Source organism: Eleutherodactylus coqui, chromosome 2 (genome assembly GCF_035609145.1).
Source record: "Eleutherodactylus coqui strain aEleCoq1 chromosome 2, aEleCoq1.hap1, whole genome shotgun sequence".
NCBI classification, from domain to species: domain Eukaryota; kingdom Metazoa; phylum Chordata; class Amphibia; order Anura; family Eleutherodactylidae; genus Eleutherodactylus; species Eleutherodactylus coqui.
In genome coordinates this window covers 201,291,017-201,353,779 of record NC_089838.1, presented here as the reverse complement: position 1 = coordinate 201,353,779, position 62,763 = coordinate 201,291,017, and the positions used below count along the sequence as shown (strand labels likewise).

Here is a 62,763-nt window from a genome sequence, read left to right as displayed (position 1 = left end):
GTTATCCCCTATCCTCTAGATAAGGTATAACTTGTTTTTATGCAAATAAGGGAGATGGAACAATACCTCTACAGCGCCACCTAGTGGAAGGCAGCATTCCTGCAAGTCAGTGTTAGACTCTTTATACAAGCCTTGTAACAATGACTGGGAATTAAAAGCCAAGCCAGAATCCATACACAGACAGCTGTTTCGGGGTGTTTGCCCCTCATCACTGTGTAGTAGGTTTCTGGCTTGGCTTTAATGTGGGTCAGGAAAGCTATCTTTTGTCCTTGGGGAGAGCACCTAGAAGGTGAGTGAGTGAGGAGACTTTTATAAGACCATTCATGCTCCTCTGAGTAATATGCAAATAAGGGAAATGGAACAATACCTCTGCAGTGTCACCTATTGGAAGGCAGAATTCCTGCAAGTCAATGTTGGACTCTTTATACAAGCCTTGTTTTTATGGCCAAAACCCCTTTCCATATTAGGGCTTATGGACTTTATAAATGGGAGGAGTTCCCATTAAATTTCAATTAGCCAAAGCAGAGAGCATGCTTTGTAATGTGCATTGCATCTGACTGTAGCCATGAATTGTCTTGACATCTGCCACGTTACCTGCCTGATAAAAGCTGATTACTGAGAGTTTCTGTGGTGCTCAGCTGATTACTGGGAGCTGTCCTTTAAAGGAGGCCATTTAGTGCGGATTCACGCATCATAGATTACCATGTTGCTCTGAGTTTGGGTCCTAGGACCCATAATCAGTCCGGGATTGCAGCAGGCTTACGGTGTGTCAGAGCTGCCTGTAAACGGACAGCGGAGACCGGAACTGTCAGCTGAGAATGAGTGGGGAGAGGTGAGTAACTGCTTATTTATTTTATTTTTTTAAATATTGCATGGGGGACCCAGTGACGGGGAGTTTCGTTAACTATTGGAGATCAATAACTACTCACTGTATTATGAAACCTTTATTAGTGTGTTGCAGTAGTAAAAGGTGTCCAGAAGGTTGTGTTCACACTGCAGATTTGTTGCATACATTTTTGAGCTGAAAATTCAGTTTCATTCATCTGAATGCAGTCGCTTTGACTTCATGCACATAGACTTATGTAAACCATATTGCGACACAGACATTGTAAGCCAAAGCCAGAAACCATACACAGACATCTGTTTCAGGGTGCTTGCCTCCACGTCTATAGGCCTCTCACTAGCCAAGCCGGAAGCCTACTGCACACTGATGAGGGGCAAAAACGCTGAAACCGCTGTCTGGGTATGGATTCTGGTTTGGGCTTAGAATTTCCAGTTATTGTTACAAGACTCACTTAAAAAGTCTAATATTGACTTGCAGGATTGCTGCCTTCCCATTGGTGTCACTGCAGAGGTATTGTTTCATCTTCCTATTTGCATACTTCCCAGAGGAGCATGGATGGCCTGGCACACCACCTAGGTGCTCTCCTTAAGGAAGAACGATACCCTTCGTCACCCTTATTTTTTTTTTATTTCCATCTTCCGATGCTGTGAGGCATTCTGTAGATGTTTAAAACATCTGGGTTTTCTACCGGTAATATTACGTATCAGCATTTACTTAAGGCTAGTGGTACACAGACCCATGAAAACTTCTGGCATGTTCTATTCCTGTCCATTGAGAAATTGCACATTCGGTGCCAGTGAGTGTGTACTGTTCATGTATATCACGCAGCACATGCACTGCTGTCCAGGTGCTGTCTGATGCAAGTTGTGTCCAAGTCTCTTAGGCGGAACTCACTGCCACAGCTATGTGCCGGATATCTGATGTGTTGTATGTGGCGGAAATCCACAGCTATTAGGTTCTTTTGAACCTAATAGCTCAATGTTCACGCTGAGGAATTCCACCGTGTGAAATAAACCGCAGCATGTTCTAAATGCCGCGGTAATACACGCGGCCGGCTTCAATTGTAGTCAATGGAAGCTGGCTGTCACACTATACTTCCACTGTAGCACCGCGAAAGTAACGCATGAATACGCGGCTCCGCCGGGTGCGTCATCTGACACTGTCAGCACGTCATGCATTGTACTGCGCATGCTCGTCGGCCCTCCATGCAGGATGCGTACGCAGGATCCGGAGTGGTAAGTATGGGGGTTTTGAAGGAGCACCGTGGCGGGGTCCGTCACGGCCATGGGCATGAGCCCTAAATCTGGAAAGCTCTAAGCTGTTGTATGGTCTTGCAGCAATGTTGTTGTATTCCTTCCGACCTATGACGTATGACCCAATGTTTGTTTGCAGTCTATTATACTTGAGTACAAAAAGTTTACACACAGATTTTTTTTCTTCTTTTAATCAAGACTGCACAGTACCTTTTTTTTTTTTTTTTTTTTTTTTTTTGCAGTGTAGCAGTTAAAGACATTGGGTATGATAGTCATGTGATCTAATATCTGACTAACTCAGATTTAGGGCTTATTCACACGGGCGTATTTTTCCTCAGTATTTTGTGAGCCAAAACCAGGAGCCGGTCCAAAATACGGAAGACGTGCAAATCTTCCCATTATACTTTTTCTCTGTACGTTCTACTCCTGGTTTTGGCTCACAAAATACTGAGGAAAAATACATCCGTATGAAAGAGCCCTTACTTGGGGATTAAGGATTTTTTTTCTTTTAATTTCTCAGTCTGTGTATTGCTTTTACATGGATCTACCACACAAGTTTCTGATCACACAGCTCCTGTCACACAGTTATAATAGAGGAGATCACACCTCCTCCTGCACACTATATACTTGTGGTTTGTAGCTGATTTAGGTGAATATAGAAGCTAATGATACTTAAACTGTTCCTACTGCATGCAAAAATGGTATAACCTCAGCTAATGTAGAGTTCATACATCAGGGGATTGATTAAAAGTGAAAATAAAGCAATCTCAGCCTCAGGATAGTACCAAATACGAGGCTGCACTGCAGGGAATTGGCTGGAATACACAGAAGAGACCTCTATAATGTAACAGGAAATTGGGTGAGGGGAAAAGGGATGGAAAAATATTTTCTTTTGTTTTGCCCTTTAAAGGGAAACTGTCATCAATTTTTATAAACTGAGCACAGCGCTAGAATTTTTACCTATGCCCATTTACAAAATGTATTTTGCCATGGCTCATAATAAATCCATACCTGAGGAATTGTTTAAGCAGTTCGTGTGCTGCATGTAAATTGGCCAGCCCAGACAGCCTATGTCCTCTGCCGGCTTTCCCTGTAATCCTGCCCCTCTCTTCTCCCATGATGCTACGTCATGAAAAGACATGCTGCAACACATCGAGCCACCGCTGGCTAGCAAATGGGTGTATGAGTTTGCCCACAAACGAGAGCTACTCTGTGCATGTGCTGGTCAGCAACGACTCGAGATTTTGTATCACAGGCGCAAAGAGGGGTGGACTTACAGGGAAAACCTGCAGATGACGGAGAGATGGTCCAGCCCCCCCCCCCCCCCCCCCCCCCCACACACACACACACCCCTCCCGGAGCAGTCTGCATGATTTACAAGCAGCGTGGAAACCTTTCAAACAATTCGTTGGGTACAGATTGCTTCTAAAATGAAAATGGAAGGGTGCCCTACAGATTAACAAATAGAGAAATATATTTTTCTCTCATTCATTTTTGCATTTAGTGAACCTCTAAACTAATGTTTCCCAAACTCCAGTCCTCGTGATCCTTTTAACAGGTCAGAATTTCCATAGTATTGCACAGGTGATGTAATTATTGTCAGTACTGCACAGATGTTCTCCCTATAGGATATCCTGAAATCATGACCTGTTAAGGAAGTCGTGACGACTGGAGTTTGGGGAAACCCTGCTCTAAACCCATGGACAGTGCTTGGAAATGTTGGCGCGTTCTTATGGTATATTACCACTTTTAGCCTCTAGGGTGCAGCATTTACACACGATTTTTCCAGAGTCTGCATTACTTGTGTGATGCAGTGTTTAAGTTTACTGATTAAGAGATGGATTTGCACAATATGTTCTGTTCCAGACATCAAATCCTTGCAAGAAACACCATTACCTTTCCATATGTAAGAAACAAAAACAAAAAATTTCATATGCAGAAAAGAAATATCAGGCAAAGAGACAAATTATGGTGCAAGATGATGGGATGTGTAGGCAGCAAAAGATGTCTTCTGGCCATGTGACTATAAATGATTACCAGCATAATATCCTAGGGCAATACTTGTCTATTAAACCCTGGTAATATGGCCGGAGGTTCTCCACATCGGGCAAATCTTCAGTTTTCGTGTAGAGATCAAATTTACTATGGAAAAACACAAAGAAAAGAATTATGCAATGATGACAGACTGATTCAACAGAAAAAGATTCATAGTAACTAGTTACATTGAAGGGGTGCTCCCCATAATAACATGTTATGGCATATCTCTACCTAGGTAATATGATGAATGCTAACTGCATGTAGCCATAGTCTCTCAAAATGGAACACTTCTTACAGACGCCGATACTTTAGTGAATGCAGCAAATCTATTTAATGGACTCCCTTTAATTTCCTTTTCTGCTCCCTGGTCCCTATCGCTGCAGATGTTTGCTTTAATCAGATGGATTTACTGTGAGATAATAGTTTACTGTATATAGCAATGATGAACACTCTATTCACTGCTTGCCAAGATGGTTTAAAGTGAGTTACCAGAGCTAAGTGGCAAACAACATTCGATATACAGCCATGTGCCCGAAACCATGCTTTTTGGGGTTTTTTTGTTTGTTTTTATACCTTGGCTGGTGTTTTCTTGCAAAAATGGTGGCAACCCTAGTGGGGAGAAGTCCCAGTGTACTAGGACCAAGGTCTTTATGAAGCAAAGGGGCCCAATTTATCAGTAGTGATGGGTTCTGGGGGGGTCAGTTGAAGAGGTGCCAATGGCCCATAATTTGTACATGATTAGACCAATGGTGTTGCTGGTACCTTTTCTTACTAGACGCGCGGCAGTACTCTTCTCCTCCTTACTTCTGTGTTGTGCTGTTAGCATCTGGCTCTGATGTGTCCCTTCTGTATTCTCATCCTCAAATCTCCTCCCTTCCTCACCACACTGAGGCAGGAGGGTGCAGCTTAGCTCTGTAGGACTCAACTAAGTAGTTTCATTATTAATTGGAGCCCATGTAGTTTCAGTTAGGTAGACCTAAAAGGGCCCCAGTCAGCACCACAAAATAAATGCGGGCAAGGAATGCCCCTTTATGACTGCTGTACCAGCCATACTGCTCTGATGGTGCCCTGGCATATCCTAATGATATTGCATCTCGTATTATTGTGAGAAAATGACTTTAATGCATTTCACCTCCTTGAAATCTGTTTAACTAACTGAGATATAAAAGTTTGTGTGTGGGTGTCTAGCTTATATAGCGCGGCAAATCCATGGCCCAAACCAAAAACCATCCAATGAAATACTTCTGCCTGCCAGCAACTGGCACTAGAGGGCGCTCATCATTATCTATAAATCATCTAAAAATGTAATGCTTACTTGAATTCTCGCACCCAAGGTAGCATCTTTAGGTCTTTCTCATTGCAAAGGTGTCTGTAATCACCTCCTGTGTGCCATGGGTAAAATGAATGGAATCTAATCATGTACATACCCTAAAATAAAAGTATTGCATCAGTAAATAACCATTTGCAGAGCTTAACATTTACCAGTTATATTGGACTTATTACGTTTTCAAATCCTGTGTATAACCTGTGTTTTAAAAGATGTGTTCAGATGGTCAGGTTGACGGACATATAGGCTCCTATGTTTAAAAAAAATAAAAAGTATACCAGCAGACGCAGGATACCTATGTGCATAAAAGTGTAATCAGCAGTGCTTTTCTGTACAATAAAAAAAGAGTATTCTGACCTTAGGGCTTAAACAGATCACATGTTTTAGTCCCGTTATGCGGCTGTGAAAATCAGAGCCGCAGAATAGGATGAAATGAAACCATTTCAATGGTTTCATTTTCACTATTAGGATTTTCATGCATTAATACTACGCGCAAGAAAAGATAGGACTTGCCTACCCAGGACCCCAGCCAATCCACAGATCAGCACCCTGTGTCATAGCCACAGCACACAGGGGTACAGAGCAGAAGAAGTTACCACCCACTCCTATGAAGTGGCTAACGGTCATAATTGTAGGTGCAGCTCACATTAACATTAGTGACAGCTGCACCTGCAATTAATAGCGCCGGCCACTATACAAAGGCCATAACTAACTGCTTCCTCTCTCTACCCCTGTGTATTGTAACTCTAATTGCAGAGGCCAATCAGCTGGAATCCTGAGCAGTGATCAACTATTGGTGACCTATCCTGAGGATGGGTTATCAATAATATTTTCCCTGGAAAACCCCTTTAAATTATTCACAGCTTTTACAGAAAAAGTAACATCATGTGGGTAGAACCTCTACTCTAATGAGGGCTAGCACATGTGATCCATGTGATCTTGGTGAGATCCATGACATATGAATTTGACTCCTCTTACACGGCACAATTCTCATCATCGCCAGCTTGTCCGCGCTCGTGCAGCCTGTATAGACAGGCAGATTCATTGTTGACTCATTCAACGGCAATTATTCACTTCTCGTTCAGTGTTCACATTCCTATGTAACACACTGAATGAATGAATGCTGTTTAAACACAACGAGAAGTGAACGAGCCAACGATGATTTTTAGTCCTGCAGAAACTGAACAACAAAGAAGGAGCGCATGATTCTCGTTCATCATTGAGTCATTGGCTCACATTAAGGGTGCATTCAGACGACCGTATATCGGCTGGGTATTCACGCCAGCAGATATACGGCGTCTCTCTCTGCAGGGGAGGAGGCTAGAAGAGCCGGGAGCAGTGCTCTGAGCTCCCGTTTCCTCTCCACACCCCTGCACTATTTGCAATGAGAGGAGGTGGGACGGGGTGGGGCAAAGTTCCTGGAATTAGCTCCGCCCCGTCCCGCCTCTCCTCTGTGAGCACATTGGAAGTATCGCGTGATTACGTGTTACCGCCCACTGCTGGCGCGTCATGTGCTGCACTGCACATGCGCGCCGGCTTGCCAAACAGGACTCGCGTGGCGGCTCCAGAGAGGTGAGTATGGGGTCTTGGGGGGCGCTGTGTCGGCCTCCCGCTGCAATATTCTGCTGGCACAATCCAACACGGCTGTGGGCATGAGGCGAAAAGCTTATTATATACAGTTTATACATTGAACTCAGTAATAAAATTGTATGCAACAAGCTTCTAAGCTCCCTCTAGTGGTGGCTGCATTCAGCCAGGATATTATGTTATAAATTTATGGCCTTGCCGGAGCTTTGGAACTAATATTAAATAAAGAAGCTCTGTCTGCTATAAAGTTACATTAAGAACTTGATTAGCACAGAATTTTGGGGCTAAAAATGTTTAACGTTGACTTCTGTGGAATATTATAGGTAAAACTGATGTTCCCAGTGTATGTGGTTTGCCAGTTTCTAGCCTTAAAAGGCTGTACTGCAGATTTTTATTCTAAACAAGACTTACCTCTTCTGGTATTGAACACTGGTTAAACTTTAGCACTTGGTACAGGTATTCTGCAAGAAAGTAGAACAGAACAAAATGAGGAGGAGCTGCCAAGAATAAACAACACTGCATGTTTATATTACAGGTAAATTAATCTGAAATTCTGATAATTCATCATCCAAACATGTTTTCTCCTACATATTATACTGGAATGCTTTCACAATTTGGAATCTTATTTCTGTAATGCAGGTGAACTTTCTGTGTCTGACTGTTGCCTTAGCTATTGGGCTGTTCTATTCTATCACCATCAGTTTTAAGCCCACGTGAGATTCTAGTGTTTATACACTTAAAACTGTAGTTAAAGCGTGTTTTTAAAAAACTTCTGACATAAAGTAGTGACATGTCAAATATTTTGATCTGTTTGGGTGTTAAGGGGCAGAAGCACTCACCTGAGGGTTGTGCCCCTTCGGCTGTCATCGTTCCACCTTAGGTCTTTTCAGAAGCTGAGGATGGATGCATGGACTTCTGTATGTCCATCTTCAGCTGTTAAGAAGAGCCAATAAGGAATGGTTGCTGCCAAAGGAGCACATGATTGGGGTGAGTGCTTCTGGTCCTTTATTTCAGTGATCAGTGGGGGTTGCAGCACCTGGACCCCCACTGATCAAAGGTTTTGACATGGCGCTATGATGTCAAATGACTTTTAAAAAGTGCCATTATTTTTTTAAATCAGTGGTTCCTAACTTGTGGCTCTCCAGTTATTGTAAAACTAGAACTACTAGCATACTCTGACAACCACAGGCTGCCATGGCATGCTATGAGTTGTAGTTTTACAATAGCTGGAAAGATACAGGTTGGTAACTACTGCTTTAAATCAATGGAAGAAAGTTATAGCAACACTTGGATCCCTTCACTGCTCTAGACCACTGTTATATCTGACTGGGACGTACCAAAACCGGTCCCTACACAGTTCCTGGGCTATGTTCACGCAGTGGGACAAAGAACATAAGCCACCACAAGTAACGTGGAGAATAACAGATGGAGAGGAGAAATTTCCCCCATATGACTTAGAATATGAGACCATACCTGTCTATAGCACCTTCCTCAGCTACTCACTGTCCCTAGTTGGGACAGAAGTAAACTACTACGTAAGAATCCAACTACTACCAGTAACTACAAGACTTAGCTTGAGATGAGCAGGGAAAGGCAGGAAACCAAGAACCAGCTCTGATTCCAACAACCATGAGATGAAGACTGAGAATAATCAGCATAGGTCCACAGCCAAGACAGGAATAAAAGCTCTTCCCTAAACACTCCCACCAGTGCTAGAGAAAGCTGAGAGGAAAATCCAAAACAGCACCAGCATACACCAGACCTCTCTGAACGAGAAACAAAACCTGCCACAGCAACCACCAGGTTATTCCTATTAAACCCTTTACTGCACTAGACCTGCACAGATAATATCACTCTTCTACTTGTTTATAGAAGGCAATGATTTGGCGCTGTCTATAGGAGTCGCTCTGTTTACACTATTGTTTATGGTGGCTGGCTATGATGCTGTACTTTAAACATGGACTCTAGTTGTCAATGTATGAGCATGTGAAGGATTCCACTAGGGATTATAAACAGCCCTATGCAGACACTCACTATGTACAAGCATATAACACGTTTACATATTTAGGGTTTGTTCAAATTTTGTTTACTCTGTCCCATTATTGAACATAACAACAAAATAATTAATGTCATGACAGAAACTGAAGATGCATAACAGAATCCATTTAAATTTTTTACATTTCTTTAGTGAACTCAGTCAGGGGGTGTCGTCATGGGTTGCTTAAAGGGGTTTTCTAAGTATTTAACCCTTTTCAGTAGTGAGCTATCCTCAGGGTAGGTCATCAGTAGATTCTGACACTGGAGATCCTGCTGATCAACCGATCTTGAAATAAGGGGGAGCTAAACCTTCTATTACATTTCTGGCTTTGACCTTGATGTTGACACCCAGTCCCGCTGCACTCACAGCACGCCAGAGGATCAGCTGATCAGCGGGAATTCCGAGCGATGGGCCCACTCTGATCAACTACTAAGGAGGACCTATCCTGAGGATAGGCTATTAGTAGTGATAGGGGTTAAATGGCCAGAGAACCCCTTTAACATGTACAATGCCTGTTTAATGGATAAAAACCACCCTGGCTTTTCACCCAATCGCAGGTCTCCTGATGTTTTTCTTGGTGATAGTCTGGTATGAGGGCATGTGGGTTTTTGTTGGTAAGGGGTTCACTCCTGCAATATAAGAATCAAGCACAGGAGTCATGGCCAGGATCAAACTAGGCTTCCTTTCATCCTTGGCTGATGTATGCTTCTTTACCTCTACTTTGGACCGACTTGTTTTTGTACAAGAAACCAGCCCTTCTACTTAAGATGGTCATACACATTAGATGAATGTTGTTCAAACCTGCCAAATTTGGTGGGATTGGCTGATCATCTAATGTGTATCAGAGTGTCCCAACTCTCCCCATGCGGGGAAGAGAAGGATTGAACATGCTGCATAGTTCATTCCCACAGGAGAAAAACCAACGATTGAGGTTCCTGGCAACCGCTTATTCCCGTCTCCACATTAAGAAAACATCTATGCTCTGTTGAGCCATGCATGTACAGTATGTGTATGGATGGAGTCAGGAGTAATAAGTAGTCAACTTTCCAAGCGTTCAGCCAACGGATGTATGAGCACTTTGAGGCTACATTTACACATAGGGGAATTCTTGCATATTTTCCACAAAAAAATCTATACCAAAATCCATCTTAAAAGGGTATGAATTTTGATCCAAATCCATGGCAAATTTCACTCCTTCAGCTGAAAGGGCGAAATCTGCTGCTGATCTGCATCTAAATCTGCACCATGTTATACTGTGGATTTTGGTGCAGATCTGCACCAAAATCCACTACATTTGAATGCACCCTTAGGGAGGCCCTTTTGGAAACAGAAAGATTGTTAATCTGTGCCTAGACATCTCATTTGTCTACTTTTTCTACTGTATAGTGGCATTGTTTTATTTTTACAGTATGGCCCATTTAATCATTTTATAATGAAGGTATTACTACTTGTGCTGCATATGCATAATACCATATGTACGCAATCGCTATAGACAGCTGTTGGCCAAACATTTGTTCATCTGATAGCTATCTGTCTCAATCTCCCACCCCCCATACACACTGAACTCAGGTGAGTTTACATGTGTTCTGTTTGGGAAGAGGGGAGTATGTCACTGCCAAACATCTCACAAAGACCAAAGGATCTGGCAAGTTGAAACACCAATGTGGATCCTTATCGTTTATAAAATCTGCTGTCTGGTGAGAGTTGGGATATCCCATACACATTAGATACCTTGTCAGTCCTGTTGCACTCAGCAGATTTGGCCGATGTACATTTGAACCCTTTCCAATCCACTGTCTGACGTTTTCCTACAATCTGATAGAAGCTTGTACAGCTCCAATGTTAGAAGATATCCGACAGGGTATTTTTACCGTCTATTGCCAGCCACTCCACTGTTGGAGCCTCTCTGGCGCACGCACTAGCTTTAGCCAGCAGATGGCACCATTGTGTAACAGCAAAAAGAGAAAGCCTTTTAGGAAACCCTGAATCCCAAATTGGATTGGGAAGGGTTAATGTGTATCTCCAGCTGTAGACATAAGCCTGCATATGCCTTGTGTTGAGCTGTGCATTTTTGCACCTGTAACCTAGAGTTTTAGGGCTTTATCTTATAGCCCATTTTAGGCTAAAGTTAATGTTTGTTTGTTCCTGTATTTTGTTACCATAATATTTTTTTTGTTATGCTTACCTAAAATTTACAATAAACTATTAAATCCACTAATATGGGATCACTTATCTCTATATGTACAAAATTCATATAATCTGTTGTGGACAATAGTCAGTAAAACATCATAACTTTACAACAAAATATTGCATTTCAAGACAGACTACAAAGTAGGTTTTCATTACCATCATGACCCCAGGACATGAGTACGTTTTCTAGACCACAATTGGGCTCATAGATTCCATATTCAGTGCTGAACAAAGAAAATATCGTGTATAAGTTTAGCTTATAACAATTTTTTATACCTAGATTGGACAAAGAAGAACATTCTGTTACTTTTAACCCTTTCCAATCCACTGTCTGACGTCTAAAGACATAATTTAGGGCTGCACAATTCCGATGTTGGAGGACATTCGTCAGGGTTCTCTTACTGTATATTGTCAGCCTCTCTGCTGTCGGAGCCTTTCCAGCATATAGCGCCGTTGTATAATGGCAGAAAAAGAGTAAGCACCCTAAGAAAACCAGGATACAAATTGGATTGGAAAGGGTTAAATTGATCAAATATTTTACAATGTTGGAAAATTAAATGCATTATATTTATACAAATAGTTTCCTATCAATCCAAAAAAGACAGAGAACATAAAACGCAAACAATACAGTGAGATATACTCACCTGTATACTGGGTGCTTTGCATCTGGATTGTTTTCAAATGTTGTGTCACTATACACGATAGATTTTTGGAATTTGCAGCCAACTGGGAAAGTGTCACCAACAACGGCCCACTGTAAGAGGATTATCAATTTTACTGCCTGAATGTAAAACAAATACTTGCCTCTATGCCCATGTCTACGTGAGGCACATACTTATATTAAATGAAACCTAAACTGAAATAGCCATTTATTAGACAGCCAGGTAGTGGTGACAGGTTCCCTCTAAAATTGCACTATTTTTTGTGTTACATGAGAACTATGACTAATAGTTATTTGTCTGAACCATAGCAACGTATGGTTTTGAATCTGCCATAGCAATAAATATATACAGTACATATTACTGCTAGCATGTTTATGAATTGACTGTGTATTATAAATGCCCTACTATACTGTTTATACTTTGCTAAAGCCTCACAAAATTACTCTGTACTTTTCCTCCTCGACTTGTCCTCTGCCTACTTGCAACACAGTTGAATACTCCTTCCTATTACAATATCTCTCATTTTAGCATAACAGACTTGGCTCTCTTTTGAATCTCCTCATAGATTGCCAGCCAAACACTTAAGGCCCATTTACACTGGACGAGTGTCGGACAAACGATGCCAAACACTCGTACCTGTGTCTCTGCGCTCCCGTTCTCCTGCATGGGAGCTAGCACAGCTAGCTGGGTCATGGAGCGGCCAGCAGGGGGGTACGGGTAGTGCAGGAGATTTCTCTCCTCTCGCTCTCCCGCCACTCTCAATTGAAATACACAGTGGCCATTCGCTATTGAACGGCGGCTGTTTAAACTGAACGATGAGCTGATCGTTTATGCTGCATAAAGGATCAGCGATGAAGCTCATCGCTCATCGTTAAGTTTAAACAGCCGCCGTTCCATAGCGACTGGCCACTGTGTATCTCAATGGAGAGGGGCGGGGGAGCGAGAGGAGAGAAATCTCCTGCACTGTCTCGCCCCCCTGCTGGCCGCTCCTTGTGCGAGTCAGCTGTGCTAGCTCCCATGCAGAAGCGCGGAGATACAGGGACGAGTGTCAGGCATTGTTTGCCAGACACTCGTTCAGTGTAAATGGGCTTTTAGTATCTCCCATTTGCCACCAAAGTGTCTTTCAAACCGCCTATACCAATCCTTACAATCTACTGCAGCCTCCAGCTGTATAATATCCCTCAAATCCGCTGTTTCCCCAAGTTGAAGTCGACAAGTTACTGCTGGATTCACTCATCATCTCCGTCCTAGACTACTTCAACAGTCTTCTCTGCGCCTTCCCATCTAATACTCTTGCAGCCCTCCAATTTACACTCAACTCTGCTGCTCGACTGATCCAACTCTCCCCTTGTTACTCCTGTACCTCACCCCTCTGACAATTCCTTCACTGGTACCCACTACCCAGCAAAATCAGTTCAAAATATTAACAATGACATATACGGCTGTCCACAATCTGTCCCTTCCATACATCTCTGACCTAATCTTCCTATACCTCCCACACCTAATCTCCAGTTCTTACCATACCGCTTCGTTTGCGCTCCTCTTATCTGCTCCTCACACAACTGTCTCCAATATCTCTCCTGTGCATCTCCCATACTCCGGAACTAATTACTGCAAATGATCAGACTCTCCTCCACCCAGGAAACCTTCAAAACCAACCTGAAAACCCACCTCTTCAGTAGGGCCTCCAACCTACAGTAACCTAGCTGTCATTACATTAGCATATGAGAAGCTTCTAGCTTCACCCATTGTCTTCTTCCTCCTTCCCCTGTACTGTAAATTATAAACCCCAGTGCTCAGGGTTTTATCTCCCTCTGTACAAGTTTGTCAGCTATTTAGTCATGTTTATGGTTCTTGTTATTTTTCAAATGTACGGAAAGCCCTTTTTAACTTACAGCACCTTAGAATTAATGGTGCTTTAAGATAAATAATAATAATCACTACAGGACCAAAGTGTGAAGTAAATGTCTGTATAGTAAATGTCCTTAGTGTGAGGCACTTTGCAGATTATACGGGGTACCTGAGGCTCATTCTCCAAGGCCAGAATTTTTCCAATATCATGCAACAAACCAACCAATTGGAACCAATCTAAAGGAAAAGAATGCGGTAATCACTGAGTGCAGGCAGGAGATAATGTGAACAGGCATACTTTTAGGTTATTTAACAGGCAAAACAGTGTAATATTCAGAAAGACACATTTCCCAAAGACAAAGAAGGAAGGATTTCTGCAAATTAAAGACTATGACTTAAACAGGCTGTCCAATTGTGAACTATTGTTGGCCTATCCACAGGATAAGCCATCAAGACTAGATCGGCGGGGGTCTGCCAACTGGGAGCCCCACCAATCAGCTGTTCTGTGCACCAGTTTGCTCATGCACCAAGCTGATTTTGACAGGAAGCTGACAGCTCTATTCCCAAGCTTGGCATTGCAGGCAAAGTTGTTATTGAAGTGAATGGGAATTATGTCTGTAGTACTAAGCCTGGCCACTATAGTGAGTACAGAGCTGTCTGCTTACTACAAAATTCAGTTCGGCACACAAGCACACTGTTCCAGATAACACCTGATCAGAAGGGGTCCCAGACAGCAAACCTTCACTTTTTAACTATTGGTGGCCAATTCTAAGCACAGGCCATCAATAGTTTACAACTGGACAACCCCTTTAAAAGCTACTATATGTTCACTTTCTGCAGCCATTGTATTGCTCTAATGTGTCCAAAATAATAGATAAAAAAGCAGCTATACAAATAATTTTGATTATTGTTACAGAGTACAAACAAATCATGGGTAGTCTGATCCTGGGGTCATGTATTACTCCACTCCCTCTGCCCCCTCTTTTGTCTAACATACAGACATTGGATGAGGGGGCAAATGGAGAAAAGTAAACCCTGACTATAGGATCAGAGCTCACAAATGTAAGGCTTGAAGGACAATTACGAGGGAAAGCCTCATGGAATCGGGAAGCAGGACAAGATGCATGTCTGTACATTAAGTAATATGGAGGTGGTTTGTTTATGCTGTGTAGGGGTCACTGCTGGGTGAGGGCAGTTAGAGAGAGAGAGAGAGAGATATTCTGCCCAGTGATGGAAGGATGGATGCCAGCGGTGGATTGGCTGGTTAAAAACGGTGGGAGAATTTACCCGGTGGCCACGCAGGTGCAGGTGGCCTGGCAGCAGCTGTGGGAGTGGAGCAGGCGTGGGCTGAGCAGAGGTGATATAAAGAACTGGGATTTTTTCCTCCTATCACTTCCCCTATTTGAAAAATTCTCGGATGCCTCTATACTTCCCATTGTAATCTTGGACCAAGCTCCGATTCTATTATCCCTCTGTGGTATGGCACCACATAGGAGAACAAAAATCTGGCCCTTCCCCTCATACTTGAATAACTCAGAAGGCTTTAGGAATTACTTAAAAACACACTGGGCCAATTATCTGGATTATAATATTGGTCACATAGAAGACACCACTTTATTTTGAGCCGCATCTAAATCAGTAATGTGAGGACACATAATAAGCTACACTTCCCATGAATGCAAAAAGATACAACTTCAGTTCTCTAAATTACAACTCTGCCTACTTTCTGCCCAGAAGCAATATGCTCATTCCCCCACTCAGCACAACAAGACAACCTACGACCAAAGAAAACAAACACTGGAATATTTTGTCCAAAGACAAGCACTATGGTTCACAAACTCAGATCGGAATAAATTTTACCGACAAGCCAACAAATCTTATTAAAATGGCGTCAGATCCTACTGTCTTACATAGGCATGTGCCATTTGATTAAAATGGTGGAATTTCCCTGTCTCCTATATATACTCCATGCTCTCCCAATATACCTCCCAAAGATAAAACAAAGATATATCCATTGATTCATAAATTTATTTGGATACCCTTAAACATTGTAAGCCAAACGAAAGGGTGGGATAAACCTTCCCAATGTAAGGATATACAACATAGCAGCGCTAACTGATTGGGCACAACAAACATCTATATTTGTAGATACACATATCGAACAAAAATTAATACCAGGTATCAGTCTCCCCAATTTCTTGCATCTTCCATACCCGATGATCCTGGAGGAGTGTAAGGACAATGCCTTACTAATGTCAACGTGGAAGGCGTGGCAAAAACTGCGAAAAATTACATCCTTACATCCTAATTTCTCAATATACTTAACGCTGCTGAAGTGCAACACATCCTGCAGAAAATTCCATCAATGGAAGAAGGGAGGAATAATTAATATAAAATGTTTACTAAATGAAAACACTCATGAGATGCTGTCCCTACAGATCTACAAAATAAATACCTGAAAGCCCTTATAATATTTTTTTCCCCGGCGTCATCCTGACGGCAGACATGGAGGTTGCACCTTGACCTTGTAGGGACAGGAAGCAAGAGACTTCAAAAGGCTCCTCCCGCCTCCCATTCACCAGTGCTTCCTGTCCCTACAGGGACATGCAAGAGGAGCTCCCTCCAGGGAGCCGCAGGATAACAGCTAGGGGACGGTCCACAGGGCTGCTTCCCCCCTCACCTTCCTTCCAAGCAGGCTGACTGGAGGGATTGACGGTCCACAGGGCTGCTTCCCTTCCCATCTCCCTTCGGGGTGTCAGCGCGGTCCGGGAGTACGGCAGACCACAGGTCTGACCGCCCGTGGTTCACCACCGCAGCGGTCGGAGCCGCGGGCCAGAGGTCCTTGAGTCCCCTCCTTCCTCCTTCCAGAGCTCTATGCAGCGTTTCTCTGCCGGGGAGAGGGGCGGGCCACAGGCTCAGATGCCTCTCTCCTCCAGGCATGCCGTTGCGGCCGCGTGCGGCGTCGGGGGGCGGAGCCAATGACGCAGCGACGTCAGACGCCATCAGCTGACCCAGAACAGCGGGATATTTAAAAATGGAGACCCCCCGGCAAGCTTCCACTGACAGCACACCTTCAGAGAAGGATTTATCTGTCTACCTGGTTCTGTCTACGCTATCTGGCATTATGACTACAAAGGAATCAGAGATGGAAGCCCTGCAAACTGTAAGTGTTACTTGTTGCAGGAATGTTATGCTCAGGGATTTAGCATTGTGTGGGGGTTTTCCCTTATGTGCATGCATGTATATTTTGCAGGACAGGGAATCCACCTGGTCTAAACAGGACCTAAAGAAAAAACACAGGAAATGTGCCCTGTGTCTTAAAAAACTGGACGAGGCGTATAAAAAGCCGCTATGCCCCAAATGTACCTACAAAATCCTTACGGATGAACAGGCCGCATTCAGGGAAGATATTAGATCCCTGGTTAGAGAGGAGGTCCGGGCATCGATTTCCAGTCTCCCCCCAGCTCAGCGGGAAAGAAGGGCCGCTAAAAGGGCTAGCCACATACCGCTAACGAGCTCAGAGTCTGAACAATCCCTGGGCGACCTGTCACATGGCAAACTCTTTGACCGTCCCCCTGACGCCAAGGATGAGAATAAAAAGTACTATTTCTCATCTGAGGACCTGGATGACCTGATTAAAGCAGTCAGGGATACGATGAAGGTCGAGGATGTGGTCAAGCCGAGGTCCGTACAGGACGAAATGTTCGGCGGGCTCAGGCCAAGGAACCGCATCGTCTTTCCGGTTAATGATACCCTGAAGAAAGTAGTCATGGAGGAATGGGCTTGCGCGGACAAACATCTCTATTTGTCCCGCGAGTATAAAGAGAGACTCCGCTTTGCGGAGGAAGACGTGAGCATCTACGAGGAGGTCCCCAAGGTGGACGCACAGGTGGCCAGAATGGCCAAAAAGACAGCCCTACCAATCGAGGACTCCTCTCACCTTAAAGACACGATGGACAACAGGGTTGATGCCTTGATGAAACGGGCCTGGCAAACAATGGCCTATACGCTGGAGTCCAATATTGCAGCGACTTCTGTGGCGAGGTCGATGTTCCTCTGGTTAGGGGAACTCGACGACCAGATTAAACAGAAGGCCCCTAGAGATGCATTACTGGAATGCATGCCTCTACTAAGATCAGCAACAGGCTTCCTGGCAGACGCATCTGCCGAATCTATGAGGCTGTTGGCCAGAAGCGCCGCATTGTCTAATATGGCCAGGCGGGCAGTCTGGCTGAAAACGTGGAAAGCAGATACGGCCTCCAAAGGAAGGCTGTGTAACATCCCCTTTCATGGCCAGCACATCTTTGGCGCGGACTTGGAGGAGATCCTAAAAAGAGCTACTGACAAAACCAGTTTCCCGGACCAAGCAAGAACAGGATTCCCCCACAAACGTCAGCCATCCTTCAAGCCATACCGGGGCAAAGGAAAGACGGGGCGCTGGTCCTACCCCAAAGGAGGCAGGGGTAAGACAAAAACAACCCCTTCCCCCATAGAAGAGTACCAGGTGGGGGGCAGACTATTGAACTTTTCCCGGGAATGGCAGGAGATTACAGATAACCCGTGGGTCCTGCAGCTCATAGCCCAAGGGTACAGAATAGAATTCTTCACCCGGCCCCCCAATAATTTCAAAGTCACCCCCATGCAATTCCCCACCCTGCAGGATATCTTTAAAAACGAAATTTTCTAAACTGCTACAAATGGGGGCGGTAGTCCGGGTCCCCGCAGCAGAGCAGGGCTTGGGTTTCTACTCACCCCTATTCCTGATCAAAAAACCGAACGGCAGTTTTCGGATGATCCTTAATCTGAAGGGCCTGAACAGATTTATTACCTACAAAAGGTTTAAGATGGAAACCGTCAGGTCTGCAGTAACTTTGATCGAAAGAGGGGACTTTATGAGTACCGTCGATCTAAAGGACGCATACTACCACGTCCCAGTCCTGCCGGAACACCACAAGTACCTGCGGTTTTCCATCAGGATAGGCAGCCGTGTACGCCATTTTCAATTCCAGTGCCTACCCTTTGGAATTTCAACGGCACCCAGGATATTCTCTAAAATAGTGGCAGAGATGGTGGCGCATTTCCATGTGGCAGGCATAAACATCATCCCATACCTGGACGATTTCCTGGTAATTGCATCCTCGCCGAAGATCCTCAAAGAGGATACCAGCCGAGTCATCTCCCTATTTCAGAGTCTGGGGTGGATAGTTAACTTCCCTAAATCTAGTCTTCTCCCCGAGACGCGAAAGACCTTCCTGGGGGTACAGATAGACTCAGTGTCGCAGACCTTGTCTTTGCCTCCACCCAGGCAGGAAAATCTTAGGCTGGCAGCACAGAAATGCGGCCAGAAGAAACAAACAACGATTAGGGACGCAATGAGGCTGCTGGGCCTCATGATCTCCTGTATCGGCATTATTCCTTGGACCCAGGCTCACTCAAGAACGCTACAGAGAGCCCTCCTGTGCAACTGGGACGGGGCAACAACCTCTCTGGACGGCAGAATGCCCGTGACATTATCGGTCACAAGGTCCCTCCGCTGGTGGCGGTCAACTGACAATCTAAAAGCAGAGTCCCCATGGGTGGCAGAGCCCTTCATCTCCGTAGTCACCGACGCAAGCCAGTCTGGCTGGGGAGCGCAAGTGGGGCAGCGTTTGCTCCAGGGCAAATGGGGTCCGACGTTGCGTGCCCAGACCTCAAATTTCAGAGAGCTTAGGGCCATCTGGGAGGCGCTTTACAGAGCTCAGGATATTCTAAAGATTAGACATGTTAAGATCTTCTCTGATAATGTGACTGCTGTTTCACTTATTCGCCACCAGGGAGGCACCAGAAATTTTCACCTGCTGAAATTAACAGCCCGGATCTTCCGATGGGCCGAGTCCACGGTACAGTCCCTGACGGCGGTCCATCTCAAAGGATCCCAGAACCTGACAGCCGACTTTCTTAGTCGAAGACGCCTAGACCCTGGGGAATGGTCTCTGAATCAAGAGAAATTTTGTCTCATTACAGAAACCTGGGGCAGTCCACAGGTGGACCTGTTTGCGAGCAGCAAAAATTCAAAATGCCCCGCCTACTTTTCCCTAGATCCGAGGGACAAGGCCGAGGGGCTAGACGCTTTTTCCCAGAGTTGGGATTTCAGTCTGGCGTACGCCTTCCCCCCCATACCCCTGATCCCGAGAATTCTTCAGAAGGTCCAGCAGAGCAACATCACGCTGATCCTGATCGCCCCACACTGGGAAAAAAGGGCATGGTTTCCGGTGCTGCTAAAGCTCGCCATCTCGGAGCCATTCCGCCTTCCATCCAGAAAGGACCTTCTAGCACAGGGCCCAGTTCTTTGCCCCAACTTAGAGAGACTGAACCTCGCAGTGTGGATATTGAGGAACAGACGCTACTAAGACAAGGTCTGTCCTCCAGAGTTATCGCGACTCTACGCCAGTCCCGAAAACCTGTGAACTCAGCTATTTATAATAAGATCTGGAAAAAATTCTCCGCCTGGAGGGGGCTGGAAGTCTCCAATCTTGACACTTCGGTGGCAGAGATTTTGGACTTCCTCCAGGAGGGTCTAGATAAAAACCTGAGACCAGGAACCCTGAAAGTACAGGTATCAGCGCTCTCGGCCATTCTAGACCAACCTCTGGCGGATCATAGACTGATCCGCAGGTTCATGAAAGCGGCAGAAAGAATGAGGCCAGTTAGCCGTAGTACGGTCCCCCCATGGGACCTGAACCTAGTTCTCCAAAGCCTCTGCAAAGACCCCTTCGAACCTATCGATCAGATTCCAATTAGGTTCCTCACGTTTAAAACTGTGTTCCTGGTAGCTATCACAACAGCGAGGCATGTAAGCGAGCTCCAGGCCCTATCTTATAAAACGCCTTACCTATTAGTCCAGGACGATAAGGTCATACTAAAAACAGACCCCTTTTTTCTTCCAAAGGTAGCCTCAAGATTCCACAGACAGCAAGAAATTATTCTCCCATCCTTCTGTCAAAATCCCCAAAACGATAGGGAAAGAGACTACCATAGCCTGGATGTAAGGAGGGCCATTCTATGCTACTTAGAGCAGACATCATCCTTTAGGAAGGCTGACTGTCTTTTTGTTCAATACCAGGGGCCGGGCAGAGGAAGAGCGGCTTCTAGGAGATCCATTAGCCGCTGGATAAAATCCACCATCCAGCAGGCCTACTCGTCCTGCAACAGAACTATCCCGGAAGGACTCAAGGCCCATTCAACCAGGGCAGTATCCTGCTCCTGGGCAGATAGGGCTATGGCGACGCCGGACCAAATTTGTAAGGCAGCCACATGGTCCAACCTGCACACATTCGCAAAACATTACAGGCTGAATGCGGACCTCTCCTCCGATCTCTCATTCGGGAGAAAGGTCTTGTAAGCAGTGGTCCCTCCCTAAAGAGTTAATCTGGTATACTCCATGTCTGCCGTCAGGATGACGCCGGGGAAAAGGAGTGAATTTCTTACCGAAAATTCCTTTTTTCCGAGTCATCCTGACGGCACGCATTTCCCTCCCAAAAATTCACACGTTTATGCGGGCACTAATCTGTAGCCCAGAGGCTCCTATGTTGGACATTTCCTTTTATGCGGTAAATTTGTGCATATTATCTTGTATTTAAGTCCGGGTAAGCTACTCTCTTCTTGTTTATGTTCAAATGAAACTAACCATGTTATTTTTTTCGGGGCAAATAAATATCTTCCTTGGTTAACCATGACATGTCCATGTAAGTAATTTAGAAGACACTGGTGAATGGGAGGCGGGAGGAGCCTTTTGAAGTCTCTTGCTTCCTGTCCCTACAATGTCAAGGTGCAACCTCCATGTCTGCCGTCAGGATGACTCGGAAAAGAGGAATTTTCGGTAAGAAATTCCCTCCTTTCCCTACTGGCAAGCAAAAAGTTACATAGACAGAATCTTGGTCAACATGCGCACACATGTGGGCAATTTTTGGCTACATAGATCAAGATGAACAAAGATGTTCACCAGGAAGTTGAAAACTTCTGCATATGGAAGCAATGGCAGGGGTCAAAACAATCCTGCAGACATGGATTGACCCGAACCCACCTCCCTTTAAACTTTATTTAGATAAACTCACATTTCTCATGCAGATGGACTGGGTGGGGGCTTCATCAGCAAAGGAAATCCGGTTACAGAGATTTTTTGAAAGCTGGTAAAGCTTTATTAGTGTGTTTACCCGACGGGTGAAGGAGGCTATTAATGAATCCTTTAGACTAACACCTTGATACATAGAGAGAATTATGGGAGAAGACCCCTCCCCTCCCCCGATAAACTTGTAGTTGGGGTGTCCCTAGGAGTGTATGGGGACCCTGCGTGCATTGCCACTACACAAAACGTCCAGACGCTAAGCAGGACCTGATGGGGCTGTACAGAAGGAGAGAGATTCTGGAAAACTAACTTTAAATCATTTATGCTTATGAAGCCAACAAAATTTGCTGTTTAGTTTATAATGGTTATAGAGGTCTAGTTACAAGACCTCAAACCTTTCCTTCCCCCCTCCTAAAAACTATCTATCTATCTATATTCCGCCTCCGGACTTCTCAGCAAATACATCCCATAGTATTAAATGGCAAAACACCATTTGATCTCCACGAGTGAAAATCGATTGCGATTTTCTGCTCATGGAGAATAAATCGCAGCATGCTGCGATTTTGTGGGGGTTACGCACGGCTGGCTTCCACAGCATGTGGAGAAGCCGCCGGACAGGTAAGCTGGGGTCAGCGGCTGGGCACCGGGTCGAACTCCACTGCGGAAATCCCGCACGCGGGGTCCGACCTGCAAGTGTGCAGGAGGCCAAAACCCCCCTTCCCTCATTAGGATGCGACAAGATATGTCGTAAACGTCTGTTGTAAACTGGGATTGCATGCTCAGAACCAGGAGTATATACTGCAATGTTTGAAAGTGATCACTAAGAATTTAACACTCTATCGTACTTATTTTACTGTGTAACATGCATCTATACTCTACCCCATTTATGGAAAAGTTAATAAAAACATGTTGAATTAAAAGTAGTCATTACGATAGTAGTTAAAAATGAAGCAATTTTGTTTTTTCTATAAATAATGCTCAGTGATATACAATTTATTCTAATATTTCAAGGATAACACTCACTTTTTATTTTTAAAAGTACAGATTAGACAATTCTAAGCATTTTCACAACAGGTTTTATTAGCCTATTCTGTACCTTTTTCCTTCAAAACTCCTCTTCTGCTATGGAGACATACAGTACTGTACACCCGAATTACTGAGATGCTGACAGTACATTGGGTCCAGTGTGGAGCAGGTGCTGTGAAGGGGAGAAGCCGTCTGCAGTATAGAACAGCTTCTTTGCACACACGGCACTACTGGGAGAAGAGTAGCAAAAGCAGGGAAAAAAAGAAAAGCGCTGAAGATAGATTGTGGGACACAGAAGGAAGTATGTTTGTAAGACTCAATGGAAAACACAAAGCAGGCTATAACGCTGCTATCTCCCTCATTACATCACGACTGTCAGCTATTTATTACAGCTGACACCCGTGGGCAACATCCCAGACATGCCGCACGACTGATTAGGGCTGTTAACCCATTAAATACCGCTGTCCATTCCGATAGTGGCATTTAAATCTCCCAAACGATGTTCAGTGCGATCGGGGGAGCCATGCAGGTGTCATGGCAATCGGGGACCTTCTGAAAGGCCCCGGGGCTGTCTTGGCAGTATGCCTATCAAGCCATCCCCATGGGGTGGCTTGGTAGACTGTCTGTCAGAATGCAGTATGATGTAATGCTATAGCATTACATCATACTGTAGGAGTGATCAAAGTATTGCTAGTTGTGGTCTCCCCTGGGGACTAAAAGAAAATGTAAAAATGAAAAGAATAAAGTTTTACTAATTATTAAAAAAAAAAAACATAAAAAAAGGTTAAAAAAAAACTTTGCCGTAATTAAAAATAGAAGAGTCTAAATAATAAAGCAAAAGTATGTATTTGATATTGCTGCGTACGTAAAAGTCTGATCTATCAAAGTAATGCATTATTTACCCTGCATAGGGAATGTCGTCCGAAAAAAAATAAAGAACGTCAGAAATACACTTTTTTGGTCACCCTGTCTCCAAGAAAAAAATATAATAAAAAGCGATCAAAATGTCGTATGTATTCAAAAATGGTACCAACATAAACTTTGTTTTTCATTTCTCTCTACTTAAAGTTTTTGTAAAGTTTTTCAGTATATTACATGGTACATTAAATAGTGCTATTGAAAAATACAACTCGTCCCGCAAAAAACAAGCCCTCATACAGCTAGATCGATGAATAAATAAAAGAGATACATTTTTTACAAGGGAGGAGGAAAAAGCGAAAATGGAAAATAAACAAAAAGCTAAGGGGTTAATAAGTGTTATATGGGAGCAACTATCTGCAGCTGCACTAGAGAATACAGTGCAGGCACAGCTGGAGTGCACTTCTTGTAATTAAGTGAACACAAATTTCCCTGGCAATGACTTCTAGCTGCAAAGTAGAAGAGGGCTTTTGAAAGAAAAATGTACAGGATAGGCTAATAAAACCTATTGTAAAAATGGGTAGAATTTGACTGTTCTATACATTTAAAAAACATTTAAGTGACAGTTACAATATAATTCCAGGGTCTGTCCCACTGCTCAGTTTCTATGAGGAGATAAGTTCTAGACTGGACCAGGGAGAGTTGTTGGATGTCATATATGTTAATTTGCTGCATAAACGTTTGGTATATAAAAAAAAATGGTTGAACTAAGGGAAATGTGTGTAAATGCTTAACTGGCTCAGTGATAGAAAGCAGGGGTGGTTATTAATGGCACATACTCAGAATGAGTCACCATTGCCAGCGGGGTACCACAGTGGTCAGTATTACATCCTGTTCTCTTTAATATTCAGGGTTATTCAAAAAGAAGCAGCAGATATGGGGATGTAATTACAAAGTACAAAAGACAGTTACACAATCCACACATAAACTGAAAAGAGGAAGGTTCAAAGTTTTTTATGACCTACCATTAAGTTCAACTTTCTGCTACACCGCAGCACTGGTTCTTGTTTTGTTGTTTACAGTTTATAGGAAAATGGCGACATCACAGGACACATTTTTTTGTGTGCTTGAGTTTGCTAAGAATGAATCCATTGTTCAAGTGTAACGGCATAGATTCCAAAAAACAGACGCTTTATCACAGGCAAATTTGCCATGCAACATCTGGTGCCCATGTTAAATGCATACCATCCCACACAATCCAGTATGCTGGCTCATCTCTACCAACTACCCAATGTCTCGTTCCCCTACAGTCATTGGTCTGAGGCCATAACTGCCCAGTGCCCTATTGAAACAGGCACGCCTATATAATTTAACTGGGAAAAACACCATAAACCTGTATTCTGTATAGTATGTTTGTAGCACAGGTGTGTACCTTTGTCTGGGTGAGCCTTGCGGATACCCTCTGCTGTTTGGTAAGCATGGAAGGAGTTTGGGAAGTCGACATCTGGATCAGATTCATCCACCAGATTATCCAGCAAACTTATAGCCTCCATAGCGCTCATCTTTTTATGTGTACAAGAACTCCAGCGAGCATGCTGAATAGAAAATTAATGTGACATTCTATAATAGTAAAGTACAAAAATCATGACTCTTGAAGGTTTGATTTGTAAAAGAAATTCATACTCATTTATTATCATAAAGACATTATTTTAATTATTGGGATGTACCGCTATATTTCTGTAGGGAAAATGTGTCACCAGGTGATGGCTTCCATTTAAAGAAAACAGTTCCTTTAATTTACAAAATGCCAATGAGATAAAATAGTCACATTATAGACATTTGCAGCATTTAACTGTGAACAGTGACCTATATTGTGATAATTTGGGACATAGGTGAAAATAGAACGTGGTGCAGATCTCATCTTGAAAATAAAGGTGTATTTACATGGAACAATAATCGCTCAAAATTCGCTCAAACGGCAGTTTGCGTGACAGTTTTGAGCGATCACTTTGCATAACCTCTTAAGTAGCTAATTAGCTACTAAAGAGGTTATTACCGTGTAAATGAAGGCGAAGCGGGATACTGCTGATAGCTCCGAGAACAGCAAGAGCGCTGACAGCTGCTTTGTTCTCGGAGCTATCAGCTGGTATCCCCGCTGAGAGCTCTGAGAAGGGTACCAGCTGAAAGAATACTATAAGCAGTATCCTGCTGAGAACTCAGCGTGCGGCGCTGATAATAGTCATTGCTGATTTAAGATTGCTAAAAGTTTGCAATGAACAAATAGTGCATGAAAAATGCACTATAGCTGCGAGTTTAGACACAGCCATTATCGCTCAAAAGATGGCTTTAGACCGATAATCGTTGTGCCTAAATGGGCCTTAAGAAATATCCTGTCAGGCAATCAATACTGTTATCAACGATTCTCTATTAACCAGTAGTTATAAATCATGCAGCACCTTTGAGCCTAGGACATGAGATTACAAGTAAAATCATTCTACTTGGTACACAATGCACGTGCTACATGGATTCTTTTATCAGATAGGTTAGATTGACATTTACAAGTGAGGGCTACCATGGAGTCTACAAAGCATATAAAGACTACAGTTGAAAAGTTGTTAGATTTAGACAGTTTTTCATGTGTTTGTGTGGCCAAAACAAAGAGGGCATTGAACAAAAATAAGACATTTCTTTATTTTTTTTTAATTAAAGGGGTTGTCCCGCGCCGAAACGGGTTTTTTTTTTTTTCAATAGCCCCCCCGTTCGGCGTGAGACAAACCCGATGCAGGGGTTTAAAAAATAAACCGCATAGTACTTACCCGAATCCCCGCGCTCCGGTGACTTCTTACCTTGCGAAGATGGCCGCCGGGATCTTCACCCACGGTGGACCGCAGGTCTTCTCCCATGGTGCACCGTGGGCTCTGTGCGTTCCATTGCCGATTCCAGCCTCCTGATTGGCTGGAATCGGCACACGTGACGGGGCGGAGCTACGAGGAGCAGCTCTCCAGCACGAGCGGCCCCATTCAGAAAGGAGAAGACCGGACTGCGCAAGCGCGTCTAATCGGGAGATTAGACGCTGAAATTAGACGGCACCATGGAGACGAGGACGCTAGCAACGGAACAGGTAAGTGAATAACTTCTGTATGGCTCATATTTAATGCACGATGTATATTACAAAGTGCATTAATATGGCCATACAGAAGTGTATACCCCCACTTGCTTTCGCGGGACAACCCCTTTAAGGGCTTGAACACACACAGTTGTATTACTATTGGCTCATACTGTACTTACACATTGTTCCAACTACATATGGAGTCTATACATTCAGAAAGACATGGCAGCCTTGGGGATCTTAACAAAGTCGCAGGCTTCCATGATCCCCAAACTGCACCATACATTCTGATTGCGGGGGGCCATTTGGGAGACAGAAAGAGCTCTTTCCAATGTTAGGCCATTTATATGCCACTGTCTCAATTAACATCAGCATACAAAGGGTTAATGAATGTAGTCAGCGTTATCTCTGATCGCGGCTGTTATGGCCCAGTGTCAACTGCCAAAGACAGCCATCACCCACCGGCTGCTGAGCTCGCTCCCTACAAACCCCGCATACATCTGCTGTACAGGTATATCGGATGCCGCTAAGGGATTAAAAGAGTTTTCCAAGTTAAGTTTTATTTTAACCCTTTGCAATCCAATTTTGGATTCAGGGTTTCCTAGTGGGCTTTCTCTTTCTGCCATTATACAATGGTGCCATCTGTTAGCTAGAGCCAGTACTGCGGTATTGGACATGCTGGAGAGGCCCCCGACAACAGAGCAGCCAGTAATATACAGTAAGAATACCCTGCCAGACGTCTTCCGACATCGCAGCTGTACAGCCTTCAATCAGAATGTCTTTACACGTCAGAGAGTGGATTGCAAAGTGTTAAACCAGTTGGCCTTGCTGAAAAATAACAAACTAGCCTATAGTCACCTTTCTCAGATCTCCAGCTCTACACTGCACCGCTGAGGACATTGGCTGCAGTCAGTCTGTGACATTCCATAGAAAAACCAACTGCAGCTTGTAAATAGTGTCACCATGGAGAACAGCAGATGCAACTGTGGGGATCCGGGATGAGTGAATATACGCTATTTTGGTATTTTTCAGGTTGGCCAGCTGATGTAAAAGAAATTAATTTAGAAAACCACTTCAAGTGGGAAAATTATAAATCAACATTCTGACTACTCAGTGCAAATTTGGATTTTTATGTTCTTAATAACAAATATATTGACAGTAATGCTTTAAAGCAAGTACAGTATCATATTGCAGCACATGTTTGCTCAACATCATCAGTTTCCTAATGGTTATGTAATTTCCTACAGAACTAGCACTGGTTGTAACCTTGAAAACAATGTGATGTCCTTAGATTACGGCTCATTCAAGGGTATTGAAAAATATTTCTTACACTGTTGTGGAAAAACTACAATATATAGTTGGGTTATTGATCAGAGCATTGCAAATTATACTGTAATAGAGTTTCTACTGATATGTATGCCCCATTTAATATACTTAAAGTTACCAATTTACTACACCAATGGTGGCTCAAACTCTTTGTAACTACCAAGAAGGCCGGTTGAACTTCAAAAACTCACCCCTTCCCAAGTAATGCTATGCTGTCCAAGTGTTTACATGAATAGGAAATTTTATATGTATCATCTATATAACAACTATGTCTGTATATTATTTACGTAATTAACTATTAGAGATGAGCGAGCACCAAAATGCTCGGGTGCTCGTTACTCGGGACGAAAATTTCGCGATGCTCGAGGGTTCGTTTCGAATAACAAACCCCATTGAAGTCAATGGGCGACCCGAGCATTTTTGTATATCGCCGATGCTCGCTAAGGTCTCCATTTGTGAAAATCTGGGCAATTCAAGAAAGTGATGGGAACGACACATCAACGGATAGGGCAGGCGAGGGGCTACATGTTGGGCTGCATCTCAAGTTCCCAGGTCCCACTATTAAGCCACAATAGCGGCAAGAGTGGGCCCCCCCTCCCAACAATTTTTACTTCTGAAAAGCCCTCATTAGCAATGCATACCTTAGCTAAGCACCACACTACCTCCAACAAAGCACAATCACTGCCTGCATGACACTCCGCTGCCACTTCTCCTGGGTTACATGCTGCCCAACCCCCCCCCCGCACGACGCAGTGTCCGCAGCGCACACCAAAGTGTCCCTGCGCAGCCTTCAGCTGCACTCATGCCACACCACCCTCATGTCTATTTATAAGTGCGTCTGCCAGAGGAACCGCAGGCACACACTGCAGAGGGTTGGCACGGCTAGGCAGCGACCCTCTTTAAAAGGGGCGGGGCGATAGCCCACAATGCTGTACAGAAGCAATGAGAAATATAATCCTGTGCCACCGCCATCAGGAGCTGCACACATGGGCATAGCAATGGGGAACCTATGTGCCACACACTATTCATTTTGTGAAGGTGTCTGCATGCCCCAGTCAGACCGCGTTTTTTTATAAATAGTCACAGGCAGGTACAACTGGGAATCCCCAACTCCGCAATGGGAATTCCGTGTGCACCCACAGCATGGGTGGCTCCCTGGAATCCACCAGCTGTACATAAATGTATCCCATTGCAGTGCCCTGGACAGCAGAGCTAACGTTAGATTAAATGCAGGTGGGCTTCGGCCCACACTGCATGCCCCAACCTGACTGGGCTTTTTAATTCATAGACACAGGCAGGTACAACTCCCTATTGTGAAGTCCCTGTGGACCCATAGCATGGGTGGCTCCCTGGAACCCACCGGCGGTACATAAATATATCCCATTGCAGTGCCCAGCACAGCTGAGGTAATGTCATGTTTAATGCAGGTGGGCTTCGGCCCACAGTGCATGCCCCAGTCAGACTGGGGTTCTTTAGAAGTGGACACATGCAGTTACAACTCCGTGTGGACCGACAGCATGGGTGGGTGCCAGGAAGCCACTGGCGGTACATAAATATATCCCATTGCAGTGCCCAACACAGCTGATGTAACGTCAGCTTTAATGCAGGTGGGCAAAAAATTAATTGGATTACACTGTAGGCGAGGGCCCCAAAAAATTGGTGTACCAACAGTACTAATGTACGTCAGAAAAATTGCCCATGCCCAACCAAGAGGGCAGGTGAAACCCATTAATCGCTTTGGTTAATGTGGCTTAATTGGTAACTAGGCCTGGAGGCAGCCCAGTTAAAATAAAAACTGGTTCAGGTGCAAGTTTCAACGCTTTAATGAGCATTGAAACGTATAAAAATTGTTTAGAAAAATTATATGACTGAGCCTTGTGGGCCTAAGAAAAATTGCCCGTTCAGCGTGATTACGTGAGGTTTCAGGAGGAGGAGCAGGAGGAGGAGGAATATTATACACAGATTGATGAAGCAAAAATGTCCACGTTTTTGATGGTGATAGAGAACGATGCTTCCATCCGCGGGTGCAGCCTACGTATTGCTTAGGTATCGCTGCTGTCCGCTGGTGAAGAAGAGAAGTCTGGGGAAATCCAGGCTTTGTTCATCTTGATGAGTGTAAGCCTGTCGGCACTGTCGGTTGACAGGCGGGTACGCTTATCCGTGATGATTCCCCCAGCCGCACTAAACACCCTCTCTGACAAGATGCTGGCCGCAGGACAAGCAAGCACCTCCAGGGCATACAGCGGGAGTTCAGGCCACGTGTCCAGCTTCGACACCCAGTAGTTGTAGGGGGCAGAGGCGTCACCGAGGACGGTCGTGCGATCGGCTACGTACTCCCTCACCATCCTTTTACAGTGCTCCCGCCAACTCAGCCTTGCCTGAGGGGCGGTGACACAGTCTTGCTGGGGAGCCATAAAGCTGGCAAAGGCCTTGGAGAATGTTCCCCTGCCTGCGCTGTACATGCTGCCTGATCTCTGCGCCTCCCCTGCTACCTGGCCCTCGGAACTGCGCCTTCTGCCACTAGCGCTGTCGGATGGGAAGTTTACCATCAGTTTGTCCACCAGCGCCCTGTTGTATAGCATCATTCTCGAACCCCTTTCCTCTTCGGGAATGAGAGTGGAAAGGTTCTCCTTATACCGTGGGTCGAGCAGTGTGTACACCCAGTAATCCGTAGTGGTCAGAATGCGTGTAACGCAAGGGTAACGAGAAAGGCATCCTAACATGAAGTCAGCCATGTGTGCCAGGGTACCTGTACGCAACACATGGCTGTCCTCACTAGGAAGATCACTTTCAGGATCCTCCTCCTCCTCTTCCGGCCATACACGCTGAAAGGATGACAGGCAAGCAGCATGGGTACCCTCAGCAGTGGGCCAAGCTGTCTCTTCCCCCTCCTCCTCATGCTCCTCCCCCTCCTCCTCCTCCTCCTCAACGCGCTGAGATATAGACAGGAGGGTGCTCTGACTATCCAGCGACATACTGTCTTCCCCCGCCTCCGTTTCCGAGTGCAAAGCCTTTATGCTTTGCAGGGAACTTCTCAAGAGGCATAGCAGAGGAATGGTGACGCTAATGATTGCAGCATCCCCGCTCACCATCTGGGTAGACTCCTCAAAGTTTCCAAGGACCTGGCAGATGTCTGCCAACCAGGCCCACTCTTCTGTAAAGAATTGAGGAGGCTGACTCCCACTACGCCGCCCATGTTGGAGTTGGTATTCCACTATAGCTCTACGCTGCTCATAGAGTCTGGCCAACATGTGGAGTGTAGAGTTCCACCGTGTGGGCACGTCGCACAGCAGTCGGTGCACTGGCAGATTAAACCGATGTTGCAGGGTCTGCAGGGTGGCAGCGTCCGTCTTGGAGTTGCGGAAATGTGCGCTGACCCAGCGCACCTTTCCGAGCAGGTATGACAAGTGTGGGTAGCTTTTCAGAAAGTGCTGAACCACCAAATTAAAGACGTGGGCCAGGCATGGCACGTGCGTGAGGCTGCCGAGCTGCAGAGCCGCCACCAGGTTACGGCCGTTGTCACACACGACCATGCCCGGTTGGAGGCTCAGCGGCGAAAGCCAGCGGTCGGTCTGCTCTGTCAGACCCTGCAGCAGTTCGTGGGCCATGTGCCTCTTCCCTCCTAAGCTGAGTAGTTTCAGCACGGCCTGCTGACGCTTGCCCACCGCTGTGCTGCCACGCCGCGCGACAGCGACTGCTGGTGACGTGCTGCTGCTGACACATCTTGATTGCGAGACAGAGGTTGCGTTGGAGGAGGAGGAGGGTGGTTTAGTGGAGGAAGTATACACCACTGCATATACCAGCACCGAGCTGGGGCCCGCAATTCTGGGGGTGGGTAGGACGTGAGCGGTCCCAGGCTCTGACTCGGTCCCAGCCTCCACTAAATTCACCCAATGTGCCGTCAGGGAGATATAGTGGCCCTGCCCGCCTGTGCTTGTCCACGTGTCCGTTGTTAAGTGGACCTTGGCAGTAACCGCGTTGGTGAGGGCGCGTACAATGTTGTGGGAGACGTGGTCGTGCAGGGCTGGGACGGCACATCGGGAAAAGTAGTGGCAACTGGGAACCGAGTAGCGCGTGGGCCGCGGCCGCCATCATGCTTTTGAAAGCCTCCGTTTCCACAAGCCTATACGGCAGCATCTCCAGGCTGATCAATTTGGCAATGTGCACGTTTAACGCTTGAGCGTGCGGGTGCGTGGCGGCGTACTTGCGCTTGCGCTCAAACAGTGGCGCTAGCAACGTCTGGACGCTGCGCTGAGAGACATTGCTGGATGGGGCCGAGGACAGCGGAGGTGAGGGTGTGGGTGCAGGCCAGGAGACGGTAGTGCCTGTGTCCTCAGAGGGAGGTTGGATCTCAGTGGCAGGTTGGGGCACAGGGGGAGAGGCAGTGGTGCAAACCGGAGGCGGTGAACGGCCTTCGTCCCACCTTGTGGGGTGCTTGGCCATCATATGCCTGCGCATGCTGGTGGTGGTGGCTCCCCGGCTGATCTTGGCGCGACAAAGGTTGCACACCACTGTTCGTCGTTCGTCAGGCGTCTCTGTGAAAAACTGCCACACCGTAGTGCACCTTGACCTCTGCAGGGTGGCATGGCGCGAGGGGGCGCTTTGGGAAACAGTTGGTGGATTATTCGGTCTGGCCCTGCCTCTACCCCTGGCCACCGCACTGGCTCAGCCTGTGCCCACACCCTGACTTGGGCCTCCGCGTCCTCGCCCGCGTCCACGTCCTCTAGGCCTACCCCTACCCCTCAGCATGTTGTATTACCAGTAGTGCAGAAACAGAACGTTGTAATTAAATGTGCCACTTATTGGCCTGTGGTTGGAGGCTGACTTCGCTTACGGAACGCACAACAGAGCCAGGAAATAATTTTTCGCAAGCCTGCTGTAACACTTAGCTGGCTACGTATGAATTAGGACAACTACCCCCAGCACAGACCCAGTACACTGAGGACGGTCACAGGCAGCCCAAATAGATTTTTTTTCCCAAATGTTTTTGGAAAGGCCCACTGCCTATATACACTGTATATGTCTTCTCTCTCTGTGTCACCACTACTGACCCTGGAGTATGTAAAATAACTGCAAACTGTTGCACTGTGGACTGGAATACAGCGGTGATGTAACAGCCAACACAGAACCAGGAAATAATTTTGCGCAAGCCTGCTGTAACACTTAGCTGGCTGCGTATGAATTAGGACAACTGCCCCCAGCACAGACCCAGTACACTGAGGACAGTCACAGGCAGCCCAAATAGATTTTTTTTACCAAACGTTTTTGGAAAGGCCCACTACCTATATACACTGTATATGTCTTCTCTCTCTGCATCACCACTACTGGCCCTGGAGTATGTAAAATAACTGCAAACTGTTGCACTGTGGACTGGAATACAGCGGTGATGTAACAGCCAACACAGAGCCAGGAAATAATTTTGCGCAAGCCTGCTGTAACACTTAGCTAGCTGCGTATGAATTAGGACAACTACCCCCAGCACAGACCCAGTACACTGAGGACAGTCACAGGCAGCCCAAATAGATTTTTTTTCCCAAATGTTTTTGGAAAGGCCCACTGCCTATATACACTGTATATGTCTTCTCTCTCTGTGTCACCACTACTGACCCTGGAGTATGTAAAATAACTGCAAACTGTTGCACTGTGGACTGGAATACAGCGGTGATGTAACAGCCAACACAGAGCCAGGAAATAATTTTGCGCAAGCCTGCTGTAACACTTAGCTAGCTGCGTATGAATTAGGACAACTACCCCCAGCACAGACCCAGTACACTGAGGACAGTCACAGGCAGCCCAAATAGATTTTTTTTCCCAAATGTTTTTGGAAAGGCCCACTGCCTATATACACTGTATATGTCTTCTCTCTCTGCGTCACCACTACTGGCCCTGGAGTATGTAAAATAACGGCAAACTGTTGCACTGTGGACTGGAATACAGCGGTGATGTAACAGCCAACACAGAACCAGGAAATAATTTTGCGCAAGCCTGCTGTAACACTTAGCTGGCTGCGTATGAATTAGGACAACTGCCCCCAGCACAGACCCAGTACACTGAGGACAGTCACAGGCAGCCCAAATAGATTTTTTTTACCAAACGTTTTTGGAAAGGCCCACTACCTATATACACTGTATATGTCTTCTCTCTCTGCGTCACCACTACTGGCCCTGGAGTATGTAAAATAACTGCAAACTGTTTCACTGTGGACTGGAATACAGCGGTGATGTAACAGCCAACACAGAGCCAGGAAATAATTTTGCGCAAGCCTGCTGTAACACTTAGCTAGCTGCGTATGAATTAGGACAACTACCCCCAGCACAGACCCAGTACACTGAGGACAGTCACAGGCAGCCCAAATAGATTTTTTTTCCCAAATGTTTTTGGAAAGGCCCACTGCCTATATACACTGTATATGTCTTCTCTCTCTGCGTCACCACTACTGGCCCTGGAGTATGTAAAATAACTGCAAACTGTTGCACTGTGGACTGGAATACAGCGGTGATGTAACAGCCAACACAGAACCAGGAAATAATTTTGCGCAAGCCTGCTGTAACACTTAGCTGGCTGCGTATGAATTAGGACAACTGCCCCCAGCACAGACCCAGTACATTGAGGACGGTCACAGGCAGCCCAAATAGATTTTTTTTACCAAACGTTTTTGGAAAGGCCCACTACCTATATACACTGTATATGTCTTCTCTCTCTGCGTCACCACTACTGGCCCTGGAGTATGTAAAATAACTGCAAACTGTTGCACTGTGGACTGGAATACAGCGGTGATGTAACAGCCAACACAGAGCCAGGAAATAATTTTGCACAAGCCTGCTGTAACACTTAGCTGGCTGCGTATGAATTAGGACAACTACCCCCAGCAGAGACCCAGTACACTGAGGACAGTCACAGGCAGCCCAAATAGATTTTTTTTCCCAAATGTTTTTGGAAAGGCCCACTGCCTATATTCAATAAATATGTCTTCTGTCCCTGCCTCACCACCACTACTGCCCCTGGACTATGTATAATTACTGCAGGGCGCAATGCTCTGCACCGCCGATATACAAAAAAAAAAAAAGTGCAACACTGCAAAAAGCAGCCTCCACACTACTGCACACGGTTAGATGTGGCCCTAAGAAGGACCGTTGGGGTTCTTGAAGCCTAAAATACTCCTAACACTCTCCCTATAGCAACTCCAGCAAGACAGCACTTTCCCTGATCTCTGTCAGAACGCATCTGTGGCGAGCCGCGGGAGGGGCCGATTTATATACTCGGGTGACACCTGATCTCGCCAGCCACTCATTGCAGGGGGGTGGTATAGGGCTTGAACATCGCAGGGGGAAGTTGTAATGCGTTCCCTGTCTTTCTATTGGCCAGAAAAGCGCGCTAACGTCTCAGAGATGAAAGTGAAAGTAACTCGAACATCGCGTGGTACTCGTTTCGAATAACGAGCATCTCGAACACGCTAATACTCGAACGAGTATCAAGCTCGGACGAGTACGTTCTCTCATCTCTATTAACTATCAAAAAATTTGAACCCACCTTTTCCTTCACAAAGTCCATAGTTTGGTATGTGTGCATAAGAGTGTAGGTCATTTTCACTCTGTCCACCAACGGTCCATCCTGTGGAGAGATAAATATCTCTATGTTATTGCTCCTGAAAAAGTAGCATGGCTATATGGTCCTCCAATTCTTCTTAAGATACTTAATCTTAACTAATAACTGATTGGCATGAATTTATGAAAAAACAGGTCATGCCTAACCAACACGCTTGATTTTTATGAGGAGGTAAGTGTAAATCTGGATGTAGGTCATGCGACTGATGTGATATATTTGGGCTTTGCCAAACCATCTGATACTGTACCGCACAACATTCTCATACTGAAACAACAGATTTAGGGCTAAAAAAGATTGGTGCATAAACCAGTGTTTTGTTTTTTTTACTTTTTAAACTATTGAACGCGAGTTTGAAAAAAAAGCAGGAAGATAGTTCCCACTAGTGAAAACAAAACCATTGAAATCAATGATTTCACTTTGTTCCATTTTGCGCCTGTGATGTTCATAACAATGTATGTACTTGGGTGAGGAATTAGTACAGACAAAAGCAAAAAGTCATTGTAAGTGATACATACTAAAAATGGGCTAATGTCAGCAGTGCACTACCACAAGCATCAGTGTTAGGCCCAATTTTTTAAGGACCTAGGTATTCTGGTTTCAAGTAAACTAAGCAGCAGTACACAATGTCAAGCAAAAGCAAATACGATTTTAGGGTGTATATAAAGAGAAATAAAAACCTGTGATACCAATGTAATATTACTGCTATATAAATCCATTCGAAGACCACAACTCAGTTATTAGAGTAAATGGATTCAGTTTTGAGTTCCACTTTGTAAATAAGGTATAACAGATCAGTAAAAGATTCAAAGACTGGCAACTAGATTAAATGGGATTGTGAATTTTATAATGAGTAGCTTCACAAACTACAACTTGTTCAGCTTGAAAAAAAGACGCTCTCTTACATGTATAATTATATATGTGGTCAATACAAAGAACTAGCACATGATTTACTCTTTCCAGTGACTTTACAAAGGACTACTCAACAAACATTACATTTGGAGGAAAGGTAAATTAAGCATTAATAAAGAAAATGGTTCTTTACAGATAGAGTAGTCTAAGCATGGAATGCCCTACCACAAGAGGCAGTAATGGCAGATACTATGTTAGCATTTAAAAATGGCTAGATACTTATTTAATGACAAATGGTATTGAAGGTTATAACTAATCTAGCAATGAATAATATATAATTGATCAAGAAAGGTTAAACTTGATTGGACCTGTGTCTTTTTCCAACTTATATAGGCGATAGCTTTGTAACTCGTGCAATTTGGTTAGGATTTCAAAATAAAATTCACTTGTACCTTGTTCCAATTTAGTCTACAAATCAAAAGTGGAAAACGGAAAATAAACTTGAATAGTTACAGTATATACAGTAGATGTCACATATCTACATCTCTATTTTTACTGATGATAACTCTTGTGTTGTACAGATCCATAATACAACACTGATTATTATCTATGAGGCCCTACTATACTTCTGTACAGCTCAGAAGTCATACAGAGACACTTAGAGTTTCTATAGGAAAAATATGGCATGCTTCATCGGATGCAAAATGTGATTGTTCTCAGCAAGAGAAACGACGTAATCTTGTAGATATGATACCTTTTAATGGCTAACAAAAATACATGATGTAATAATAGCGAGCTTTCGTACCAACGCAGGGTACTTCTTCAGGCTTATGGATTGGATCTGAAGAGGAATGCATATTTATACATACTTATATCATCGGATGCAGTACTAGAATGCTTCTAAGGCCACGTTCAGACGAGCGCTGTTCTTTTAGGTTCCTATAAAAGTGTTCACATGGACGATTGTTAGATGCGCTGAATGTGCGCATCTAACAATGTCAGCTCCGAAGGGTGCGCAAAAATAGGACATGTCCTATCTTTGCTGTGTACTTTCCATAGGCTCCTATGCTAGAAGTAAGCACACGGCACGTACCTCGGATCAGGTGAACTGGCTACTTCACATAGTTTGAAGTAGCCCGTTCACACGATTTTTTCAGCACTATAGCCACGATCTTTTCTTTCTGCTAACAGAGCAAAAACAGCTGTACAAGCCCTTAGGTTAGTAGTGGAAATGCTGTGGATTTTCAGCAGTGGAGGATCCATGGTAAAATCCACATAAATACTGCATCAAAATCCGGATTTTAAAATGAATTTTGGTGTAGATATGGAGACTTCCCCTCTATTGAAAGGGCGATATCAGCTGTAGAACCAAAGTAAAATCTGCATGCATGGTGCAAATTTTGATGCATTTTTGGATACAGAAATCATGTAGATTTTGCTGTGGATGTTCTGCTGTGGAGGATCCGCAGCATTTCCGCTACTTGTAAACATACCCTTTTTTGAGACACCATATGGCAGCACATAAGTTGTCTACTGCTCTATACTATAGAGCCAAAGTTAGGATACAGTTCAAAACCTCATCTCCCCATCAGCACAGCTCACCATCCAGCAGCGTGCATGGATCCAGTCCCGGGTGCAAGGATCCCAGAGGAGGAGAACTGAAGAAACACTGATCCAGCACAGTGCAGAAAGTCTGTAAAAACTCCTAGTTTATCAGAAAAAATGCGTTAAAAACATACGGTTAAGAACATGTCCGGAGGAAGGTGCTGGCAATGTGGAAGGCAAGCAATCATCTTCCCCCCAACATCTTCTTAACTGTATGTTTTTAATGCATATTACTGCGCTGTTGGCAGTACAGAATCATTGGACTTCTTTATTGTCTGGGTTCTCCCAAAACATAGAAAAATGGTATGACATAATATGTGTCTGTTGTGTTGTACTCACCTTGTAATTCCTGTACTGGTAATTTTCAGGCTCTGGCCGGTAAATCAAAGATGGATCCTGTAGAGACATAATTGTCTTATATTATGCATAATGTCGAAATATCAGCTTAGCATTACTTGTTTGAGGCTTCTATTGAACACGTACCAGTGTGATGTGTAGTAATAGCTTCTGTACCACTTGTAACTATATGTAACAGTGTTTTCAAAAAGACAGATACCATACACCATGACTGTATCCAACAGACTCCATTGTAAGTTAATGGGTTCTCTTGGGTGCCATTGGTATCCATCATACCGTAAATCTGGCACTGCGCTCTAGTTCATTATAAATGTAAACTATGATGCAAGTTTGAACAAAACCTAACCCTGTTTATCCTGTTCTACTCTCATAAAGTTTAGAGAATAAAGAATTCTTGTTGGTTTTGGGTTCAGCCACTGTTCACTAATCTTATTACCCAAGATGCTAGCAATAGTTAGAAAGACAGGATCGCATTCTAGGGTTTAAGCCCACCACCACAGTTTTATCCATAAAAAGTGATACGACCAGATACGATGTCGGGCAGCAATATTATCACAGTGCTAAACAATAGAATAATTGTATAACCAATTATTGAAGAAAAAGAATGTAGAAAAACGTATGTCTTTGTATAGTATGTGCTCATGTATTTCACTAATATGAAAATGATACTCACATTGGCTTGGAGGTTTGACAGCAGTTAACAAAATTATATGGTGATTATCTGCTTGAGGGCGGTTTTAAATGGTAGTATGAGCAACTCTGCTCACCAGTACGGAGCATAGATGCGCGTGAACATTTTTTTTCTTTTTTCCTCCTCGGGCCATAGCACAGGAGTTTGAAAAAGAACGACAGGAAGATAGGTCCTGCCCTATCTTTCCCGCGCGTAGTTAATACTATGTGCAGGAAAGATAGGGCAAGTCCTATTTTTTTGCACATAATATTAATGGACAAGAATACCGCTAATGAAAAGGAAACCATTGAATTCAATGGTTTGGATTTGTCTGGTAAGGCGGCTATGATTATCACAGCCACATAACAGGAGTAAAACACGTCTGTGTGTTTAAGCCCTTAGTCATATTAGATTTGTGTAAGGGTGTTTTCAGTTGGTCATATACGCAACTACGGTCACCACTATGGAGCATAGTTGCACATGAACAGAATTTTTTTTTTCCTTCTCAGACTTTTTATACTCCTCATTAAAGTGCAGGAGCTTAAAAAAAAGACAGCAGAAGATAGGTCCAGCCCTATCTTTCCCCTCACATAGCATTAACTACTTGCAGGAAAAATATGGCAAGTCCTATCTTTTCCTAGGCATGAATACTACACCCAAGAAAAGAGCTAGTGAAAATAAAACCATTAAAATCAATGGTTTCATTTTGGCCTGTTATGCGGCCGTGATTATCTCAGCCGCATAACGGGAGAAAAACATGTCCATGTGTTTAAGCCCTTAAAAGCACAAACATGACCTCTGACATCAACAAACAGTGCAGAGTCACGTCGTGCACTTGTTTTTCATTTTTTCCCAAAAACACGGATTCTGTGTTAGTTGAAAATAGTTCTATAGTCCACCAAGTTAAAATCATAGAAAGGGAAATATAAACAGAAAAAAAAATCACAGAAAGTGACCATATATTTACTGATATACTGACACAGGAGGGCAAGTATATACACCTCTTATTCCTTAACATGCAGACAGTCGGACTGCTAAATGGAGGGGCAAGAAACAGATGTGAAGGACACTGATGAAAAACCACTCACACACCTTCCTTATATTAAGGGGGGCGGCTGCTTAGTAAATACAGTGTATCAGGCCACATGGTGCATGTAGTGCACCATACAAGCTTACAACTTATCAATGACGCCATATTTCAATCCATTAGGGTGCCCTGCACCCCAAAGGTGAACCGCACTGGCACCCTGGTCTCCCCCAGCGTTCAAAGCCGCACTGCATGGTACTGATAAGTGCCGCTAAATACGAGGTATTAGTTAATATTTTGGCCAAAATACTTGAGCTGACAACCCAGCGTCAAGGGTCCTTGCTTCTTTTGGGTCCCTACACTAACATTAGTTAAAATCACAGAAAGAGAAATACAAAACAGACAAAAAAAAATTCACAGAAAATGGAGATACAAGTAACATTTAGCAGTCCAGCTGTCTGCATGTTAAGGGAGAAGTGGTGTTTATACCTGCCCTCTTATATCAGTAAGGCCGCCTGCAGATGGGCGGGTCGGATCCGGCGGCGAGAATTCTCGCCGCGGGACCCGACCCGAGCACCTGCAGGGAGGAGCGCGTATTCACCCGCGCCCGGCGGCCCCGGCTCTTTCATGTGCCGGCTGACGGGCAGCCGGCGCATGCGCACACCGGAGCCGGTGGCTGGGTGAGTGACGTTTCTGTGCGAGGCTCTGCGAGCCCCGCACAGAAATAGGACATGCCACGGTTTGTTTGCCGCGCGACATTTCGCGTGGCCAAACCGCGGCCATCTGCATAGGAGTGCGTATTCTAATGCACTCCTATGCAGGCTTTCAGTTGCGGAAATCCCGCAGCGGGATTTTCGCCCGTGTGCAGGCGGCCTAAGTATATGGCCACTTTCTGTGATTTTTTTATTTATTTCTTTTTTTATGGTCCACCAAGTGTGTATGACTAAACTCCACTGACATTGTTCACATAAGAAATCATTGAGCCACTTTTTTAGATTGTGAAAATATGCTATAATAACTTACATATATGATACATTTTTTAATAGATGGAAATTGTTTGCATAGGTTGAAAAACTATTGAAGCGCAATCATTAGCACAACCATTAAGAGTATGTTCACACGGCGCAATTTCGGACAGAATCGCCATCAAATCTGCAGCAAATACACGACTAATGAATGTTCCATTCATTTGAATGGAAATCTATGCCATGGTCTATATTCCATGCCAAATACACATTGGGAATTCTGTATGTATATTTGCCCATTGCAAAGGTCTAAATTTGGATGGGGATCCATAGTATACAGAAGGGCAAAACAACCGTTTGAGGGCGCCTACCCACTTGTGTTGCCGATTTTCGCGCGTGAAAAATGCGGCGTTTTCGCGCGTTTTTCGCTGCGGTTTTTGCAGCCCTCCATTGACAATCATGGGTGCATTAAGAGAAAAATAAGGAGACATATGCAACTGACAGTTCCTATGTGAAAAAACCCCACGAAACGGAAAAAAACACCCAGATGGACAAGAACACATTCTATACTAATTGCTCTTGAGAAAAAAGGCAAAACATCACAGGAAAAAAAATCGCAAGTGGGTAGGCACCCTTAGGGATTAAACAGCCGAATAGGATTTCGTCAGGTCTTGCGGCTGTGAAAATCACACCCGCAAAACGTGCCAAAACAAAACAATTGATTTACCAAGAATACTATGCAAAAGAAAAGATAGGACTTGTCCTATCTTTTGGCTTTTTTTTACCACGCGCAATAGTGCAAAATTTAAACGGTGAAAGAGGAAATAATTTTGACTCCTTCATGTGCAAATATGCTCCATAGCGGCAAGTGTATTTGTGCATGTGCTTATCTGTTTAAGCCTTAACTGTGCAAGAACTTGCCCTATCTTTTTTGCATATAGTTTTCCCACGTGCGAGAAAAGATAGGGCAGAACCTATCTTCCTGTTTGTTTTTTTCAAACTCACACACAGTAGCGTGGAGCTTGAATAGTCAAAAAAACCAAACTGGTATATGCGCTAATATGCTTCATAGCAGCGAGCGTATTAGTGCATGAGCCAGTCTGAAGCCGGCCACACACTGTCCTTATTTGATTTATTCTACATTACATACAGACCTTATGTACACAATGCCATAAAATCCCTGACCCTAATGCTCCTACTAAGAAAAATGAATCAACACTGGAAAAGTATATGAATTAAGCACAACTCTTGTACAATCAGCGCTGAAGAATAAGAAAAGTGCCCTATTATCTCCATTGAAAAAATAACCTTCAATGTTTGACCTTGCATAAACGTTGTTTTTAATAGCCATATATAGCCAAATCTGTGCCTACAGTCTTATTTATTTATATAGATCTGGAAGCACTCACCAGCTGAAGTACCTTCATCCTGTGGACTACCTGTGAGCGAACTGATGGCCTGGAGATGAGAGGACGCACAGAGAAGCAGCAAGAGAGAACTCCTCTAATTTATTTGTATGATTATATAAGAGTGACCGTGACCAAGCAATGAGTGACATTTTAACCAGATAGTAGGACAGAGGTAGGGGTGTTTCTGCTGAGTTTTCTATTCTGACCTGGATCAGTGAACTGTAGTATAACCTTTACAGGTCATTAAGGTGGTTTTACAAGTTATTAGAAAGTTGGGCATTGGCCAGTCACCAATATTTCAATAACTCTGAAAACCGCTTTAGTACTGAGCAGTATCAACTATGATCTGAAAAACTAATGAAAATAGCAGTTTGCTTGAAGTTCCTCCCTCCCAATTAATTCCAAATGCTCTATATCACCTCTTTCTATTTAGCTCATTCTTTTATTCATAGTAGCATCTCTATATCCATTTTGGAGTAAAGTGTTGAAAGTTAAATGATATCAAAAGTACAAATACTTTTAACAGGAATTTGAAGCCATACTTCCAGGCAGAGGCGTAAATTAAAGCTTCTGGGCCCCAATGCAAAATCTTTAACTGGACCCAATTATAATGCTTTATTCATAGTGCTGTGCTCCTTACATGGAGAAGAGAGGTCTTATGCCCCCCCTAAGGCCACTGGGCCTGGATGCAACTGCATCCTCTGCATCCCCTATAGTTACGCCCATGCTTCTAGGCCTCCACAGAGCCTAAGTTCCCGGCTGCATAGCATTTCCTTTACCTGCAGTGTAGAGGAAAATAGCTAACAATGCAATATGATGACTTAGGCACTGTGTCCTCCCTCCTGTCTATGCTTCTTGAATGTGGAATAAAGGATAAGGATGCGTTTTTAAAATGATTTGAGGTGATTGTCGCATTATCTTTGCTTGGACTGGAGCAAAATGAGTCTGGTACCTTGTAAACCAGAATAATCTATGTGTTTTTAAGACAAAAGCCCCATGGAGGTGACACCTTTATTGGCTAGCCAGAAAAATTATATATACAAGCTTTCGAGTCTACGTAAAGCCCGATGAAGAGGCCTTAAGTAGCCTTGAAAGCTTGCATATATAATTTTTCTGGTTAGCCGATGAAGGTATCACGATACCTCCATGGTGCTTTTGTCTTTTAATTCAAGAGCTTTTCACCTGCACAAAGATTTAGTTTGCAGCCTAAAATATATCTAAATATCCTGGTTTTGGTTGAGTGGCTTGTTGGCACTCTCATCCCCTCTCCCAGCATTGGTTCATTCATTTAAATCCCCGCTCATTCTAGGTCTATGAGTCCAGAAGGCGGTCCTAATCAGTGACTGACAGTCATATACTGAAGGCTGTGTCAGTCCCTGTTAGGACTGCCCATAGGATCAGGGATATAAATAAATAAAATACAAGTTATACTGATTATTTTCCAATAAAACTATATATCAGTCTTCTCATCTCTTCCTGCTCTGTAACATGCATTTTTATGGTGACTGGTTCCCTTTAATCTGATATCAAGCCATCACCTGCTGTACAGTTATTCACCGATGCTTGAGTCATAGTCGCACTGCTGGCAGTTTGAGCGTGGCGTGCTTGCAAAATATCTATCTAGTAATCTAATTATATTGTACTTATGCTCTAACCTTTCTTGATATCTTCCTGATTGACAGCAACATTTTCCTGACGACAAGTTCCACAAGAAATTGATTTTGATGAGCGATTGTGGGTTATATCATTTGGAAAATTACTCAGTGTTTAGAGGTAAAAAACATCAATGTTGTACTATTATAGTTGAGCTCTCTGGCAGGGTGTAATAAAAGCATTGTAACAACAGGCTTGAAAGAGTTTACTAGTCTCCCAGCTGCCACGTCAACCGCTTGGCATCCCTTACTTGTGCTATGGTTGGGCCGATCAAGGGACAATACACACTCAGATGTAAACTGTCATATGTGTACCACAGCCGACATCCTGTGGAATGGGCTCAGCTGCTTCCAACTTTAGCCTTATATGGACAGTGGATGTCTATATAGATGACTATGCTGGTTCCATAATTGTAATATCCCTAACGATCCACTACTGAAATAGTGTTGCAAGCTCATTCATTTCTTGAGTACCACAATAGTACCCCTTTATAAATAGGTTGACTGTTGGGGGTTGGCAGCTGGGGTAAGCTGCAGGAAGCTAAGTAATCCCCTTCAGCATCTGGAAAATGCCATATAAGGGCTTCTACCCACTTGGGGATCTGGGGGTCTCTACCACACACAATCATAGATGGTGATGATCCTATGATCTTGTCCATCTGTAAATAGGGGGCTTTGCATGTGTGTCTGCCTCTCTTAGCTAACGTCTAAGAGAGCCACTGGCTTGGGTATGTCTAAAACTCCCATAGATGTTAGTGGAGAGCACTATGCACATATGTGGTCATCTCGTTTATATGTGGCTGCAATAAGGAGTCAGGTGGGGTCCAGAACCCAGAGGTGGAATGGGAGCTCTCCAAAACCACTTATCCAGGGTCCCCACCATCTCTAATCCAGACTGATGGTCTCAATGAACCCTCAATGGGAGTAGCAAATTACTCTCCAATTACTGTAGACTAACAGAAGAGGGTCATTCCATACAAGAGACCACTCTAAAACATCCATATACCCTACTATAGCATTAAGAAAGGGGTCATCATATATGGAAAGCTGTATGTTCACCACTTTACAGTTTATGTATAGATAAAATGTTCAATTAAGGATATAATTATTTTCTTTTTAAACATATTTTTTAGATAAATCTGATTACTAAAATTTGATAGTAAAGGTGACTGTAGTTACTGAAGTATACATATTAACTGGACCATGAAATGTGATCTGTTAGTTATTTGATGTACAATGCATCAGTATATTCACTCATATCTTGTAAAGACAGTGCTTGGTACAAGATATAGACTGATCCTGAACTACAGCCTATCTAATAATTGAAAACTATACTCACAATTTCACAATCTAAAATTGCCCAGAATTCCATACTGGCTCAATGTCTGCACAAAACTTGTTTTAGCAATTTGCCTTTTTCAAAGTATTATTCTCTAGAATCTATAATCCTATGTAGGATAGACTTATGTTTGTTTCACACCTGTGTCTGGGGTTCTGCTTTCCTGCTCTATTCAGGGAACAGAGAAGCGGAATCCCCGCAGCCTAAACAGCTGCATCTCTAGACATAACCAAACAGCGCCGGACGACCCCACTGACTATAATGGGGTCTGTTCGCTTTACACCCAGTTGGTTTTTTTTTTTTAAGATTTTGTATTGAAATTTTGTAAAATTTTGTTACAGATTGAACTGCAGATTTAAATCTTTTGTTTATAGAAATTGTAACATAAATAAAAATTAAATCACAAACAGACAAACAAACAATGCCTCTGAGTAATATTCATTAAATCGTATGCTATCAAAGATATAATAGAATTACCTGACATATTGGTGCCACTTCGAGTAGACAAGCCCCCCCACCTAGTAGAGTCGTGAGGCGCTTCTCTCTGCCCTCCCCCATCACACATTCACACTGCTTCACCTCAGGAGGCCAGCATGCGGTGCAGCCCCGGGATAGTCAAATACATGGCCCAGGGCAACCAGGTCCTAAAGAAACTCTCCATGCAGTCTTCCCTCATGGCGGACAACTTCTCGTACAACATCATTCTGGAAATTCGGGCTAAAATTGGATCCATATGAAGAGATGGCGAGAGCCACTGGAATGCAATATAGACCCTCGTTGCCATACAAATATATTGTGAAAGCTTGTTCTGTTGGTTACTGTAGCTTGTAGGTTTGTCCACCAGGAGGCAAGCCGATGGGACAAAGGAGAATGTCTTACCCAGGACTCTAAATATCAGGTGGGCCACCTGTCTCCAGAGGGCCCTCACTGATGAGCACATCCACCATATGTGAGAGACTGTTCTCAAGTTGTCCGGTATTTTGAGCCGAATCTGTGATGAAGTTCTGATGTAGATGTGAAGCCGACCTCACTCTCTCTACTTACTGCACTAAAGAACCCCCGCTAAGCTATAAGGGGTGCTTCGACAATTTCCAGTAACAACCTACAGAATACTAAATATAGTTCTGGACAACAATGTATGAAATGTATATCACTAGAGATGAGCGAACATACTCGTCCGAGCTTGATACTCGTTCGAGTATTAGCGTGTTCGAGATGCTCGTTACTCGTGACGAGTACCACGCGATGTTCGGGTTACTTTCACTTTCATCTCTGAGACGTTAGCACGCTTTTCTGGCCAATAGAAAGACAGGGAAGGCATTACAACTTCCCCCGGCGACGTTCAAGCCCTATACCACCCCCCTGCAGTTAGTGGCTGGCGAGATCAGGTGTCACCCGAGTATAAAAATCGGCCCCTCCCGCGGCTCGCCACAGATGCGTTCTGACATAGAGGAGGGAAAGTGCTATCTTGGTGGAGCTGCTATAGGGAGAGTGTTAGGAGAATTTTAGGCTTCAAGAACCCCAACGGTCCTTCTTAGGGCCACATCTAACCGTGTGCAGTACTGTGGAGGCTGCTTTTTGCAGTGTTGCACTTTTTTTTTTTGGTATATCGGCCGTACAGAGCATTGCGCCCTGCAGTAATACTCCAGGGCCAGAAGCACTTAGGCAGGGACAGAAGACATATTGATTGAATATAGGCAGTGGGCCTTTGCTAGCTAAGTGTTACAGCAGGCTTGCGCAAAATTATTTCCTGGCTCTGTCTGGGCTGTGAAATCACCGCTGTATTGCAGTTCACAGTGCAACACTCTGCAGTTCTTTGACATACTCCAGGGCCAGAAGCGCTTAGGCAGAGACAGAAGCCATATTGATTGAATATAGGCAGTGGGCCTTTGCAAAAAAATTTGGGGAAAAAAATCTATTTGGGCTGCCTGTCACTGTCCTCAGTGTTCTGGGTCTCTGCTGGGTGTAGTAGTTCTCCAAATTCATACGCAGCCAGGTAAGTGTTACAGCAGGCTTGCGCAAAATTATTTCCTGGCGTTCCGTAAGCGAAGTCAGCCTCCAACCACAAGCCAATAAGCGGCACATTTAATTACAGCGTTCTGTTTCTGCACTACTGGTAATACACCATGCTGAGGGGTAGGGGTAGGCCTAGAGGACGTGGACGCGGGCGAGGACGCGGAGGCCCAAGTCAGGGTGTGGGCACAGGCCGAGCCAGTGCGGTGGCCAGGGGTAGAGGCAGGGCCAGACCGAATAATCCACCAACTGTTTCCCAAAGCGCCCCCTCACGCCATGCCACCCTGCAGAGGTCAAGGTGCTCTACGGTGTGGCAGTTTTTCACAGAGATGCCTGACGACCGACGAACAGTGGTGTGCAACCTTTGTCGCGCCAAGATCAGCTGGGGAGGCACCACCACCAGCATGCGCAGGCATATGATGGCCAAGCACCCCACAAGGTGGGACGAAGGCCGTTCACCGCCTCCGGTTTGCACCACTGCCTCTCCTCCTGTGCCCCAACCTGCCACTGAGATCCAACCCCCCTCTGAGGACACAGGCACTACCGTCTCCTGGCCTGCACCCACACCCTCACCTCTGCTGTCCTCGGCCCCATCCAGCAATGTCTCTCAGCGCAGCGTCCAGACGTCGCTAGCGCCACTGTTTGAGCGCGAGCGCAAGTACGCCGCCACGCACCCGCATGCTCAAGCGTTAAACGTGCACATTGCCAAATTGATCAGCCTGGAGATGCTGCCGTATAGGCTTGTGGAAACGGAGGCTTTCAAATGCATGATGGCGGCGGCGGCCCCGCGCTACTCGGTTCCCAGTCGCCACTACTTTTCCCGATGTGCCGTCCAGCCCTGCACGACCACGTCTCCCGCAACATTGTACGCGCCCTCACCAACGCGGTTACTGCCAAGGTCCACTTAACAACAGACACGTGGACAAGCACAGGCGGGCAGGGCCACTATATCTCCCTGACGGCACATTGGGTGAATTTAGTGGAGGCTGGGACAGAGTCAGAGCCTGGGACCGCTCACGTCCTACCCACCCCCCGAATTGCGTGCCCCAGCTCGGTGGTGGTATCTGCGGCGGTGTATGCTTCCTCCACTAAACCACCCTCCTCCTCCTCCTCCTACGCAACCTCTGTCTCGCAATCAACATGTGTCAGCAGCAGCACGTCGCCAGCAGTCGGTGTCGCGCGGCGTGGCAGCACAGCGGTGGACAAGCGTCAGCAGGCCGTGCTGAAACTACTCAGCTTAGGAGAGAAGAGGCACACGGCCCACGAACTGCTGTAGGGTCTGACAGAGCAGATCGACCGCTGGCTTGCGCCGCTGAGCCTCCAACCGGGCATGGTCGTGTGTGACCATGACCGTAACCTGGTGGCGGCTCTGCAGCTCGGCAGCCTCACGCACGTGCCATGCCTGGCCCATGTCTTTAATTTGGTGGTTCAGCGCTTTCTGAAAAGCTACCCACACTTGTCATACCTGCTCGGAAAGGTGCGCCGGGTCAGCGCACATTTCCGCAACTCCAAGACGGATGCTGCCACCCTGCGGACCCTGCAACATCGGTTTCATCTGCCAGTGCACCGATTGCTGTGCGACGTGCCCACACAGTGGAACTCTACGCTCCACATGTTGGCCAGGCTCTATGAGCAGCGTAGAGCTATTGCGGAATACCAACTCCAACATGGCCGGCGTAGTGGGAGTCAGCCTCCTCAATTATTTACAGAAGAGTGGGCCTGGTTTGCAGACATCTGCCAGGTCCTTGGAAACTTTGAGGAGTCTACCCAGATGCTGAGCGGGGATACTGCAATCATTAGCGTCACCATTCCTCTGCTATGCCTCTTGAGAAGTTCCCTGCAAAGCATAAAGGCAGACGCTTTGCACTCGGAAACGGAGGCGGGGGAAGACAGTATGTCGCTGGATAGTCAGAGCACCCTCATGTCTATATCTCAGCGCATTGAGGAGGAGGAGGAGGGGGAGGAGCATGAGGAGGAGGGGGAAGAGACAGCTTGGCCCACTGCTGAGGGTACACATGCTGCTTGCCTGTCATCCTTTCAGCGTGTATGGCCAGAGGAGGAGGAGGAGGAGGAGGAGGAGGATCCTGAAAGTGATCTTCCGAGTGAGGACAGCCATGTGTTGCGTACAGGTACCCTGGCACACATGGCTGACTTCATGTTAGGATGCCTTTCTCGTGACCCTCGCGTTACACGCATTCTGGCCACTACCGATTACTGGGTGTACACACTGCTCGACCCACGGTATAAGGAGAACCTTTCCACTCTCATTCCCGAAGAGGAAAGGGGTTCGAGAATGATGCTATACCACAGGGCGCTGGTGGACAAACTGATGGTAAACTTCCCATCCGACAGCGCTAGTGGCCGAAGGCGCATTTCCGCGGCCCAGGTAGCAGGGGAGGCGCAGAGATCAGGCAGCATGTACAGCGCAGGCAGGGGACCATTATCCAAGGCCTTTGCCAGCTTTCTGGCTCCCCAGCAAGACTGTGTCACCGGTCCCCAGTCAAGGCTGAGTTGGCGGGAGCACTGTAAAAGGATGGTGAGGCAGTACGTAGCCGATCGCACGACCGTCCTCGGTGACGCCTCTGCCCTCTACAACTACTGGGTGTCGAAGCTGGACACGTGGCCTGAACTCGCGCTGTATGCCCTGGAGGTGCTTGCTTGTCCTGCGGCTAGCGTCTTGTCAGAGAGTGTGTTTAGTGTGGCTGGGGGAATCATCACGGATAAGCGTACCCACCTGTCAACCGACAGTGCCGACAGGCTTACACTCATCAAGATGAACAAAGCCTGGATTTCACCAGACTTCTCTTCTCCACCAGCGGACAGCAGCGATACCTAAACAATACGTAGGCTGCACCCGCGGATGGAAGCATCGTTCTCTATCACCATCCAAAACGGGGACCTTTTTGCTTCATCAATCTGTGTATAATATTCCTCCTCCTCCTCCTGCTCCTCCTCCTGAAACCTCACATAATCACGCCGAACGGGCAATTTTTCTTAGGCCCACAAGGCTCAGTCATATAATTTTTCTAAACAATTTTTATACGTTTCAATGCTCATTAAAGCGTTGAAACTTTCACCTCAACCAATTTTTATTTTAACTGGGCTGCCTCCAGGCCTAGTTACCAATTAAGCCACATTAACCAAAGCGATTAATGGGTTTCACCTGCCCTCTTGGTTGGGCATGGGCAATTTTTCTCAGGTACATTAGTACTGTTGGTACACCAATTTTTGGGGGCCCTCGCCTACAGTGTAATCAAATTAATTTTTAGCCCACCTGCATTACAGCTGACGTTACATCAGCTGTGTTGGGCACTGCAATGGGATATATTTATGTACCGCCGGTGGGTTCCAGGGAGCCACCCATGCTGTGGGTCCACAGGGAGTTGTAACTGCATGTGTCCACTTCTAAAGAACCCCAGTCTGACTGGGGCATGCAGTGTGGGCCGAAGCCCACCTGCATTAAACATGACATTACCTCAGCTGTGATGGGCAATGCAATGGGATATATTTATGTACCGCCGGTGGGTTCCAGGGAGCCACCCATGCTGTGGGTCCACAGGGAGTTGTAACTGCATGTGTCCACTTTTAAAGAACCCCAGTCTGACTGGGGCATGCAGTGTGGGCCGACGCCCACCTGCATTAAACATGACATTACCTCAGCTGTGATGGGCAATGCAATGGGATATATTTATGTACCGCCGGTGGCTTCCTGGCACCCACCCATGCTGTCGTTCCACAGGAAGTTGTAACTGCATGTGTCCACTTCTAAAGAACCCCAGTCTGACTGGGGCATGCAGTGTGGGCCGAAGCCCACCTGCATTAAGCACGACATTACCTCAGCTGTGTTGGGCAATGCAATGGGATATATTTATGTACCGCCGGTGGCTTCCTGGCACCCACCCATGCTGTCGGTCCACAGGGACTTCACAATAGGGAGTTGTACCTGCCTGTGTCTATGAATTAAAAACCCCGGTCAGGTTGGGGCATGCAGTGTGGGCCGAAGCCCATCTGCATTTAATCTGACGTTAGCTCTGCTGTCCAGGGCACTGCAATGCGATACATTTATGTACAGCCAGTGGGTTCCAGGGAGCCACCCATGCTGTGGGTGCACACGGAATTCCCATTGCGGAGTTGTACCTGCCTGTGACTATTTATAAAAAAACGCGGTCTGATTGGGGCATGCAGACACCTTGACAGAATGAATAGTGTGTGGCACATAGGTTCCCCATTGCTATGCCCACGTGTGCAGCTCCAGATGGAGGTGGCACAGGATTGGATTTCTCATTGCTTCTGTACAGCATTGTGGACTATCGCCCCGCCCCTTTTAAAGAGGGTCGCTGCCTAGCCGTGCCAACCCTCTGCAGTGTGTGCCTGCGGTTCCTCCTCATGGCAGACGCACTTATAAATAGACATGAGGGTGGCGTGGCATGAGGGCAGCTGAAGGCTGGGCAGGGACAGTTTGGTGTGCGCTGTGGACACTGGGTCGTGGGGGGGGGGGTTGGGCAGCATGTAACCCAGGAGAAGTGGCAGCGGAGTGTCATGCAGGCAGTGATTGTGCTTTGTTGGAGGTAGTGTGGTGCTTAGCTAAGGTATGCATTGCTAATGAGGGCTTTTCAGAAGTAAAAGTTGTTGGGAGGGGGGGGGGGGCACTCTTGCCGCTATTGTGGCTTATTAGTGGGACCTGGGAACTTGAGATGCAGCCCAACATGTAGCCCCTCGCCTGCCCTATCCGTTGCAGTGTCGTTCCCATCACTTTCTTGAATTTCCCAGATTTTCACAAATGAAAACCTTAGCGAGCATCGGCGATATACAAAAATGCTCGGGTCGCCCATTGACTTCAATGGGGTTCGTTACTCGAAACGAACCCTCGAGCATCGTGAAAAGTTCGTCTCGAGTAACGAGCACCCGAGCATTTTGGTGCTCGCTCATCTCTATAATATCACCCACGGAGTGCTATACTGTGGTCAGTAAACAATTTGTATAACTTGGTAACTAAACTATATGATGGATCTGTTCCATGCTGAATTATCACTGTCATTAGTTGACTAATCATGTCATAGTCGGCTTGTAGTTAAAACTTCAATGTCTATATCCAATGACTGTATGACTATTGAATTGCATTTGTGGATTACATTTTTTGGCTTACCTTGTTGAGCAGTTGCTGGACTGTACCATTTCAAGTCATTTAACACAGCTTGGTATACTATTTTACAGTACTTATTAATGGAGTGCTCTTGTGTTTATTTCCTAACCCTTCCAAAATCACTAACATCAGCATCTCTTGGGCTACTTACAGGTCAGACTGTTCCTAAGTGACGTGCAGAACATTCAAAACCTAATAGAGAAGCTACTGCATGGCCAGCTATGACATTGAGAATGCTACAGAAGTCAAGATATTGTATAAAAAGTCAATGATCCACAAGGATTTCCATTTTCTAGACTTTCACAAGTAGGATGCTGCTGAAAATATGTGCACCCTCTATTTTAATGTACCAAATTAAACGTTATTCTTCTGATTCTGCGAATATTTACAATAGGAATTAAGCCATATGCTGTTATGTTTTCATTGTGGCCAGTTGTTACATGGGATTCAATAGTAAAATATAAAATGTGCTACAATACGTTTTTGTTTGTGGTGTTTTTCTGGCCTTTTAATCATTTTTGGTTCTCAGAGTACTGTGTATGGAATTTCCTCTGACGTTTTTCTCATAGATGATTCCATAGGACTTTGAAGCTAGATGTTAGCTGAACGTCTACAGTAAAATATAAAAAACATAACAAAAAATGTTTTTGTTTGTGGCATTTTTTCTGGCTTTCTGGTGCCTATTTTGGATCAGTGGAATTTTCTTCAAAAAGAAGCATACTCTGGGTATCATGTTCTTTTTTTTTGCATTGGCTACTCTGTAGAACTTTTACCAAAACACTGTGGATGTTAGCTGAAAGTCTATAGTGAAATATAAAATATTTAATTGATTGCACCCCATAACTCCCCTATGAAAACAAAGGCAAGAAGATTGAACACTTGTGAGTGTAGTAATGTATCACAGATCTATGACATCTGTGATACATTACTACAGTGATACATTATACAGTATGAAATCCTGCATTCCAACCCAAAGCACACTTAAAGGCTCCAATTGCCCTTACAAGGGTCGTAGCAAGATTTCAAGTTATCCCCTTTCCACATAATAGGTCCCATGTTTATCCATCCTACTTACTGCAGGTCTTCTCCATCAGTCACATTCTAGTCAATAAAGTCCTGACCGTGTATGTTCGACTGGCGGTCCATCCATTCAGACCCATGCAGCAACAGGCAGTTGGGTACACCGGATATCAGTTCTTGAGATCTGATACAACCCTTTCATGAAATATGAAATTCTTAAATATATTCAAACCCCTTATATTAATATCACACCCTGAACAGACTGGCTAAATGTGTTCAGAACCCACAGCCCTCTATATTTATTTCAGACCCAAGACCAGACTCCTAAAGAGAAGAACCTGCTGACCAGACAGTATATAGAGTCTATCATCCCTGGTATCAGCTCTTGTTTAGCTCTGGCCAATATTTTCCGTTGCGGTGAACAGACATGTTGAAGTTACCCTTGAAGTAGTGAACAAAAATGTACTGCAGGCAAAAGCACCACTTGGCTCTCCAATACAGGTTTATTACAAATGATCTTCCCAGTTTGAAACAATTATAATTCACATTTAATGAAACTCAGATATATACATTTGCTATCAATGGAAATAGAAATTCAAACATTTTCTTTCAACAGAACTGTCTTCAAGTAAGGTTTCCTTGTCGTCCATAACAACCAATCACAGCGCAGTGTTCATTTCTCAAGCTGCTGAGGTAACATGAAAGCTGTGCAGTGATTGGTTGCTATGGGCAACAAGGACAGTCTTACTGGTAGACAGTTTTGCTAAATTAGGCCCCAAAAAAAGGTTATTCTGCTGTAGTCATCGCTGGGGGCACATGAGACAAAATTGTTGCCAATGAAGACAGGAGAGTGTCCTTGTCTGTTAGTGTGCAACGTCATTCTTGAACAAAGTTTGATGAAGATCCACCCAGCGGGGGCACAACTCATACAAGGTACTCCAATTTTAAGGAAAAAGGTTGCACCTGTAAGCGAAAATCATCCGTGCGCCCACCATTAAGCATGGAAACAGCGGAGCGCGTCTGTGAAAGTTTCACACAAAGTCCTCAGAGATCTACCATCAGAGCAAGTGGAAAACTGGACATCCCGCAGCCGACTGTGTGGAAGATTCTGAGTAAACATTTGTGGTTATCCTTGCCAACTGCAATTGTTACCGGCCCTGAAACCGGACAACAAAGCGAGGTGATGGGATTTCTGCAAGAGTATGCAAACTGTAATGGGAAGCGATGGTTTCATGTAGTCTTTAGTGATAAAGCCGTCTTCAACATTTCGGGCTCAGATACCAAACATAATGTCAGAATCTGGGGGAAGGAAAACCCACATGTCTACGTGGAGGATATGTACGACTCTCCCAAGTGAATGTGTTTTACGCTATAACCTGTAGGAAAGTGTATGGTCTCTTTTTCCATGGGAAAACAATTTTGTGGATTTCGTACCTGAATGCTACACATATGACTTTTGCCTCAGCCAGAACAGGAAATCCCAGGTTCCATCTTCCAACAGGATGGGGCAACCCTTCATTTTCACAATGAAGTCAGAAGTGAGCTCAGTAGACAACTACCAAACAGATAGATTAGCCATGCAGGTTGTGACTATAGTGAACTTTTACCTTGGCCTCCATGTTCCATGTACCTTACGCCTTAAGCCTGATTTTTTTTACTCTGGGGGAGTGTTAAATGTCTACATGCCCCCCTTACCACCCACCATGCATGCTCTGCGAGGACGCATCACAGAAGCCATTGCATCAGTCAGTCGTGGTATACTACAACGTGTACGGCAGGAACCTGACTACAGGCTCCATGTATGTTGAGTGACAAAGGAGCTCACATTGAACACCTCTGACGTGGAAAACATGTTTGATGCTGTGCAACAAAACGTTTTAGGTTTTTGTTTCCATTGATATCAAATTGCACTATAGGGACGGCCTCACCCTGGAACCTAAGGACCTGCCTCGCCCTTACACACCAGGGAATGCATCCCACACAGAACAGAACTGTTCAGCCACCTGCACAGACCACAGAACACGCCACTGTTCACACCATACTAAGAAACATACATGGATGCAAACACAAGGGAAATGAGGAAAACAGCACCCTCTAGCCAGAGGGGCTGGCATATATATGCAGTAGACCAGTGGGGATTGGCTGGCTGGAGAAATCCACACCCAGCCAGTTAAAATATCCCACACCCGTGAAGGTGTGCTGCTGGAAACCCGTAGTACTGCAGGTCCCAGGAGCACAACCTAACAATTTTCCATAGAAGTGAACAAACATGTTGAGGTAGCGAGCAAAAAGGTTTTGCAGGTGGCAGCGCCATGTGGCTTCTTCATTCGCCATTATGAACGCCTTGATAAAGCCACGTGGTGCTGCCACTGGCGAGACCTTTTTGCTCGCTACTTTGACCGATACTTTGCTTTCATTACAATTAATAAAACTGGAAAAATGGGGAACACATACCAAATGACCGAATGGAGTACTTTCCATAGCGGCGGATAGACATGTCGAAGTATCGCTCAAAGCAGCAAACAAAATTTTTTTATAGGCGCAAGCACCATGTGGCTATTTGCCATTACAAATGTCTTGATTAAGCCCCGTGGTGCTACCGCTTGCAAAACATTTTTGCTTGAAGGAATACTTTGACATGTCTGTTCACCACAACGAGAAGGTGAGGTAATAGAACAGGAGGCTATAAAGGGATTAAGCAATTGTGCTTGCATTTCCTGCACGTGTAAACAAAATAGGTTCTGCTCTATTTTCCTGCGTTTTGTACAGCAAAAGTGCCATAGAAGTCTATGGCAGGTGCAAAAATATGCAATGGAAAGTGTGTGACAGTGCGCAAAATCTAGGAAAAAGAAGACAACTAGGCCTTATTTGGTTAAATAGTTATTAAATTCCTTGCGTGCACAAAAAATATAGTAATATGCACAGATACACATGCAAAACGCATTTATGGTCCTCTTCAAACCTCGATCATAAGCTAATATAATGTGTTGCAGTGAGCATATTTACGCAAACGCTAATGTGACAACGCCATTATAGTTTGAACCATTCGCTCTTCTGAATTTTCCCTCAAAGAAGCGGGGTTTATTTCCAGGCGATTGATTGAAATAATACTTGTTGCATTGTGCAGAGGTCACAATATCCATCAAAGTAGCGAGAACAAACATCTCCCAGGTGGTAGCATCATGTAGCATTCTTCAGGCAAGTAGAATAGTGAATGATTTCCTGGCCTGTTATAACCCTTCGCATCACTCCAGATTTTCAATGGGGAGAGCTTGCATTGTATGCACCTAACACACGGCGCGCTGCTGCCGCCAGCCCCATTAAAAATAATGGGAGATGCGAGTATTGCGTGTGAAAAAGATAGGGCAAGTCCTATCTTTTCTTGTGCACTATTAACGGGCGAGAATTCCACTAGAGAAAACAAAAGCATTGAAATCATTGGTTTCTTTTTGTCCAGGTATGCAGCCAGCATAACCGGACTAAATCACATCCATCTGTTTAGGCCCTAAGGCAGTGAGGCGTTGAATCATTCAGTTGACATTAAATGGGTTTTCCAGGCAGGGCCCGCTGGGATACATCAGGGTTTGAGCTGCACCTGCAATTATGAGGGATGGTCACTACACAGGGGTCAGAGCAGCAACTTCCGCTTCCAGTGTATCCTAGTGGGGGCTGCCTGGGGCTAAGCTCCACCCCTCCCCTCCCATTGCTGGCTGCAGACAAGGGGTAGGAGCTTAGCTCCGCCCCCTCCCATGGCAAACAGCTGGAGGGGAGGAGAGAGGCAGTGTGCCAGTGAGGGGGAGGGAAGTGAGAAAAAAGCTCAGATGGTAGCGTATATCGGCCGGCCGTGAAAACGGCGGCCGATATATGCTCCTGTGAATAAGCCCTTAGGGTGTTATTGTTTAAAAAAATTATCTCAAAATTTTCTTAGGGTCATACTGCATTTATTATTAGATATGACAAATACATTAATGGTAAAATATTAAACAGCATTAATAACAGCAAGAATAATAAATACACAAATAATAAATATACAATAATGATAGTGACAAGCATTGTTCTTTGTGAAATGACTATTGTAATATACAGTATGGGTACAAGTGAAATATGGAAATTCAGAAATAAAGGTCACTGAGCTCTTTCATGTTTAGAGAAATGTTCCTTTCTGGACAATAGAAAACTATGGTATCTTTTTGTGTGTTTGGACTTTAATAATAAAGGGACAGTGTTGAGCATATACATGTACTCTTCTCTCAGACATGCCAAGCCTAGTCTGCTGCCAATTCACAACCCCCTTGTTAAATAAAATGTATTAAGTGATCCTCAATTATGGCAAAAAAACAAAAATTATGTTTCTGATGCAGTTGCTCAACAGCACCTAGAAATTCCTTCCCTTGCTGAATTGTTAAAAAAAATGACTCAAAGTGTGTTAACATTGCAATACCCCTGGACATACGCAGTCTGGATTATACAGTTTTAATAGATCAATCTCAGCTAATGGGGACCAAACAGTGCTCCAACTTTATAATGTTGTTCTGGTAGAGTTTGTTACCAAAGTTCTGTTCTTTAGCACCAGTGATGTTTCTTTATGTCCCACTCATGGATTGATGATATGTATATGTAAATATCGGACATATAATACATTTTCTTTACTTTGCATACCATTAACTGCAACTATCTTTCTGTGAGTTAAAGTGCTTAGCAGAAAAGTGGTTACTCCTGCACATCAGCAGAATTTGATCTCACAAATCTAGATTTTTCACTGCAAATCCCCATTTCACAATAAACTGTGCCTTTCTCATGAGGTATATCACCCCTGTAAACTTTTTATTATTATTTTAAGCCTACTAAAAGTTTAGTTTCATTCATGATCCTGAGGTTAACTAATGCAATTTTAGACTTTCACATCTATTCACTGATGCTTACATTAATTGCTGATGCTTGTATAGTTTTATATAGAGATCAGTCTCTTAGGGTGCTATTACACGGGAGGATCTGTTGGGTGTAGATGCTCAACAGGCCGTCCCAGCAATAATTGTGCCTGTGCTTTTATACAGGAACTGGCATTGCTAGTGAATGGAGGTGGAGCGAGCTGGGGATAGTTCCCGCTGCCTGTCCCCTGTGAACATATATACATATTCCGCAGCACTGTACATCAAAGTTTAAATTCACCTATTAGTATGTATGCAGATATTGTCCTTGGTAGGATTTGCACCCAAGATCTCAGCTCTGCAAGGCAACAGTGCTAACCACCGAACCACCGTTTTGTTTTTATATTACACTTGACTGCCATTATTGGATGCTTGCCCTTAGGGCTTAAGTGTGAAACGCCACAATTTTGCATGCGAGAAAGTCCCATGCTCGTAACGCGAAGAATAGAACCCATTGATTTCAAAGTGTTCACTTTTTTTTTGTGACCGTTGTTTTCACGGGTGCAAAAAAATAGGACCTGCCCTATCTTGTGCATGTTTACGCACCAAAGGCCCCTTTAGAGGTCTATGGGAGGTGTGTAAACACGCACATCTGTATGCACGGGTATGTGCTAAAGGCAACATATACCTGCGATCACTGGTACCTCGTTAGGCAAATTAGCCTTTTAAATCAAGGCGGCGTGATTCCCCCACCTATGTGAACTAGCAGTTCCTGTGCAAATGCGCTACGTATTTGCGCAGGCATGAGCACTAAAATACATTCGTTCACTGTGCAAAAAGGAGCGAGCTTATTATGTTACACACAGATTTATCGAAACCCCTAAGGCCATATTCAGGTGGCAGTATGTGAGTTGCACCTGAACCTGACGATCATGTGTCCATGTGCTGTCCGGTCTCTGCAGGCAATGGCTATTGCATGTCTTATTCTCGCTCATGATACGAACCAGAAAAGGACAGGCTGCAATTTCTTTTTACATAGATGAGCTGTGAATAAGCCTCTAATGGGCTATAATGGGTACAAAGACAGCACAAGGACAGGAAATACGCAGAAACGAAGCCAGCCTAGTTCATTGTAGTCTTGAACTGGTACCACACAAGAGTCAAGAATCAAGTTTCTGAAATGTTTATTTGGATGTGAACACATCTTAAGGCCCATTTAGCCCCAACGATTCACGCTCAAAAATCGCTCAAAGCCATCTTTTGATCGAGAATTGTTGGGTCTAACTGCACGGAGTAGTGTACTGCACGTGCAGTATTCGCCAACGAGTCGTTCATCGTTGTCTTTCAGCAAGCTGAACGAGAACGATGAGCCTTATCAGTGCCGTGGCCTCGCTTGTCTTCTGCATACCCCGCTTGGAGCGATCAGCTGGATTTGCAACTGCACATCTACGCTGTAAACAATAGGGCCAGCCATCGACTTAAAATGAAGAGAAAGAAAGCCGTGTGTCCAACTTTGTAGTAAAATGCATAAAACGACTGTGTTAATGATTCGTATGGCTCATAATTATTGATAGACTGTGATCTACCAAAGTGAGTGGCACATGGGTGAAGAATTTTCCAGACAGCCATGAGAATGGAGCTCTATGACACAGCTGCTTTCTATGTCTGGTTTATTTGCATAGACTAATACAGAATACAGTATCTAAGAAGCAAAGCGGATTATGGCTAATTAATGCAGTCTTGAGAAGCATGCCAGAGTATTCCAGCCTGTTTAGACATATAGTTTAAGGAGAATCAAGAAAGAACACTGCTAAAATAACTTAAAATGAAAAACTAAAAGGAATGTTGTGGTTGTCAATCATTGAAAGTAATCGGACCTGCAAGTAACAAGCATTTGTGCTTTGTGTGAGGCAGCAAGTTCCAAAATTGTTGTTAAGTTATACAAAATCATATATGGTATAATACTTTAAGAATATATTAACAATGCCTATTGTCCTACTGTGAGATATGTAGGATTATGACTGACATCCTATTTGATATAACTATTCCATTCTGCAGTTTCTGCAGTATATATGACTCTCCGGCCTCAGGCCCATATGACACATATGCTTCAACTTGCTCAGAATAATCTCCTATCTTGCTCATGGTAAAAGTTTTGGACTAGGTTTAGGCTATTAATTCTAGCGCAGCCACTATGTGACATACATGAGTTATGCTGAGATAACAGTATAAATGATCCAGACACACTATGAGTCAGAAGCGGTCTATTTACTAAGCTGCAGAAGTGACACTGTTGGGTAAACTGATATTCAATGCCTTTACAGACTTATGGCCAACAAAAATTAACCGAAGCTATGAGGATTGCTCAGCTGGATTGGCGAGTCCTCTTTCCCAATTTGTCCCATTAGCTGATACAGTCGATGGTTCAGATTCTGCACGTGGCACGTTCCCAGAGAGCAACCAACGCGCATTAAACGGGGTGGATGTAACCGACGAGCACGTCTTCGTTTCCTTCGCAGAGATCGAAGATGTGTCATCAAGTCCGTCATTGGTGTGGACAGTAAAGGCTGGGTTATCGTGGTGACTTCTTTAAAATGTTCTTCTCCATCAGGAGACTCTCTGCAAGAGAAATTAAATACTGTTGTGAAGCCAGCAGATGAATGAGTGAATACATCATAAATTGGCAAATGTGTCCTGGGCATACACATCTGTACCCACCTCTCTTACATTACTTTCTAGGTAGTAACATATACTGTATAGTGGCTAGTAAGAATAAGTCACAAGAGTTGACTAAGATCCCCTCTAAATTCTTTCTTCTAACCTCAACTTTTATCATAGTTTGTCTACATTGTAAATATAGTTATAGATAGATAGACAGCTTGTCTTGTAAAAGAGAGCAACCTCCAAGGCCAGTTTATAAAACCCCTCCCTAACACAGAAGCCTGGTAGACTAGGACCATCCAAATGAAAGGGGCATACACACCTTTAGTGCCGCAGATCTACACTGGAGATCTGCAGCACTAAAGCTTGTAGGCCATTTAAAAAGGCTGTGCACCAGTTTTCTGGCATAGGAAAGTTGCAAACTTTGACACAAGAGCCAGTTGCGTAAACATTTTGCTACTTTTAGGCCCTCTGTGCCACCTATGCCCCTTTTGAATGAAAGTTAGTGGGGCTTGTTTGGGAGGTACATGGCCACCCGAACCAACAAATTTATGTATAATTTACGCCAGAAACGTAAATTATGCCAGAAATATATGCCTCGTTGGCACCAGGTGTACATTTCTGTCAAGGTGCAGGGAGCTGCCGGGGATGCACCTAATACATGAGGAGGCCTGCATCTCTTGATGTATTAAGCACACTGTGCGCTTCCAGTAACTATACTATACCCAGCATCAAAAATGACGAGCTTAGTAAATTTCCTTCACTGTGCTGCAGTGTACCGGCCGTAATCCAGAGGCAAGCCTAGGGTAATGTTATGACATTAGCCCCAGCCCATGTAATCATGGTAACAGTGTGTGCGCATCTGTATGGAAGCATTGAGATTGGTCACTAGGGAGGTGGTTCCACTAGCCGACCAATCAACTATTATTATAGTGTATTTATCCCGACCCCTCCTCTAGGGGGTGCCTGTTATTCATTTGCTTAGTGGTGTTCTGGTTAGGTGTGGTGTTGTTTGGTGACCTCACACTTTCAGATAAGTCTGAGGTGTTTAGATTTAATGTTTGAGCTGTATAACATTTGCTATCTTGTACTATTGTGATTATTGTGCATAACATCTTACAATTGTCACCCTCCTCATCACCAACTAAGGACGGACAAGGTAATTTCCAGGCCACCATTATCAGGGTGATCACCCCGCTTTTAGGTAGGGATTCCTCATAATAGTATGTTGGGGTGAAATTCCCTTTTTACCTTGTTTAGTTTTATTTTTCCAACTTTTTATTCTCTGCACTATTTAGAGAGTGCGTATTCATCTTTCGGAGACAACTATTATGTCCAATCTAGAGGAGGTGTTTGACGTTCGGCTCA

The 62,763-nt window shown here is 44.6% G+C and overlaps 1 protein-coding gene across 1 annotated transcript; it reads right to left on the bottom strand.

The window, feature by feature from the left end:
• Positions 1-3,670: 3,670 nt before the first annotated feature.
• MIOX (myo-inositol oxygenase) lies at positions 3,671-42,755 on the bottom strand. The gene is made up of 10 exons (XM_066589932.1): positions 42,700-42,755; positions 38,611-38,667; positions 35,743-35,823; positions 25,210-25,372; positions 13,959-14,026; positions 11,921-12,030; positions 11,433-11,500; positions 7,460-7,509; positions 5,450-5,562; positions 3,671-4,239 (listed from the first exon to the last, which is right to left on the bottom strand). Exons 1-10 carry the CDS (start codon positions 42,715-42,717, stop codon positions 4,131-4,133), a joined length of 837 nt encoding a protein of 278 aa, XP_066446029.1. The 5' UTR covers positions 42,718-42,755; the 3' UTR covers positions 3,671-4,130.
• Positions 42,756-62,763: the final 20,008 nt, after the last annotated feature.

Excerpts from the sequence above, each read along its gene's own strand:
- MIOX (XM_066589932.1), bottom strand. Across the intron at positions 11,501-11,920 it reads GCAAAGCACCCAGTATACAG|CACTGAATATGGAATCTATG; the intron begins GTGAGTATATCT and ends TTCTTTGTTCAG. Across the intron at positions 4,240-5,449 it reads CCTTGGGTGCGAGAATTCAA|TAAATTTGATCTCTACACGA; the intron begins GTAAGCATTACA and ends GTTTTTCCATAG.